Here is a 72,089-nt window from a genome sequence, read left to right as displayed (position 1 = left end):
GGCCTGGGTGGGGCTCTGTTCTCCTCTAAGGCCACACTCTCGGCCTGTCAAACCCCTCTGTTTCATTCCATGGTGGATTAGGGATTTGGGTGCCTGTCTCTCCCACTGGACTGGAAGCCACAGAGGTTAGGGCCCTGCCCACCATTGCTTCTTTTCCGATCCCCCCACAGTATGTAGCGTAGGATCTTAAAGTTACATCTGTTCAACAAATGCTAGTTTGCATGGAAATTGCCAGACAGAGCTGGATTACAATTCTGACTCTGCCTTCTAACAGCTGTGTGAGTCCTGGGGCAAATTACTTGCTCTTACTATTCCTGTGTAGCATGAAAATAATAATGGTACTGACTCCCCACCCTCTTAGTGTTGCTGTGAGGATTGAATGAGACGAGGAAATGCCTTAGTACACTGCTTGGCATATTGTAAACAATAGATTAGCTAGCACTATTATTACTATTGTTATTCACTCATTATCTCAAAGAAATCTTTGCCCTTGAGGAGATCTTGTATTTCCACATTCAATGTTTTCCTTTAATTCTCTTAGGTAGTATTGGTAACAAGTTTCCAATTTTGATTTTTGATTTGGATTGAATTCCCAATCTGCTGCCTTGCACATAGTAAGTAGGTACTCACTAAATACATGTCAACTGAATGATACCTCGTGTTTTCAATTATAACCCCAAATTGATAATTTTAAAAACACCAGAATGTGTGTCTACATCCAACTACTGTATCATAAAGTCAATAACAATCATAGTTTCTACTCTGCTAGATACTGTTAAGTCCTTTAGCATACTTTAAAAAAAATGGAATTCTCACAACTACTGTGTTTTTACAGAGGAGGAAACTGAGGCAGAGGGAGGCTCAATACCTAGCTGGAGGAGTTAGGCTGGAGTATGAACCTGTACAATTCAACTTGGGCCTGCTCTCTTGACTCGTGTGTCCTTAAAATATTATGCACCTGGCAAACAAATGCCTAAGAATGATTTTGAATGATGGTCAGTGTTATGCTGGTGCCAATTTCTGTTTCCTTCCTCTTCCCTTCCCTCCTGCCTGCTGGTACTAAAGTCTTCTGTATTCCAGGCTAAGGGACAGAATGGTAAGTAAACAGGCCCCCCCTTTATTTCCAAAATGAGAAAATGGGACAGAACATCAGGAAAGGAAGCTTCCCTGCCATGGGGGCTGTGCAGCCTAGGCACGGTGGACCACCCAGGTTGCTCTGACCAGGAGTGCGGGGTGTGGACCCGACTTTGTGGGAACCCGGATGTTCCTTGGTGTGTGTCCAGAATAGTCTCCAACACTGGGGCCTCCACCAGGACCCTGTGATGTGGCTCTGGGGCTCAGAGGACTGCAGTGTCAGCAAGACAGGGCTGGTTCCCTGGTTCCTTTCTCCTGGTTCCCCTCTGTCAACTCTGACCTCCCCCAAACCTCCAGCGACCCCACTGAGTGGACTTTCCTGCTTCGTGCAGAACTCCGTAGCACTGTGCCTCCTCGCCAGGGGTCGCAGGCCCAGCAAGCTCACCAGGGCCTGGCGATACCTTCCTGATCCAGCTGCCTAGGGAACACACTCACACACACAGATACGCACACACACACACACACATACACTTGCACACACATACCCCACTGCTTGTATATTGATCTCATAGAAACATTTTCGTTTCCATAAGGAAATATAAATTCCCATTTTCCCCCCAGAAACACACAGCTCTGTCCTTGTATATTTCTTTCAAGTATACCAAAGACACAGTAGCCCTTTTCCTTTCAGAAACTCATTCCATATGGTCTGGGTGGAGTGATCCTACCCATACCCCAACGGGCTGCTGAGTGGGGACAGAACTCAGGTCTTGCCAATCATTACTATATTCTTCTGGTCACAGTGATTGGGCAAGAGATGGTTGTATGAGCTGTTTTGGGCTAATCAGTCTTCTCTGAGACTTTCCTCCCCTACTAGCTAGGAAGAGGAGCTCCTTTGGGGCTAAGCTGCTGGCAGCTATTCCTAACCCTCGAGAAATCTTGTATGGGAAATGTCAATAGAGGAAGAGCCCTGGTGGTGTTAATTGAGCTCCTGGATCCTGCTATGCCTGAAGTCTGTTTATTGCTGTACTCTGGGGCTATATAACCCCCACCATCCAACTTTTGCTTTAGTTGAGATCAGCTTGGATTCCATCATTGTCTCTGAAAAGTCCTTTTATGGGAATCAACATTCTGGAAATTTCTATCATGTACCAGGCACTGTGCTATGTACTTTAAATACATTATTTATTTTAATCTTCTGTTTAAGGATCTTGCTTGGTATTCGTGATGACCTCAGTTGTACACACTGAGAAATGGAAGTTGAGATAGGTAATTTTCTCACGAGTATATAACACGTGGTAGAGCAGAAATCCTGTGCTTTCTACCCTTGGTGCCTGCAGTGCTCACCAACTTTGCTCTTCATTGGTGTTCCTAGCACTTAGTGTGGCTTCACTTTTTTTATGAACTCATATCCGATTAAACCATCTAAATGGCAAGATCCTGATGGCAGGGGCCACGGCCTGCGCTCTTTGCGATGCAGGCCCTTTGTAAGAACTCCTGACGTGTCAGCAACGCCCTGGGCTTTCTGTGACCCGAGTCCTGGGGCAGAGTGTGCAGCGGCACCTGCTTGCCAAACAAAACTCTTCGCAACCATTACAACCTAGTTCTCCCCAGGAGCTGGTCCCAGGGGTCCCCATCATTCCTTCACTCCATAGCCGTCCATTCTCACATCACAAATGTTTCCTGAATGCTTATAAACTGATCCTATTGCCAGACTCAGGATACTAAGTGAATAAGATATGGCTCTTGCTCTTAAGGATCTTATTTGCAATTTTCCTTTAATTATTCTGAAGAAAAACTCCCGAAGCACTGGCAATTTCTTATCAGAATTGCTGAGCCTCCCCTGAATTGTCCATCATTGGGGTTTTCAAGCATCAGCCAGGAGAGGAGCGTCGTTCCCCATATTGATCTTCATCAGCCAACTGGTCCTATTTCAAACAACAGGATTGTGACAATGCGCAACTCCAGGGAGCATTATTCACATAGATGAACGACATTTTCAGAAATTGAGCTGTGCACACCCTGTGCAGCTGTGCATGTGGCCCTGAGAACCCAAATAGGACCCATGAATCCTACCTCCTCAGGTTCACAGTCACATTTGTGCAGTACTTTACAGTTTACAAGGAATTTCACCTACATTATCTCAGTTGAACTGAGAAATTCTATTTTGGTTCCCAAAATGCAGTCTCTCTCCACTGCCCTTCACCCCGTGGGACTCTCTGTTGGTTCCATGAACTCCCCAGAGCCCCCTCTCTGATGGTGACAGCTGACTGAACTGGCGACAATTACCAAGCACGGAGTCGAATTCCCAGCCCCAGGCTTCCTCCCACCCTGCAGCACTTACCTGGAATTAGCAGCAGTCGCGGCTCAGCAGAGGTGACTGTGCTGATATTAGGAACACACCCCTTGTTTGTCTTTTCAGCCCAGAAATCCTGTCAGTGAGGAGAAGTGATAATAACATGTTATTAAGCTCTTTCTGGGTAATGTAATTCAGGAGTTGGGAGGCAGTTTGGTCATTTAGGTCTCTGAAAAGCTTAGAATAATTTTCAGTGTCATTATCGCCCATTTTAAAGAGCCAGGCTCCAATATCTAAATCTATATCTGGCCAGTGCTGTGGGTATACATAGACTCACATGCACTCTCAGACACACACAGGTGAACATGTGTGCATGTGCTTGTGCACATAAGCACAGGGCTGTGGGCAGGTGCGGATATAAATCAACACAAGCTCCAACCTATTCAGAGATCCCTACATGTGCATAAAAACTCCCCTTTGTTAACATCACAGCTTCCGTAACCTTGGCTTTCAGAAATTAAGTTTTAAGTCTGGACTCTTCCCTGACACATTGTGAAGTCTCCATTTCTGCTTCCTGTTATAATAATTTTTATGCCAAAAGAAATAAGCATCCTGGTCATAAGCACACGTCCCAGGTGTTCAGTACCAGCCTGCGGGATAGCATTGTGGTCACCCTGTCCCCTCCCTAGCTCCCCTTTTCCAAGTCCCTAGTTCCTAGGAACCTGAGAGCTTCTGATTCTATCAGAAAAAGCCTGTCTAGTCGGCACTGATTGCTTTGCTCTGTGCATGGTAACATGGACACGTTGATCAGGAGAGGTGCCCGGTGTGCCCTGAGCCGCCCTGTTAATGGTCTCGGTGTTTGATTGTAGATGGCAGGATTTCCAGGCTGGAAGGCACCCGAGAGCCCACGCCCTTTTTACACATGGAGAGGAGATGTTCCAAGCAGACAGGAAGTAGACCAGAGAGTTAGAGGTGAGGCCACAGTGAGGAGCCAGGCCTCCAGATCCCTCCCCCAGAGCTCTTTCTCTTAATGTGTTTCACACCCTTGGAAGGTGGCTTTACCTCACCCCAAGCACGCTCTCTGTGTTTCCTTGTGAACATGGAGCTGGTTCCTAACCTGGACCTGGTGTGACCCTGAAACAGTTCTTGTCGACTCTTTGGAAGTGACTGCAGGGCAGTGGTAAGAGCTCAAAGACCAATCCCTGGCTCCTGGCCCCAACTGGGCCAGACCACCTTGTGCAGCTTCTTCAAACTCTTGGGGTGCCTTTGGGCATCTGCAGGTTGGAAACAGTAGCAATTTTAACTCCTAGGGTTGTCGTGAGGCTTGATTAAATGAACCCCTCCAAGGTCCCTAGTGCACTTTGCTTTCCGCTTCTCTCAAATTGTCCTCCCTGGAATCTTCCTCCCCATTTGAGACACAGACTTTTAACCCTGCCGGCCGAGTTGGTGTTTCCCATCTACAGCTTTGCCTCCTCCCCGACAGATAATTCACTCACTTCCATGACTCCTAGGTCTGCGTCTTCTGCTCTGTTTCCAAGAATGTCCTACAGGTGATGAATTAGCTTTACCATTCACTTATTCACCTAAGTATTTCCTGAGTATCCATCGTGTGCCAAACACTCTCCTGGGTGCTAAGCATTTACCAGTGACCAAGACAGCCTCCAACCCTTGCTCCTGTGGAGTTTATAATCCTAGTGGGGGACACAGAATCTCAAATGGAGACTAATTCACGAGGAGAAATCAGCATAGGAAGAGGGGCAGTTTGGAGTGAGGGTGGAAGTTGCTATTTTCAGTGAGGAAGGCCCCATCCACACAATGACATTTGAACACAAAATAGACAGGGGAGCCCTTGGCGTTCCAGGCAGAGGAAACAGCAAGGACGAAGGCCTGCAGGCTGGGACATGCTTGGTGTCTGACTCCCAGAAGGGCTGGAATAGAGTGTATGAGAGGCAAAGAGGTAGCGTGAGGTCAGAGGAGGGCTAGGGGTGGGGAAAGGCAGATCCTGTAGGGCTCTGAGGGCCACACAGGAGCTGGCAACTGTGCACCCCAATGTGGACTCCGACGGAGGACTTTGGTGGGACATGTCATGTAAGTGACATGCTATGACTTATGATTTAAGGGAATCATTTGAATTCTATGCGAAGGGTAGATTTAGGGGACACAAATGGAAGGAGTGAGGCCAGCTGGAGGCTACTGCAATAAGCCAAGGATGACGGAAGGGCTGTGGACACCATGTTCTGGTGGGTTGTAGAGGGAACAGGTTGCTGGGGATTGGAAGACACCGAGGCAGGAGTCAGAGATGACTGCTAGTATGCAGCCTGGGCCTCTGGGTGATGGCGGTCTATTACCAAATGATCCAGAGTGTTGGGGGGAGGCATTTTACATTTTCATGGGAGGGAGGAGTTAGGAGTTTGATTTGGACATGGCTAGTTTGAGATGACTTTTTTAAACATCCAAGTGGAGGTTCTGAGTAGGAGAGACACTGGAGCTGGAGATAGAAATTGGGGACCCGCAGTGTAGAAATGATTGGAAGTCAGGAGACTGGGTCAGATCGTGTGCGAGTGGAGATCGACAGAGAAACCCTGACGCCTGAGGCCTGGGTGGCCCAAAGCTCAGAAGCAGAGTGGAGATGAGCTGGAACCTACCAAAGGATGGGCGAGGAAGGTCCTGGAAGCCAAGTGCAGCATCTAAACAAGAGGGACAGGCATTTTTGTTAGTTTTTTGCTAATAGTATAAATTCAAAAAAGAACTGAAGATTGATTATTGGATTTAGCAGTGTGACCAGCATGATTGGGGGTTGGGACTGTAACCCCTGGGGTTGCCGCTATGTGACATAGCAGGCTAGAAGCCGAATGCACAGGCAAGGAAATTCAAATGACTCCTAAATGTATGAAAAGATGCTCACCTTCAATCATAATCAAAGAAATGCTAAATGAAACCACATTAGCAGTGGGCGCGGTGGCACAGGCCTGTATCCTTGTGGCTCGGGAGGTTGAGGCAGGAGGATTGCAAGCTCACAGCCAGCCTCAGCAAAAGCGAGGCACTAAGCAACTCAGTGAGACCCTGTCTCTAAATCAAATACAAAATAGGGCTGGGGATGTGGCCTAGTGGTCAAGTGGCCCTGAGTCAATCCCCAGTACCAAAACAGAACAAAACTACATAAGCATGCCTTTACACACCAACCAGACTGGCTGCAAGTCAAATACCTTACTAATCCACTGTGTTGCTCAGGGGGTGAGGGAGCAGACACTCTCCAGTTTTGCCAATGGGAGTTTAAACTGGTGGAAACTTTTTGGAAGAATGTATCAGAATCCGATTCAGGAAAGCAGAAGTCACTAGGTATTTCAAGCAGAAAGGGATGTAATACAGGGAATTGGGTGATGGTAAATACCTTGGAAGGGCTGGAGGAGCTAAAGTTAGGGTTAGGCCACTTTTTGGTTGGGGGGTGGTTCACACTGGTGGTTAGTCTGGAAAGCTGTTGCGACCACTCAGAAACTAGGAAGCCGACATCAGAGGTAGTTGCCTTATAGCTCTGGAGCCGCAGTGGCCAACGCCTGCTTGTGATGGGCCACCAGAATCAGAGTAAGAGTGGTTTCTGCCCTCTGCCGTCAGTCACATGTCAGGGGAGCACATCTCCTTGGTGGACACTAATTGGATGCGGATTCCAGCTGGGAAGGTAGTCTGGGAATTTTTCCCAAGCCTCTAACTCTTGTGATGCACATTGTGTCTCCCTGTGGGATAGTACAGGAGGGGACAGAAGCGGGCATGGGTTTCCGCAGATAGTAGCTAATGCAGCCTCGCCCTTTGACTTCAGCATCCACAGGTACCCTTTTGTCCATATTTAAATTTCCAACAGTGACAACAACAACAACAGGCTCCTGTGTGAGAGAAACTGTGGTGACATGAAATAGCAGACAGAAAGGAGCCTCTTTTCAAAAGAGGAAAGACACTAAGTTCCATTAGTCACTGAAGCCATCATGGGTTGATGATCCTTTATTTTCTAGTTGCGTTCTAATCTCATTTGATATTCTAAACACTAAATTTTAAAGTAACAACCACTAACACTCCTTGTGTAAAATAATAGGAGAAAGAGAAGAGAAATACGTAATAAATCAAGGGAAAATAGAAGCATAATTGCCATGTTTTTGCCGTTAAGACTTTGCTGATTATTCTTCTTCTGTATCCCTGAAGCTAGCCCCTTTGTTCTCAGCCAGCATTTGGTTATTTGGGCTTCTCTATCTGGTAGGATGACCTGAACTTTCCTTCTTAAAGAATATGATCTCTTGGTAGTCCAGCCCATAGTAGGTAACTCTAATTTTCTAATAATTTTTAGTACTAGTCATAGAAATGTGTATCAGTCAGGGTTCTCTAGAGAAGCATCTCTCTCTTTTTCTCAGAGACAATATGAGTATCCATTATCCAAAATGCTGAGGAACAGAGTCTTTCAGATTTCAGAATTTTTTGGATTTTGGAATATTTGCATAGATTTTTCTGGTTGAGCATCCCTAATCCATAAATCTGAAGTCCAAACTGCTCAGAGGTTCGAGACTTTTGAGTATCATGCAGGCACTCAAAGTTTTGGATTTCGGATTTTCACATTTTTGAATTAGGGATTCTCAATCTGTGATCTATCTCTATCTCTATCTCTATCTCTGTATCTCCATATACATATATATGGAGAGAGAGGGAGGTAGAGGGAGATTTATAATAAGGAATTAGCTCATGCAGTTATGGAGGCTGAGGAGTCCCATGATCTGCCGTCTGCAAGCTGGAGGCCCGGGAAAGCCAGTGCTGCAATTCAGTCCAAGTCCAAAGGCCTGAGAACCAGGGCAGCTGATGGTGTAAATCTCAGTCCAAGGGCACGAGAAGACCAATTTACCAGTTTGAAGTCAGCAGAAAGCAAAAAGAGAAAAATTCCTTTGTCCTCCTTTTTGTTCATTCAGGCCATGGACAGTCTGGGTGATGCTCACTCATGTTGGGGAGAGTAATCTATTCTACTGAGTCTAGCAATTAAAATGCTAACCTCATTAGGAAACATCCTTACAGACATACCCAGTGTTTAATTTGGGCAGCTGACAAATAAATTAACCAGTACAAGGGACCAGTGGGCATTTCAAAACATTCTCTGGGTTCTAGATACGCATCTCTCAGGTCCCCACTGAACAGCATTGGTTTTATTTTCCCTTGACAACCAAGGTCAGTCAAAATTGAATTCTGCAAACAACCTAATGAGGTTGGAAGAGGACTCTAAGCTCCAGATGAGAATGACTGGCCACATCTTGATTTTAGCCTTGTGTTTAATTTGGGCAGTTGACAAATAAATTAACCAGTACAAGGGACTAGTGGGCATTCCAAAGCATTCTCTGGGTTCTAGATACACATCTCTCAGGTCCCACTGAACAGCATTGGTTTTATTTTCCCTTGACAACCAAGGTCAGTCAAAATTGAATTCTGCGAACAACCTAATGAGGTTGGAAGAGGACTCTAAGCCATGCCTGGCTTCTGACCTGCAGAACTGTGAGTTGATATAGCTCACAGTTTTGAGTTACCAAGTTGGTAAGGATTTGTTGCACAGTAAGAGAAAATGAATACATATTCAGAGCTCAGAAAGCTATAGAAACCCAGTGCTCAAAATTAATATCATTACTAGCAAGACAACTAGGCATTACATGTCTGCTGATGTAATATGAAGTCTAATAGGAAGTTCACGGCATCACTGTAAAGTATTTTACTCAATTGTGTTAAATTCTAGTCAAGCCAAGCTTTCAGATTGCATGACTATATGCATTTATCAAAACACAGGTATAAACCAAAAATGGATGAAGTTTACCGTATATAAATCATGACTCGATAAATCTGGCTTTATAAAAAACAAGGCTTTAGAGCTACCTCAGTTTTCAGAAAATAGTAAGGCTCCTTAAATGACAGTATGAGAAAACAGATATGTTTAGAGTGTAGAACTTCTACATGACAGCTGGTCTGATCTCTTCAAAGAGAGAATGTCATGGAAAAGAAAATGACAAGGGGGATTGTCCTAGATCAGACGAGACTGAGGGGACATAATAAGCAAATTTCCGCAGGAACCCAATTGGATTTTGGCTTCAAAGAAACAGTTATAAGATATTTTTAGGACAATTATATAAATTTGAGTATGAAGTGAATTTTATATGTTATTAGGAATTTCTGCTATTTTTGTTAGGTATAATGTTAATTGGAGAAATCTCCCTGCTTTTTGGAGATACATGTTGAACAGAGGAAGTGTCACGATGTTTTAAATTGCCATGAGATCATTGGGTTATAAGGCCAAAATGGCAAAATATTACAATGGTTAAAACTAGGTGGATGGTATGTGGGTGTTCTTTATATTGCTTTTTCTTCTTTCCTGCATATTTTGAATTAAAATTGAAATTCCAATGACATAAACAAACACAGGACAGAAGAAGGCTGCGGCTGGACCTGCATAGCTCATCCACAGCCCACAGCTCCAGAGTGGGTAATGAACTATGGAATATGGAGCCTAACGGCCACTGCAGAAGCTCACATCTGCTAAAACCAGCCTCCACCACTGCCAGGGGAGAAGAGCTTCTGCCTCCCTTCCGCTTTCCAAACCAGGCACGCATGATCAAAGGGCCTGTATCCAGAACCCTGCTGGCGAGAGACACATTGACGGTGAGGGTAATGAAGCTTGGGTTGCCAAGCCTCTCACTTACTTCTGGACTTCTCCCAAGGGACAGGAGTCATATCACCAAGAGCACGCATCCCATGTCCAGCATCAGACTCCTTTGGTCGTGGAGGAGAAAGCGAGGTTAAAATGAGCAAACCAGAAACTAGGCTGTGTAATATCCTTCCTCTTCTCTGTTGTGGAAAATTGTATGTAGAGAATTTGGAACTCGTTGGTATTCTCTGTCAGGAATATACTCCATCATTTAGCCTATACACTTACTTAGAAATATACCTATTTTTTTAATGGGTACCATGAACTTTAGAATTTATCAGAATTCCTATATTTGTAGGGTTACTAATAGCATGTCTCACATGTTTTATGATACCAACTATCAATACTAAAAATAAGTTTCAATGAGCTATGCTGGAGGAAAATTCAATCATTATCTTTGATTTATTCTTCCAGAAGATGATATTATAAAATCTTATCCCATGAAAAAGTAATCAAAGACCAGGTATTCACAGATATATGGCATCACGTTTCAGTTCTGTAGAACTCTGCATACACACACACACACACACACACACACACATAAATGCTTTTCATGTATACATGTGAAAACCTATTGTAAAGCTTTGTTGGACAGGTTAGTAATTGTAACATTATTTTAATTTTTGTGATGTATATATAGTTTGAGCTTTTTAAAACATATTGTGATTGTTTTCTCATTTCAAATAACTTTGTGATTTTGGTAACTTAAAGAAAGTTTCTGCAATTGTATAAGCTTTGGACAGAGAATGACAAAGCAAAAAGATAACATCCTGGTCCCTCACGATACTGGGGAAGTCCCCTGGCAGCTTTGGACAGCTCTCCTCCAAACCTCTTTCATTTGAGGGAGAAATAAATCTCCATCTTGTTTATGAGCTGTTATTTTGGCTTTTCTGTTGTGAGTGACCAACCAGACTCCTAACTGAGATGTGCATTTGCTCTTTGACTCAGTAATTCCACTCTTGGAAATTTATCCCACGGATACACCCATACATATGCAAAATGGGGGGTGGTCAGGGTCATTCATTGCAGTAAAAGATGGGAAATAATCTCTACTTCCCTCAATGGGTACTGGTTAAATAAATTAGGTACATCCATAGTGAAATAGTATGCACAAGCATTACATGCAAATAGTTTGTATCTATTTCACTATGGATGTACAGAATTCATTTAACCAGTACCCATTGAGGGCCATATAGATTGTTTCCCACATATCAGCAGGAAGCTTGTTATGGCAATGAAATTTTCTCTGATACATATCATTAAGAGAAAAAAAGTAAACGCAGAACAATGTGAATACTGTGCTGTTATTTGATTGCACATATATGTGTTCTTGTATATATATAATACATTTCTGGGAGGACCCACAGGAATTTAGTAATATTAGTTGCCTTTGGGAACAACTGAATGGCTGAGGACAGGACTGGGAAGGGGCTTATCATTGAATTCCTTTTAAATAATCAAGGAAATTTTTAATCTATTTAAAAATAAACAAAACTAAAAATAATAGAACTGTCTTACATTTACTATCTGTAGAAAATAATGTACTATTTGCTTTAAAAAAAAAAAAAACCTCTTCTTAGGTTAAAGAATAAATAAGTAAAAATCCCTCAAGTCACCTATAAATGGGGATGCCAGGTCTGGCTTGCCCAGGGTGGTCTCAGTTTATGCCTCTTTCTCTGATGTAACTGGGACTTCATTATCCCAACTGTCCAGTGACCCTACCTATAAAGTACCCCACAGCCCATAAGAAGACGTCTCTAGTCCGAGATGCAGATGACTGACAACACTGACTGCTGACCAGAAGAAGGACTTGGCTTCAGTTTAGGGACCTTGTGTGAAGAAAATGTGTTTTCAATATTAACTGGATGTCAGGGAGGTGATCATGACAAGGGAGACAATGGAACCTGAAGCAAATCAAAGGGGCACTAGGCCCACCTCTCCCACCTCATGTCCACTCTGGGTGTGACTTACTGGGAGGAAAGGTGGGTGAGTCTGTTCTGCGTGTTTCTCTCTCTCCCTCTCTTGCCGTATAACGCATGCACAAGCGTTACACGCACATGCATCGTGACCCGGTTCTGTAGAGCTTTGCACATCACGTATGTATTCTGCCTCCACCTGCTGACTTCTCCTGGGACCCAGCACACAGCCAGACTCACTAAACGTTTGCTGAATGGATGAAAGAATGACACGGAGACCTAGGCTGACATCTGACACTCCCTTCCTAACAGAATCTGGTTGTCAAGAGTATCATCATCTTCGATGCTCTAACCTTTACGCGGGCAGGATTGGAGTGCTTGAATCAGCACTGTAACCCTGTAGTAAGTGCTAATTAACAGCAGTGCCATGAATGAATGAATGAATGAATGAATGAATGAAAGAACAGTTTTTGAGCCGCCACCTGAGGACTGGTTTTTGATATTGGTCGTTCCCATGGCTGGTCTAGCAGCCTTGGCATAAGACAGAAGAATGCTCTTCGATAACGACAGGAGAGCCGTGCAGGCTGTTGGGGCGTCCTGTGCATCTCAGCAAGTGCCCTCTGTCCCCGTGGTTTTGTTAGAGCCTCCCTTCCCAGCTGCTGCATTCATGATGGATGATGTTCCCAGGCCAGGGACACTCAAATTTTGATAAAGTCCAAAAAAATTGGGAGAAAGTCACTGCTATGGTAATCCCTCTATGCCACAGTTATTAATAATACACCAGTCGTAATGACTTCCTTGCATTGTGCCATAGTAAAATGGGTGGTGGGTTGTAGAGTCACCAGTAATGTCACCTCCAGGCTATCCTCTCTCTTCTGCTCAGAAATGCGTATCAAGTTCAAGTGACTGTGATGCTGCTTTAGGGAAGATCTTGAATTTACTCCAGTTTTCCAAAACATAACTAACTCACAATCTCAGTGCTTTTCACTGTTAATACTAACAAACTCTCCTATGACGGCTTGGGATGCTCTAAGGTAGAGAAGCAACGGCTTCTTTGGTTTAGTATTGCTTCTTTCTAGACCCTTTGAAATGGTAGGTACTTTTGGAGGGGTAACACATCGCTACATCCTTTTCTCTACATAAGGAGGGAAAGATGTCAGGTATGATATAGAGAGAGAGAAGAGAAGAGGAGAGAAGACAGAAACAGGAAGGAAGGGGGTGGGAAACAGGGTGGGGCTATAAAGAGGAAGGGGCTTGATTTTCAGTTCTTTCACTTACTAGCTGGGTCAATTTGGTCAAGTCACTTGACCTCATGTAGCCTCAGTCTCCTCATATAAGTAAATGGGTCTGACAATAAAAGTAGTGACCTATAGGATTGTTGTATTCAAACCAGTATAAGCCTGGTGTGGTGGTACATGCCTTTAATCCCAGATACTCTGGAGGCTGAGGCAGGAGGATCACAGGTTTGAGGCCAGCCTGGGCAACTGAGTCTCAAAATAAAATATCAGGAGATGTAGCTCAGTGGTAGAGCACTTGCCTTATGTGTGCGAGACCCTAGGTTCAATCCCCAGCACCACAACAAATAAGCAAACAAACAAATGAAGCTCAACACAATGTTTAATGTAGGTCCTGGCACATAACAAAGCCTTCAGTAAACATGCACTATTATTGTTCTGTGTGTTTGCCTTTTTTCTCAATATAAGAAGAGCAGGTATAAAAAGACACAACCCAGTCAGCATCAATGGTCTGTCATTCCCTGTGGGATGAGGCTCAAACCAAGACAAACGGGCAAAGTCTAGCAGAGTGTCAGTCAGAGAGGTTTGCCTTTACCTTCCAAGTCACTTCCTGGATGCACTGAGCATCCTAGGTGCACTGAGCTTCCTTGAAGAGTACTGATCAGGTAGGAATAAGGCAAGAGTTCAATTCAGAGGGGCTGCTGGAATCCAGATCAAGGATTATAGAGAGCAGGAGTCTAGAGCAGTCTTTTTGTGGAGAAAGGCAGGAGGAAATGTCAAGTTTCAAGGAGAGGTGTGGAACCATCCTCCAAATCACTGACCCCTGATCCTTGGTCCAAAGACCATGCACTTGTGCCCAGTTGAGGAGGGGTACGGGAAGCTGTGCCCATAGCCTTGTCTTGGTTGACATGGACTGCTACAACTGAAACCATGAACAGGGGTTTTAAACACCAAACACTGAAGGCTGGGAGGTCTAAGGTCAGGGTGCTAGCACGATAAGGTTCAGGTGAGGGCCCACTTTCAGGTGGCAGACAGTGACTTGTAGCCTCAAATGTGTAAAGAAAGCTAGCTAGCTCTCTAGGACAAGGGCACTAATTCCATTTGTTAGTCATCCACCCTCATGACCTCCCAAAGGCTCCACCTCCAAAAACCATGGCATTAGGACCAGGACTTTAACATAAATATTTTGGGAGACAAACCTTTGGTCCACTGCAAACGTACAAGTGGCCAGGTTAATAAGCAATGAGAAATGAGCTCAGAGTTTGAAGACTTGTCGCTAATCATAGGCCAAGGGGCCTTTCTGAGTCTTGATGTTCTCATCTGTGATAATAGAGATGGTCTCTGAGGTCCCCTCCTCTGACATCCTGGAGCTAGGTGATAGTAAAGGAGGGGAAATGCTGGTTTTGGTGAAATGTGGGTCTAGTCATCTTTCTGTCATTCTAACAAAGTGCCTGAGAAAATCAACTTTAAAGAAAAAAGGTTTTTTGGCCCACGATTTTGGAGGTTCCAGTACATGATCAGCTGGCCCATTGCTTTGGGCCTGTGGCAGCTTACCATGGCAGGAGTGCCTGGCAGAGCAAAGCTGCTCACCTCATGGCTAGGAAGAAACAGAGAGAAAAAGGAAGGCATCAGAGTCCACGTTCCTCTGGAGGCATGCCTCCAGGGGCCTAAGGACCTCTCACCAGATCCCACCTCTTAAAGGTTCCACCACCTCCCCATCGCACCACCCTGGAGACCAAGCTTGTGATACATGGACCTCTGGGGACATTGGGGATCCAAACTACTCACCTGCATTTTCTGCATTTCACCATTTCTTCCCTGTGCCACTCTCTCCAGCACTCAGGGACATTTTTGAGACTACTAGATGGCCTCAGGATTCCAGAGTATGTGGTCATCTTGGCCACAGCAGTATAAAGTACTGACCGCTGTAGAATTTTCCTCCCTGCCCATCTGTGAGGAAGGGTTTCTCATTTTATCTCTTAACTTGTACTTGCAACGGTGCTGCTTGTCCAGTCGTTTATTTATTCATTCATTCACCCGGCCAGTGTTTCCTGAGCCCCAGTGAGGTGCAGGCATGGCTGAGCGCAGAGGGAGTGAAGCCGAGCCCCGTGCTTGTGGAGTTAGCAGGTGGAGGTAGAGGAGGCAAAGCCAGCAACAGTACCAGACAAAATCTGGTAACAGGTGAGAAAGGTTGGGGGGGGGGTTGGGAAGAGGGGCAAGGCTTGTAAGAGCACCGTTTTTAAAAAAAAAATTTCTGATTTTAATGAATTTTTATTGCTATTTTTGACTTTCTTTTTTTATTGCTTGTTCTATTTAGTTATACATGACAGCAGAATGCATTTTGATTTGTTGTACACAAATGGGGTACAACTTTTCATTTCTCTGGTCGTACATGATGTAGAGTCACACCATTTGTGTAATCATACATGTACCTAGGGTAATGATGTCTGTCTCATTCCACCATCTTTCCTTCCCCCTTCCTTCCCCTTATTTCCCTCTACACAATCCAATGTTCCTCCACTCTTCCCTACACTCCCCTTGCACCCCATTATGTATCAGCATACATTTATCAGAGAAAACATTTGGCCTTTGTTTTCTTGGGATTAGCTTATTTCACTTAGCGTGATCTTCTCCAGCTCCATCCATTTACCTGCAAATGCCATAATTTTATTCTTTATGGCTGAGTAATATTCTATTGTGTACACATACCACAGTTTCTTTATCCATTCATCTATTGAAGGGCATCTACGTTGGTTCCACAATCTAGCTATTGTGAATTGAGCTGCTATGAACATTGATGTGGCTGCATCATTATAGTATGCTGATTTTAAGTCATTTGGGTATAAACTGAGGAGTGGGATAGCTGGGTCAAATAAGAGACCCAAGAATAGTCAAAGAAATCCTTAGCAGGAAGAGTGAAGCAGGAGGTATCACAATACCAGACTTCAAACTACACTATAGAGCATTAGTAACAAAAACAGTATGGTATTGGCACCAAAATAGGTAGAACAATGGTACAGGATAGAAGACATAGAGACAAACCCACATAAGTAGAGTTATCTCATACTAGACAAAGGTGCCAAAAATGTTCACTGGAGAAAAGACAGCTTCTTCAACAAATGGTACTAGGAAAACCGGAAATCCATATGCAGCAAAATGAAATTAAACTCCTATCTCTCACCCTGCACAAAACTGAATTCAAAATGATTAAGGACTTAGGAATTAGACTGGAGACCCTTCACCAAATAGAAGAAGAAGTAGGCCCAAATCTTCATCATGTCAGCTTAGGACCAGACTTCCTTAACAGTCCCATAGCACAAGAAATAAAAGCAAGAATCAATAAATGGGAAGGATTCAAGCTAAAGAGCTTCTTCTCAGCAAAGGAAACAATTATGTGAAGAGAGAGCCTACAGAGTGGGAGAAAATCTTTACCACACACACCTCAGACAGAGCATGAATCTCCAGAATTCATAAAGAACTCAAAAAACTTTACACCAAAAAATACAAGGAACCCAACTCAATCAATACATGGGCTAAGGAACTGGGCAGACACTTCACAGATGAAGATCTACAGGTGATCAACAAAAATATGAAAAAAATGTTCAACATCTCTAGTAATTAGAGAAATGCAAATCAAAACTACCCCAAGATTCCATCTCACCCCAATTAGAATGGGTATTATCAAGCATACAAGCAACAATAGGTGTTGGCGAGGATGTGGGGAAAAAGGCACACTCATACATTGCTGGTGGGGTTGCAAATGGGTGCAGGCACTCTGGAAAGCAGTGTGGAGACTCCTCAGAAAACTGCATGGGCACTTTGAGGATGAGGTATTTAAGCTGAGGCTTGAATGCAAAGGTAAGTAAGAGTGAGGTCCTGGGGGAGGGAGGGGACAGGGTGTGGGGGAAGGAAAGTCCATTCCAAAAGGGCAAAGAATTTTTTAATTTATTTTTTGCTCCTGTTTGCTGCTGTACCCCAGAGCCTCAGACACTAGCACTCAATGACAAGTTGCTGAATGAAAGAATAAGTCATCCAGATAAAATACCTGTGCCCTGAAAGAAGCAGAAAGAAAGCCAGGGTCCCTGCTGTGTGTCTTTTTTTTTTTTTTTTTTCATTTTATAAACTTGTTTATTTTATTTATTTATTTATTAAAAATCATAAATTTACATAGGGCAATGTTGTTTGATTCATTCTGTTATTATTTTTTTTCCATTTCCCTCCCACCTCTCCCACCTCTCTTTTCCCTCTATACAGTCCTTCCTTCCTCCATTCTTACCACCCTCCTTATCCCTAACCCTAACCCTAACCCTAACCCTAATGCTAACCCCTCCTCCACCCCATTATATTTCCTCATCCACTTATCAGCGAGGTCATTCGTCCTTTAGTTTTTTGAGATTGGCTTATCTCACTTAGCATGATATCCTCCAATTTCATCCATTTGCCTGCAAATGCCATAATTTTATCATTCTCTTTCAGAGACTCCGAGCAGGGAGAGTGGAAGTGGGGAGGTCTAGCAGGGGGCTGGCTTCGTTTGGATTTCCCCAAAGCAGACACTAGGACAAGGACTTGGATGCAGGTCATCGTTATTTGGGAAGCTCGTGAGGGAGTGTGGGAAATGAGCAGAGAGAAAAGCCAGTAAATAAAGGAGGGCTTCATGGGTGGGTGAGAACAGCAGCTCATTGAAACTGAATCCCACCTGTGGAGGGGGCTCTCCTTGGGGAAGGGGACCGAGTTCATCTGTTGACTCTTGATGATTGAGTGTTCTCAGGCTGCTGAATCCTTAACCTTCGTGGCTGCCCTGCTCCGTGCTGAGCAAGCTACTGTGGTACTGGAGAAAGCCCCCAGGAAGCAGAGCCCTCAGAAGTGGGGAGCTGCGCACGTCCTCCGCGCTGCTCACACCTGGCTGCAGGTGAGCTCTGAGGAGGTCGCAGGGCATGTGGAGTGCGCATCCGCAGGGACTGCCAGATGCTAGGCCTGCGGAGCCCAAGGGAGCAGGCCCACCCGGAGGGGAGTGTGTGATCTCGGGTCGGACGGAGCTCTTCAGCTGAGGCTCCAGGCGCCATAGCGTGCACCACTTTCGTACGAGTCTCTGCACGCCAGGCACTGTTGTAGGTGCTGGAAGAACAGCAATGAATGAGAAAGGGCCAGGTGAGGGAAAGGCAGGGAGCAGACACGTAACACCAAACAAATATGCCACGTCAAGTGGTGAGAATGCCCAGCAGAAAGACGCGGTTAATTGAAGGTTAACTGCATCAGGAGATCGTGGGTGGCGGTGACAATGATGGAGACTTTCCAAAGCCACACAACTAAGTCAGGGGCAGGGGAGCCTCTCCATCCACTGGTCTCCCTGGGAGACTCCGGGTGAGCATGGGCCTATCTTTTGGCCACATTTTCCTGCTCCTTTGCAAGAGGTAGGGGCAGCCTCCTCTCCTGGGAGAAATTTACTCTGGGACCCTCTGGGTTTGCATGGACTCGCAGCCTGGGGTTTCAGAAGTTAGGAAACGGTGGGTGGGTCGGGGGGACAAGCTGGAGATTGGCACGTCTTCCCGCGGGCGCTGCCATCTTGCACGCCCTGTAGCTGGCACAGCCTCAAGCCTGACCATGAACCCAGGGAAGGGGGTGGACTGGCAGAGTCCGTGGCTGGGCCCAAGCCAGAGCGAAGACGTGTGTGTGTGTGTGTGTGTGTGTGTGTGTGTGTGTGTGTGTGTTTCCACGCGCTCCTGCTGACCCAGGAGCTGCGGCTTCAGTCACACTTCCTGCCTCACCTGGAAAGGTACCTGCAGGGGCTTTGGGAACAAGGGATGCAGGGGGCTCCCTCCGCCGCCCAGCGCTCCACCGTTGCCCTCTCGCGTCCCAGTCGCTGGCGGGTGTCTGCGGGGTCACGGATGGTTATGGTTGGGGAGGTGGCCACAGTCCGGGCAAGGGCGCGGCGGCTGGAGGCCACGCAGGCCACGTGTCCTCGCGCTCGCGACTCGGAGCCCGGCTGCCTTGCGGTTCCCGCGGGAATGGAGCCAGAGCACGAGGCCCTGCGGGTGGAGCTCGGTCATGGTCATGGTCTCCTGCCTCGAATTTAGCTTAGAAAAGACTTTAGCAGCTAGCAAACAAATCCCCCTCCAACCCCAAACAAAAAACCCGAACTCAAACAACTAACAAAAACGAAAACCCAAACTACGAACCAGTTGGCTACCAGCCCTGCTGTCTCCGAAGGTCACAGGCGGCAGAACTGAGCTCGCTGGTGCGGGACTGTGCGAAGGCCCCACCACGGGGACAGGAATGGTGCCTGCAATATGAAATAAAAACAGCCCTGACTCACAAAGTGTCGGGAAGACAGCAAAGTGTTGGGTTGGGTGGGGTGGAGGCTCTGAGCAGCTGGCAGAGGGGTTCCTGGGGTATTTTAGGGTTGCTAGATTTAGCTAATAAAAAATTATAGGACAACTGGTTACTTTGAATTTTAGATAAATTTTTTTTTTTTTTTTTTTTTTTTTTTGCTATAAGGATGTCCCTTGAATTGAGATGTATTTATACCTACTAATACTAAAATACTTGTTTATTGGAAATTCAATGAAGAATAGTGTAAGTATATCTCAAATAATGCATGGGATATACTCATGCTAATAATCATTTATCTGAGATTCCGATTTAATCGGCATCCTAGATTTTATCCAGAAGCCCTGCTTGGGAGCCACTGCTCCCTATGTTCTTGGTTCAGGGAGATGGGAAGCGTGGGCAGAGCCCTCAGGCCTCTGGGATTCCATTCCTCTCCCCGCAGCATGAGTGGCAGTTTCTCAGGCTATCCTGGAAATGTCACAGAGAGCGTTGCAGGAGGAACCACAAGACCTGGGTTCCTGGGCCCTGGCCTTCCAACACCGAGTCAGGCACCCTTTCTTTACTTTAAATGGGTGTATTTGCAGGGGCAAAGTCTGCATGCGTGGCTGGCACAGTATCCATCCCAGGACATCCAGCCCGTACACTTGGAAAAGGGAGCTGGGGTCCCAAACCCAGGGGACTACGGTTCTGGGGGTTTTGGGATACGAAAGCAACCTCTGAAGGGCACACACTCAGGAGTGTGAGGAGGCAGCTGTGATCCACCTCCAGCCAGCTATTGCCACATAGTAAAGAGGTCAGCTCTTACAGTTTTCAAAATAACCCAGATATGAGAATTTTCACATAAAATATGATTTAAAAATATTGGCAAACTCATGCATATATACTTTTTAAAAACAGAATGCTTTGAATACTGTGAAGACCTACTAACAATGAAACCTAGTGCTTGCTTATCATGTGCCAGGTATTATCCTAGGAACTTCTTGTGTATTTATGTATCCATCCACCCATGGATGTAGATCATTATGATTCCCATTTTATAGGTGAAGAAACTGAGGCCATATGTGGCCTACAGGCAGGCTGTCTGTTATCTTTGAAGACTGAACTTCCTTTCTAGATTTGCCTTGGGCTGAGCTTCACTGAGCAGGGGCGGTGGGAGAGGGAACTGAGGGAGGCTTGGCACACTTAGCCTTGGGCTTCTGACACCACAAGAGTTGGCTCCTTTGTGGTTTGCCCTGCATCCTTTCCTTTGGAAGACATCCTTCAGACCTGGGTTTCAGGTGAGGCTGTTAACCTTAGAACTCTGCTCACCCTTGCCTAGCAGTGGGGAGCTGGGGGCATGAGCCATTTTCAGGGACCAATGGAGTGGGGGAGGGGCAGTTTCCTTCCTCTCACCCCACTGCTTTGTGAACCAAGTAAACCTGGAACTGCATGCGACCATCATCTTTGTTGCCATAGCAAGAGAGCCCGCCTGGAAATGAGCAAACTCAAAGCAGAAAGAGAAGGTCCTAGTGACATAATTTGAGCTCCCTGATGCAGCCATACCTAAAGCCAGACCCATCTTTGGACTTTCCATTTATTTGTACAAATCACTACCTCCTTTAGATTATACCCATTTGAGTTGACTTTCCATTGATTGCACTTGACAGAATCTGGGCAAATGTAGTGCCCAAACAAATACAATATCACTTCAGGATGATATCTTAGCTCCTTTCTACTCAAAATGGTTCAAGGACCAGCAGCATCAGCATCCCCTGAGAGCTTATAAGAATACAGAATCTTATTCCTCAGAAAACTTGGAATGGAACCACCATTTGACCCAGCTATCCCACTCCTCGGTTTTACCCAAAGGACTTAAAATCAGCACACTACAGTGACACAGTCACTTCAGTGTGTATAGCAGCTCAATTCACAATAGTGAAAATATGGAACCAACCTAGATGCCCTTCAACAGATGAATGGATAAAGAAACTGTGGTATATATACACAATAGAATTTTATTCAGCCTTAAAGAAGAATGAAATTGTGGCATTTGCCAGTAAATGGATGGATTTAGAGAAAATCATGCTCAGTGAAGTAAGCCAATCCCCAAAATCCAAAGGTCAAATGTTTTCTCTGATAAGTGAATGCTGATCTGTAGTGGGGGGTGGGTAGGGAAGAATGAAGGAACTTTGGATTATACAGAGGGGAGTAAGGGGAGGGCTGGGGCAGGTAGGGATGGGAAGCGCAGTAGATTGAGACACATTATTACCCTATATCCATATATGAAAAGAATTTTAAAAAATATTTATCACTGTCAAAAAATATATAAAAAAAGAAGAAATGCAGAATCTTAGACTTATGTTTGGCCTATTGAATCAGCATCTGCCTTTTAACAAGATGCCAGCTACTTAGACTCACATTAAAGTTGAGAAGCCTCGTCTAGAGTAGCAGTTCTCAGATGTTGCTGCACATTTGAAAGTCCCAACACCCAAGCCACATCCCAGACCAACTAAATCAGAATCTCCGAGTGTGGACTCAGTAGTTTAAGAAGTTCTCCAGGGGAAACAATATGCAGATCAGGCCGAAGCCACTACTGTGCTGTGATTTGCTTGGCGGCAGCTGAAAGGTGTACTGCTTCCTGTTTAGCTAGGCAGAAGCCTGCTTCCGTGGAGGGCGGGGCAAAGGCAGTGGTGGGGATCCCAGGGAATGCAGTGAGAGCTACCCCTTCTGGCAGAGGGCCTGAGATTGGGCTGTCTCCCACAGACAGAACCCTTGTGAATTCCCAGGGCCATTTTGCCAAATCTTGGAGTGCTTTCTTTTCCTACCACAACAGAACATCTCTTCCTCTGCATTCACCTCACAGAACTGCATGAAAATCTTTCCACTTTCAAAAATTCAAATCCCTCTGACACAGGGACTTGAACATAAGTACAACCAGAATCCCAAACTGAACCCAAATATATATATATTTTCCTATTGAACCATGAAATACCTCCAAAATATGTTGCAGGTTTTCAATTTGCTTCTAAAAATCGTCATTGTGGTGAATCAATTCACTCTGGAACTAATCCAGATGTTTCTAAAACTAGTCAACTGGAAGGAAGTGGGGATGTCAAAATAGTCTTTGAATTCAGTCTGAGCAAAATTCTTTGCAATTGGGACTTTGCTCCAACTTGTCACTGTGGGAATTTAGCCTGTGGTCTTTTGTGTCAGTGGCTGGCCAGGTGCTGAATTTGCCCACCTTTCTATTAATTTCTGAGCGAGGACTTTGCCAGGACCCATAGACACCTGTGACCAATTATGTATAGTTTCAGGTGGCATTGTTAGGACGTTAGCAGGTGGCAGTGGTCAGTGTGCATAAAAACAGGAAGGAGGTGGAGGCATCCTCCTTCAGAGAGGGAGAGGGGAGCTGGGCAGCCAATGGCCAGGGCTGTTTTGTGTAGGTTTGATGGTTTTAACTGCTGGCAAAGACCCCTTCCCACTGGGGGCTCTTCTGGAGAACCCAGAGAGCTGTGCTGGCCTTCCCCTGCTCCTCCAGGTCAGAGCTCATTAGGGATTCTAATCAGGCCAGAATATTTTCATGTCAGCTTATTACAAACTCTAACAAGTTCCCAGCTCCATGTTGTGTCTGCTTTTCTCCTGCTGTGGATGAGGAGCAGCTCGTTGGAGCCTTTTGTAGCTCATTTGTTACAACATGTGATTCACAGTGGCAGGAGGACCCTGGGGTGGAGCAGGTGAAGAAGAGAGCGGAGAAGAGATGGAGGCAGAGTCCCCTTTATGGAAGACCAGAGGGCAGGGCTATAGGGAGGCCAAACCCAGACCCTACTGGACATCCAGAGTCTTCTGAGAGTCTGGGCCCATCTTACATGTAAGTTATGAGTATAACTTGTTCCAATTAGGATCCCATTCTTGTGGCTGTACATGATGTGGAGTCACACTGGTGGTGTATGAGGATAGGAAAGTGATGTCTGATTCATTCCACTGTCTTTCCTATTCCTATCCCCCCTCCCTTCCCTTCATTCCCCTTTGTCTAATCCAATGAACTTCTAATCTCCCTCTTCCTTGTGGGTTGGCATCCACGTATCAGAGAAAACATTCTGCCTTTGGTTTTTTAGGATTGGCTTATTTCACATAGCATGTTATTTTCCAGTTCCACTCATTTACTGGCAAATGCCACAATTTCATTCTTCTTTATAGCTTAATAATATTCCATTGTGTATATATACCACATTTTCTTTATCCATTCATTTGTTGAAGGGCACCTAGGCTGCTTCCATAGCTTGGCTATTGTAAATTGAGCTGCTATAAACATTGAAGTGGCTGTGTCACCATTGTATGCTGATTTTAAGTCCTTTGGGTATAAACTGAGGAGTGGGATAACTGAGTCAAAAGGTGGTTCCATGCCAAGTTTTCTGAGGAATATCCACACTGCTTTCCAGAGTGGTTCACCAATTTGCAGTCCCACCAGCAATGGATGAGTGTATGTGTTTTCCTCACCAACATTTATTGTTACTCATATTCTTGATAATTGCCATTCTGACTGGAATGAGATGAAATATCAGTGTAGTTTTGATTTGCATTTCTCTGATTGCTAGAGATGTTGAACATTTTTTGTACATTTTTGGACCATTTGTATTTCTTCTTCTGTGAAGTGTCTGTTCAGTTCCTTAGCCCATGTATTGACTGGGTTATATATTTTTTGGTATTAGGTTTTTTTTGAGTTCTTTATATATCCTGGAGATTAATGCTCTAACTGAGGTGCTGGTGGCAAAGATTTTCTGTCATTCTGTAGGCTCTCTGTTTATGTTCTTGATTGTTTCCTTTGCTGTGAAGAAGCTTTTTAGTTTGAATCCATTCCATTTATTGATTCTTGATTTTACTTCCTGTGTTTTGGGAGTCTTGTTGAAGAAGTTAGTTCCTAAGCCAACGTGGTAGATAGTTGGGTTTGCTTTTTCTTCATGGGGTCTCTGGTCTAATGCCTAGGTCTTTGATTCACTTTGAATTGAGTTTTGTGCAGGGTGAGAGATAGGGGTTCAGTTTCATTCTACTCTATATGGATTTCCAGTTTTCCCAACACCATTTGTTGAAGAGGCTATCTTTTCTCCAAAGTATGTTTTTGGCACCTTTGTCTAGTATGAGATAACAGTATTTATGTGGGTATGTGTCTGTGTTTTCTATTCTGTGTTGTTGATCTTCATGTCTGTTTTGGTGCCAATACCATGCTGTTTTTGTTACTATAGCTCTGTAGTATAATTTAAGGTCTGGTATTGTGATGCCTTCTGCTTTACTTTTCTTGCTCAGGATTGCTTTGGCTATTCTGGGTCTCTTATTTTTCCAGATGAATTCCTTGACTGCTTTTTCTATTTCTATGAAGAACATCATTGGAATTTTAATAGGAATTGCATTAAATCTGTGTAGCACTTTAAATAGTATGGACATTTTGACAGTATTAATTCTGCCTATTCAAGAACATGGGTGATGTTTCCATTTTCTGAGGTCTTCTTCGTTTTCTTTCTGGAGGGCAATTCTTAACCTTAGTTATTTGAAGGATATTTGTATGCTATCACTTTCCAGCTAAAAAACTGTCCATGGCTCTCTCATTCCCATTTTATAAATCTCAACTTCTTTACTTGTGTAGCAAAGTGCTCCATAAAATAACTTTTCTCAAACTAGTTCTATTTTGAGCATTTCTCTCATCTGAAATTCTCTGTTTGAAACTCTTGAGAAACTAATCTCTTCAAAACTCTCAGAAAGATTATTATTTTACATTCTTCTTTTTTGTTCATCCTGCATATTTGAGTTTAGTGCATTTATCAAAGCTTAATGAAAGCATTATATCTTGTATAATTCCTTTCATGATAATGCTAACTTTCACTGGATGTCTATAGTATTTTCTGAAACAGGGATAAGTAAACTTTAGCCTGTGGGTCAAATTTGGCCCACTGTCCATTTTTATAAGTAAAGTTTCATTGGAACATAACCATGCTTATGCATACACATATTGTCTATGGCTACTTTTGCACTATGACAGAGGAAAAGAGATTATTGTATGATCTGCAAAGCCTAAAATATTTACTTTCTGCTCCTTGGCAGAAAAAAAGTCTGTCTTGGCATAACGTAAAATTTAGCATTTAAATTTATATTATGCTTCCTTAAATTCTTCCAGTAGGTCTTCTCAGATTTTTTCTTCTTCTTCATATCCACTTTATAGCCTTCCCTTCTTTGCCTACTCTGAACTTCCATCATATTTCATCTGTATTTTTTTTTGTTTTTCTCTTTTAAAGTGTCAAATAATCATTTAATTCTGTGTCTGTTTTGCATAACAATCTAGTATGCAAAACCTTGCAAGGCAGAATCTCTTTAGAGCCATCTCTCCTCCTCTTCAAGACTCAGCACAAAGGTTCAGTAAATGAGGAAAGAAACTTACTGATTGCAGAGCCTGAAATTGCCAGCATGGGTGTCACCAGCTTCTGGAAGCTCCGTGCAGGGCATGCATCATAAGGAGCTTCCCTTGGGTTGGTAGGCAAATCCTGCTTCCTTAGCAGTGAGACCACCACTCAGGGACACCCTGTAACTTTGTGGAAGAATTATGGGATGCTGTTGACCCTGGTTCATTTCCATTTTTACTTTCTTTTTAACATATACCATTTTATACAGTCTTAGGTGTGGATTCATTGATTCCATGGGACATACAAGAAAAAGAACAACTTCTTGTCTTTCAATCCTTGTCATACAAAAATGCAATGATATTGTGGTACTAAGGATAAGGCCTTTCACCCTGAAAAGACATCTATGCCCAAATTCTGGACCTCGGGAATGTTGCTTTCCAAAGCAGATGGGATTTTGCAGATGTGATGAAAATGAAGGATTCTGAGATGGAGAGATTTAGATGATCCAGTTTGGTCCATCATAATCACCTGAGTTCTTAAGTCTTAAAGGGAGGAGGGAAGGTAGGTGAGAGAATTGTGATATGGAAAGAATTTGATTTGCTGTTGCAGACTTTGAAGATGGTGGAAGGGGTCATGAGCCAAGGGATGCAGGTGGCCTCTAGAAGCTGGAAAGGCAAAGAAAGCTTCTCCTGTGGGGCCTCTAGAGACGAACCCAGCGCTGGTGACACTGATGCTGGCCCCGTGAAACCTATGTCAAACATCTGACCTGTAGAACACTTAGATGATACTTTTACTTTGTTTAAGCCACTGACTTCATGGTGATGTGTTACAACAGTAAGAGAAAATCAACACAGACACAGTTACATGGTTTAGCCTGGAAAGGAGGACCCCTGTTAAATGGTTCATTGACTCAGGCAGAATTGGAAGGTGCAGGCCAGATGAGCATTCTCCTCCATCACAGGAGAAGAAGTATGGTCCAGAGTCCTGGAGCTAAAGGTGGATGGTTGTCTTGGAAATCATAACCTTTGCTCCTAAGATGAGTTAAAATGGGCAAAAGTAAATGGCAGAAGCAACCCAATTTGCTGGCAGTCAGTTTTGGGGGAAAGGATGGACTGGATTTTCTTTTAAATTTTACTTTGCATGTGTACAGTACAAAGCTTCAGGTTTTAAGCACTCGCTGGTAAAATTTTGGTCCTGTGAATCAGGAACCCCAAAGTTCAGGGCCCGGAGTGATTTTCCCTGGATATTGCTCAGAATGTAAAAAACCATCTGATAAAACCAGTATTAGTCATCTATTGGCATAATAATACCCCCTAAATCTCACTGACTTTAAGTAATAATGATTATTCTGGTTATGGACCCACTGGCTAGTTTTGCTGATGTGGGCTGGGCTGGGCTTGCACATGCATCTGTGGTCAGCTGGCAGGTCGGCCAGAGGCTGATGCGTTTAGGACGATCTTAGGGGACCACGCGGCTCTGCTCCACATGCTGGCTCATCCTCCAGAAGACTAGTTGGTTTTGTTCTCATGATGGAGGCAGGGAAGAGAGGAAGAAGGTTTTGAGGCCTTGGCTTGGAGCTGACATGCTGCCACTCCTGTTGCATTCCATGGGTCAAAGTGACAAGATGGGAGCAAATACCAAGTCACAGTGCCAGTGCTGTGAGGAGAATGGAGAATGAGGGTCACTTTTGTAGTCAATTGTCTATAAACTCTCTGGGAAGGGAAAACGCCTTAGCCTCAAATAGCTCCTGAAGGCTGCAGTGAACTAGGCCACTGCCCACATCTGGCTCCTCTCCGCAGGCTGCAGAACATCCCACAGTGTCCTGAGGGAGCCATCTGAGTCTCCAAGCCACTGCCTGCCCCCTGCCAAGGAAAGCTAGAGTTCTCCCTAGTAGTGCCAGCCGCCAGCCCCTCCCCTCTCTGTCTCTCTGCTCGAAGCCCCAGGGATGTCATGGGCAACCAGCTGGCTTGATGACCGCGGCTCCCTGTAAACCTTCCCCTGGCCTCTGTCACAGCATCAGTGTGAAATGAACTTGCTAATACTCCAAGAGCTGCAAACCTTTTCCCCTTCTCCAGCACGAAGCATCCCATCGATCTGGCCGGGTGAGCTGCGACAAACCCCACAGAAAAAAAGCATCAGCAAATTTAAAGCCTCGTCCGAGGTCTTGATTCACCATAAACTAAGTTGCCGGCAGCAGGCGTGACACTTCCACTGTGGTTGATACTGGGATTTATTGACTTGCAGTAAGATGTTGATATTGACCAAGACTGAGTTCCAAATGAAAAGGCTCGTGGCTGTATATCTTTATTGCTCAAGTAATCCCAGGACTTGTTAATCCCTCCTCTCTGCCAGCAGGGTCCCTCCCACTCAGTAACATTGCAGAAATTCTTTTGGATCTGAGAAAACATCATTTAGACAAAACAAGGTGCTCTTTCCCCATAAGACCTCCTGAAAGGGATAGCGGTACAAGCAGCGTGTTAAGTAACACCACCAAAGCGCTGGTGCATCTGTCCGTGCCCACACCCCAGACTGCTATGCTTCTCTCACTTTTTAGAGATCTAGCTCCACCCTCTTGGACAATGGCCCAGAGAAAAAGCATAATTGGTCTTCATCTGGAATTTGCTCATGAGTGAGATCTACTTCCCGGTCCCTACCTGGCCAACTTAAAGGGGTTCAACTTTGCTCATCTCCTGGTCCCAGAGAGCATTCTGATGTCGACCTTGGTGCTGGCCACTGGTAGTGAAATTAATGTGATATTTGGTTCTTTCTATTTTCAAGGCCCACTAGGAACACAGAGAAAGAAGGCCATTTCTTCTCTGCTAATTAATTTTCTCATTGAAATACAGTTTGTAGCTCTCACTTGGGGAGGGTGTGTTAGCAGTAGAATCATACATGGTGCTTTTGGAGTTATTGTGGGTGTCAGGGTCTCTGGGGAAAACTAGCAAGGAGAATAAACAGAACAGGCCAAGGAAGTGTCCCAGAGTGCTTGGATCAGGGAGGGAGCCGGGGTGGAATAATTTTTTAACCCAATTTTTCTTACCAATTCTGTTCTTCTTGAAACCTTCTAAGACCTGTCCAAGAAGGAAAACTGAAACTAGTGGGGACAAACCAAGAAAGGTGGAACCACAGGAAGACAATTTCCCTCCATTCAGGGAAGCAGATGCAGGCTGCCCTGGATGCTGACCCACAGGGTGGCTCTTGTCCCAGTTGCTCTCCTAGGGCTTGGAGTCTCAGTAGCACTGCAATCTCTGCAGCCTTCCTGGCTTCCCGTTCTTGGGGTGAAGGAATAGATCTTGCCATCAAACTCATTCCACAGAGTCAGTATCAGGTTGAGATTCAACCGTGGCAGTCAGTTTTGGGTTTGAGTCCCGGCTTCAGCACTTACCCAGCAGAGTGACCTTGGGCAAGTCACTTATGCTTTGTGAGCTATAATTGACCCAGCTGCCCAGAGGAGGAAATATCGGCACCATGATGCACACTGTGTTTTGCTTCTTATCTGCCAACAGAATATCAGGGTGGCTCAGGTATCACTTTTCATGATCTCTTGGGAGGTCAGTCCTGTTCCTGGTGTAGAAGTGAACATGTGCTCAGTTCTAGCCAATACGGTGAAAAGAAATTTTCTACCGTAGTTCTGGGAAAGATTTCCCCACTCTGATAAGAGAGGGAGGACAAAGAGTATCTCTTCTTTGGCTAAAACCATCTCTCTCTTTTTCTCTCTATGGTGCTGGGGATCAATGTGAGGGTCTCAGGCATGCTAGGCAAATGCTCGCCCACTGAGGTGTCCCCAGCCCTCCCTAGCTCCTCAGTACGAGTGGGTGGGTAAGAAGGATTCCCTTGCTTATCCTATGACTTTGGCAGTCACATTTTTACTAGGAGACCAAGAGGATGTGGAGACACCTCTCCGGGGTTCTAACATCCTAGGTCTGCTAAGACGAGCCATTCAGTCCCCATGTTTTATATGGGAAAATTGAACCCCCCTTTGTTGATTATTCTGTTCCTTGCAGCCCAGATTGTTCCAAAATGACACGAGTAGCAACTTTGTGGCATGATGAGAGAATTAAATGACAAAGTCAGAGTCTTCTGGACAGAGACCTGGAAGTTTCTCTAGAGTCTGCAAAGTATTGACCTAAGTTTGTGAGATCTGCTCCCTGGGAATAAGCATGAAGGAAAGAGACTGAATGAAGAGCACGATGACGGGCTGGGCTCACTCCACTCTTCTCTGTGTTTTGCAGAGAAGGTAGTTCAGGCCCTAGCTGGTGATTCTCCATCTATCAGGCTAATAGTTTCTGTTAGGCCAAGCACCTACTTAATACACCTTGTAAGCAATGACTCGATTAAAATCTTCGTATGTACCACAAATACTGGTAAATTTTATCCAGTTTCCTCATTGCTTTACCTACTGTGAATGACATTCTTTTACTTTGAGTTCAGTAAGTAGGAGCTCCCATTGTTTTAGATTTTTATTTCTTTGTCATTAAGTCTGCAGTCTTATATTCTCAAGGGGGAGAGAGTCCCATGTTATCTCCTTCCTTTGGCTTTTTTAATCACTGTGACCAAAATACCTGACGAGAATAACTTAGAGGAAAAAAGAATTACTTTGAATCATAGTTTCAGAGGATTCTGTCCATGGTTGTCTGTCTCTGTTGCTTTAGGTCTGAGGTGAGGCAGGACATCATGGTGGAAGGGCTGCTCAGCTCGTGGCAGTGAAGAAGCAGAGAGAGGGAGAGGGAGAGGGAGAGGGAGAGGGAGAGGGAGAGGGAGAGGGAGAGAATGAATATACCCTCCCAGGGCCTGTCCCCAGTGACTAAGTGCCTCCCCTCTGTCCTGCCTTCCAGTGGTCCATCCAGCTGTCAATGGATTAATCCACTGGAGGAGGTCAGATGGCGAGTCAGAGCCCTCATGAGCTAGTCATTGCCTAAAAGCCCACCTCTGGACCTTGCTACACTGGGGATCATGCTTTCAACACAGGAGCATTTGGGGGATATTCCAGATCCAAACCATAACTGTACCCAAAGGCAGCCTTTTGATAAGCAAAGATTCCTTTTCTAATGCTGAGGATCACCTTTCAACTAATTTATTTGCTGACTTTCTTCCATAAATTGATGCTCCTTAATTTATGACGGGGTTATGTCCCAATAAACCCATTGTAAATTGAGAATACCGGGTGAAAATGTTTTATGTACCTAAACTACCAAACACTGTAGCTTAGCAACACAGCACACTATAGAATATGGTGGTTTCCCCTTGCAGTAGTGTGGCCGACCCAGAGTGTGGCTCATTGCTGCTCCCCAGCATCTCCAGAGAGTATTGGACTGCTTATTGCTAGCCCAGAAAAAGATCCCAATCTGAAATTCCATGTACTGTTTCTACCAATGATGCTTTCACAGCATTGTAAAGTATAAAAAAAAAAAAAAAAAAAAAAAATCGCAAGTTGAAGTATCTTAAGTCAGAGACCACAGTTGGATTCTCCAAAAGGAGGCAGACTTGGCCCAGAATGACTTCTGAACCTCAAATCTTGGTATGTGGTGGCAGCTCACTTGAATGAAACTTGCAGGTAATTTGCAAGCAGGAGAACGGGGACAGGGAGGCAGTATATTCCTTGCTTTGAGGTGATATAGTTTGTCTCATAGGTCAATATTCCTTTTAAAAATTTTTCTTTAAAATGATTATGTAGTAAAATTGACTTTTTGCGTGTGTGCATTTATACTGATTTCAACTCAAATGAATTCATGTAACCACCACTATCAAAATGGTACTCCCTCAAACTAGCATGTATAGTCACATTCTTCCCTCACCTCTAACCCTTGGAACCCTCTATTCTGTTCTCTATCACGATGGTTTTGTGTTTTCATGTGATTGACTTGTATATTATGTAATCTTGAGATTGACTTCTTTCACTTAGCACAATGCCTGTGAGATTCACTCAGGTTCTATGTATTGCTAGTTCATCTTTTTTATTTTTAATTTTGGAGTGTCATTCCATTGTGCCATGGTTTATCCATTTGCCTACTGAAGCACATTTAGGTTATTTCCAGTTTTTGTCAATTATGAACAAGCTGCTATTTGTGTTCAGGTTTTTATATGAACTTACATTTTCAGTTCTCTAAGATAAATAACTTGAAATGGACTGCTCAGCCCCATGGTAGGTGTGTGTTTTATAAGAAACTGCCAAACTCTTTTCTAGAGTGGCTGCATCATTTTGCATTCCTCACAGCGAGTGTGCAAAGTTCTAGTTATTGGAGAGTTCTAGTTACTCCCATTTGGTATTTTTAGTGCTTTAAAACTTTTCCTTAGTCATTCTAGTAGTGTGTAGTAGCATCTCACTGTGATTTTTACTTGCCTTTCTCTAACGGTTAGTGATTCTGAACACTTTGTGTGTGTTCACTTATTTGAAATCCCTATATCTTCTTTGGTGAAAGGTAGTTGCAGTCTTTTGCCTGTTTAAAAATTATATTGTTTCTTTTCTTACTGTTGAGTTTCTTCCTTTGTGTATTCTGGGATATGAGTTCTTTTTTTAAAAAATTTTAAAATTTGTTCTAATTTGTTGTACATGATAGTACAATGCATTTATACATTTTGATAGATCATACATAAAGGAGTATAATCTCTCATTTTTCTGTTTATACATATTGTAGGATCACATTGGTCATGCAGTCATATATGTACATGAGGTAATAATGTCTATTTCACTCTACTATCATTCCTACCCCCATATCCCTTCCCCTTTCTTCACTCTCCTCTACCTAATATAAAGTAACTCTATTCTTCCCTAGCCCTACCCCTTATTGTGAATTAACATCTGCATATCAGAGAAAAAATTTGGCCTTTGGTATTTGGGTTTGGCTTATTTCACTTAGCATGATATTCTCTTAACTCCATACATTTACCAGCAAATGCCAGAATTTTATTTGTCTTTAAAGCTGAGTAATATTCCATTGTATGTATATACCTATATATATGTGATATATATATAGTGATATATATATATATATATATATACTGATATATATATATCACATTTTCTTTATCAGTTCGTCTGCTGGAGGGCTTGGTCCCATAGCTTGGCTATTGTCAATTGAGCTGCTATAAACATTGATGTGGCTGTGTCACTGTACTATGTTGATTTTAAGTCTTTTGGGCATAAACCTAAAGGTGGGATAGCTGGGTCATATGGTGGTTCCATTCCACGTTTTCTGAGGAATCTCCATGCTGCTTTCCAGAGTGCACCAATTTTCAGTCCCACCAGCAATGTATGAGCATGCCTTTTCCCCCCATATCCTTGCCAACATTTATTGTTACTTGTATTCTTGATAATTGCCATTCTGACTGGAGTGAGATTAAATCTTAGAGTAGTTTTGATTTGCATTTCTCTAATTGCTAAAGATGTTGAACATTTTTTCATATATTTGTTGATCGATGGCAGAGATATGAGTTCTTTGTTAAATGTATGATTTCAAAATATTTTCTGTCTGTAGGTTGTCTTTTCATCATTTTAACAGTGTCATTTGCAGATTAAAAGTTTTTAGTTTTGAAGAAGTCCAATTTCAGTATTTAAAAAAATACATTATTCTTTTGGTGTCATATACAAGAATTTTGTGCATGACTTCAGATCTTAAAGATTTTTGCCTAGGTCTTCTGTAAGTTTTGTGGTTTCACATTTTATATGCTTAGATCTTGAATACATTTGAGTTAATTTTTATATCATGTAAAGTGTCAGTTGAAGTTGTTATTATTTTTAAGCACATGGATGTTTGGTTGTTCCAACACCATTTGCTAAAAAGATTATCCTCCTATGAATATTTTTGGCATTTTGTCAAAACAATTCTTCACTTCCTTGTATTGTCTTTGTCACACCATATCTTGATCATTCTAGCTTTGTGGTAGGTATTAAAATCAGACAGCATGAATTCTTCAATTCTATTCTTCATTTAAAAAATTCTTTGGATTATTCTAGTTCCTTTGCCTTCCCACACAAATTTTAGAAGTAGGTTATCTAAATTCTGTCTATAACAAAATATCTGGTAATTTGATAGAAATTATAGTAAAACTGTAGATCAATATGGGAAATATGGACATCTTTACTATACCGAATGATCCATGAACACGGTATGTCTACTTATTTAGGCCAAATTTGAATTCTTTCATCAGCATTTTGTTGTGTTTGGTATATGATCCTATACTTATTTTGTTAAATTTATATTTAGTTTTTTTAGTCTTGTGAATGGTATACATTTAAAATTTTTTGAGTTTTGGCTTTATATATCTAGTATCTAGAAATATGATTGATATTTGTGCATTGACTTGGTAGCTTGTGACGTTACTAAGCTCACTTACTGTTTCTCAGTTTTTGTTGTTAGTTCCTTAGGATTTTTCTTCCTAGAAAATGATGCTGTTTATCAATAAAGAGAGTTTATTTCCTCCTTTCCAATCTGTGTGTTTTTAAAATTTCCTTTTCTTGCCTTGTTATGCTAACTAGGATTTCTAGTATGATGTCAAGTCATATTGATAAGAATATCTTCTTCCTAATCTTAGGCAAAAATGATTCATTCTCTCACCATTAAATATGATGTTAGCTATAGGTTTTCTGTAGCTGCTCTGTAGCAGATGGAAGAATTTCCCTTCTGTTATAATTTAGATTGGGCTTGTCCCCTAAAGGATCATGTGTTGAAGACTTGGTCCCCACTGCTGCAGTGTTGAAGGTGGGGCCCTGGGAAAGCGATCGAATCATGAGTGTTCTGATCTTATCAGTGAATTAATCTATTGAGGAATTCATAATTGGACAATTGAGAGGTGGTAGAAAGTGTTGGAGTGGAAGGAAGTGGGTTCCTTGGGGGTGTGCCCTTGGAGATACGCTCTTGGGTACTATGTCTTGTCCCTGGATCCTGCTTCCTGGATACTGTTAGGTGAGTGGACTCCTCTGCCATACACTCACACCACCCCAAAGTTCTGAGCTGACTGAGGCCCAAGGCAATGGATCTAGCACCAAAATAAATCTTTTCTATTTAAGCTATTTGTATCAGGTATTTTGGTCACAATGATGGAAAATTCACTAATACACCTTGTATTCCAGTTTGCTGGGGCTAAAAAAAAAAAGATGATTAGATGTTGAATTTTGTAAAGTGTTCTTCTGCATTAGTTGATAGGATCATGTGGTTTTTCTTTTTTAGACCATGATTATGATGGATCACATCGATTGATTTTTAAATACTGAACTGTACTTGCATTTCCAGAATAAACTCTATTTGCTCTTATGTATTATTCTTTATATATATTTTTTTCTGGAATGATTTGCATTGTTTTAAAAGATCGTGTCTCTATTTCCATGAGAAATATTGGTCTCTTGTTTTCTTTTCCTGTCTTTCTTTTTTGGTACTGTCGTTGATTTTTGATATTGGGATAATGCTAGTTTCATAAATGGCAACAAATTCTCTCTTTTATGGGAAAGATTTTCTAGAATTGGTGTTATTTCTTCTCTATATGTTTGGTGAAATTTGCTAATGAAACTATCTAGTTCTGTGGATTACATTTTCATAGAATATTTTAAACAAGAAATTCAATTTCTTTAATAGTTACAGGATTATTTGGGTTATCTACTTCACCTCGGGTGAGTATGAGTAGTTTGCATTATTAAAGAATTAATATATTTAACCTAAATTATCAAATTTATGTATGTAGGATTATTTGCATTATTTCTTTACTATCCTTTTAATGTCTATGGGGGCTATAGTGATAATAGCTTTTTCATTGTTGATCTTGAAAATTTGATAGCTTGTGTATTTTCTCTCTCTTTTTCTTTTGCTAGTATTTATAGAGGCTTTTTGTTTTATAAAACCAGCTTTAGAGTTTATTGATTTCCTATAAACAGCCCTCCCCCCATTTTCAATTTATTTGACTTCTACTCTCTTTATTATCTCCTTATATTTGTTTGGTCTCAAATTGTTTTGCTCTTCTTTTTCTTTTTCTTGCTATAAAACTTAGATTATTGACTTGAAGCCTTTATTATTTTCTAATACAAATATCTAAAGCTACAGGTTTTTCTAGAAGTACTGCCTTGGCTGCATCTAACAGAGTTTGATATATTGTATATTCATTTTAATTTAAATATTTCCTAATTTCCCTTGAGATTTCCTCTTTGATCCATGGGTTATTTGGAAGTGTGTTGTTTAATTTTCAAAATAAAAACAAAAACCCAAAACACTTTTCTCTTTTTTTTTCTGTTACGAATCTAGTCTAATTCCATTATTATCAGAGGACATACTTTGTAGTTTCAATTATTTTTAACTTGTTAAGATTTATTTTATGACTCCCAGCATGAACTATCTCTGTGATGGTCCAAGAATGTGCATTCTTCTTTTTTGGGTAGAATGCTCTATAAATGTCAATTAGATCAAGTTGGTTGATGGTATTGTTCTTCTATATTCTTGTTTATTTTATTTATTATTGAGATAAAAATGTTCAAGACTCTAGTTATGGTTATAAACTTACTTCACTCTCCTTTAAGTTTTTATTAGTTTTTGACTCATGTGTTTTGAAGTTGTTGTTAGGTATGTGTTTAGGATTGCAATTTCTTCCCAGTAAATTGACCTCTGATAATCTCCCCAGCTTTGAAATATTTTTTCCCTCTCTGTTTGTGGTCCCTGTCCCCTGGAAGGAGGCCTACATGGTGTTCTGTCATAAGATGGAGGCACCAGCCAGGATCCTCAGGGACTAGGGCGCCATCTCCCTGTCCTGTGTTCTATGAACAGGATATTCATCTGTGGGCTGTAAGACAGTGTGTCTGTGGTCTGTGAAATGGCCCTTCTTTGTGTTAAATGAACTGGTGTTCCTCTGTGGTTAGTAGAACTAGGGCAATGGAAGTTTACTGTATAGTCTGCTGAATAGGCTGCTAACTGCTTATGCAAGGCTTGACCTTTGAAGTGTATGGCTAGCTTAACTGCAAGCATATAAAGGACAGTGTTATACACAGTAAAGACAGAAGTAGCTTCCTATGCTCCATCTCTCCTGAATAAAGCTCTTCTCCTCAGACCTTGGTGTACAGAGACTGAGTCCTTTTTTCCTTGCTTTGCTGGTGTTGCTGACAGGTTTTGTCCAATGCAAGGTGACCCTCCAGTGTTGCTAACAGGGTTTGTCCAATACAGTAGGAGACCCTCAAGCATTGCAGACAACAATTGTGCAACATTGGTTGGTATCAAAATAGTCACTGTGATTTTTCTTTTGTTAGTGCTTTCATAATGTATCTTTCTTTATCCCTTTATTTTAGTCCACTTATGTCATTATATTTGAAGTAAATTTATTATAGACAGTATAGAGTGGAGTCATGTGTTTAAAATATCTATTCTGACAATATTCATCAATCATTTTTACTTAGCAATTAATCATTTTGTAATTTTGATCAACCATTTTATTGTCTTCTCTTGTGCTATCTACTTTTTGTTCCTTGATTCTTCTTTCTTGCCTTTATTTAGGTTTTTAACATGTTTCGTATTTAATTTTGATTATTTGTAGTATATTTCTTTTGTAATTTTAAAGTGGGATTACAATATACATATTTAACTTTTCATAAACTACTTATAGTCATTATTTTACTATTTCAGGTGGAGACTAGAAAGGGACTCTATCTGTCCATCTATTCTATTAGTTTATGTTATGGTTGTGTTACATAGTATATCTGCATATATATTAGTTAGCTTCCCATCATAGTGACAAAATACCTGAGATAATCAACTTAAAAAGAGGAAATGTTTATTTTGGCCCATGGTTTAAAAGGTTTTAGTCTGTGGTTGCTTGACCCTGCTGCCTTTTGGCCTGTGGTGAAGTAATGCATCATGGTGGGAATGTGTGGCAGAGGAGACTACTCACCTCATGGCAGCCAGGAAGCAAAAGGAGAGGAAATGGCTGGAGTCCCAATATCCTCCTTGAAGTCATTCCTCCAGTGACCTAACGTTCTCTCTTTCCTAAAGGTTCCACCACCTCTCAATGGTGCTGCAGGCTCATGACCAAGCATTAACCCTTGGGAGATATTCCAGATCCAAAGCATAGCAACATACATTGAAAGCTTCGCCAGAAGATGTTATGATTCTGCTTTTGATCTTCAAACACAGTTTTAGAAACTGAAGAGATGAAAAATAGTTTAGTATACTTAACCAGATATTAACTCTTTCTGTTGCTCTTTATTTCTGATGTTACACATTTTCTCCTAGTATTATTTCTCTTCATTCCAAAGAACTTTATTTGGCAATTTTTAAAAAAGCAGATCTGATAATTATGGATTTTCTTAGTTTTCCTTTACCAAAGAAAGTCCATATTTCATCTTAATTTTGGAAGGATATATTTGCTTTATATGGGATCCTGAGTTAAGTTCTTTACTTGCAGCACTTTAAAAACATTTTTGCCAGAGCTGGGCATGGAGAAGAGGGTAGGGTGCATGTTTAGTATGTGAGAGACTCCGAGTTAAATCTCCAGCACCAGAAAATAGTGTTCCACTTTCTTCTGTCTCTGTTGTTTCCAATGATAAATCCATTATAGTTTGAATCATTGTTTTCCTATAATGTGTGGTTTTTCCTTGGTGTCATTCAATATTTTTACTTTGTATTTAGTTTTCAACAATTTGACTATGATATGTCCAGCCTTGGATTTCTTTGAGTTCATCCTGTTTGGGATGGTTTGATGGACTTCTTGAATTTGCAGGTTTACTTCTTTTTCCAGATTTGGGAACTTGCCAGTCATTATTTCTTCAATTATTTTTCAGTAGCATGTTAGTTTTTCTTTCCATTTTTTATTATAATAACACAAATACTAGACCTTTTGTTAGAGTCCCACAGGTTCCTGAGGCTGTGTTCAATATTTTTTAAAAGATTCTTTTATGTCTATTGTTGTTTTGGATAGTTTTTGTTCTTCTATCTTCTCAATTTTGCCATTGGGTCCATGCTTCATTTTTTCAGTTTTCAACTTTTCATTTGATTTTTCTTAGTGTCTTCTATTTCTTTCACTTGGATTTTCTATTTTACATTAGCTTCCAGAGTACTGCTGATTATTTGTTGGAACATATTTATTATAAATGCTTTAAAGACTTTATCAGATAATTTCAACATTCATGCCATCTAGATATTGATTATCTTTTCTCAAGGGAGTTGAAAATTTTATGGTTCTTTGCGTGTCAAGTAATTTTGATTATATTTTCGATGTTTTGAATATTTTGTTATGAGACTCTGGGCCTTTGAAAAAAAATCCTATGGAGAAAGTTGATATTTTTGTTTTAGTAGGCAACTGGTAGTATAGTCAAGTTCGGAATACAAATTCTAACTCACTTTCTATGGACTGTTGTTCCCATGTCAATTATTTTTGTTGTTGTTTTTAAATACTTTGTGTGCTATTTGATTCTCACCCATGTGTGTGCTGTTCACTGCCTAACCTGGGATCTGGTTGGTGGTCTGTCAGTTCAGTTCTCGTGATCCTTGGTATGCCAATTGGGATCAGATTTAAACCCATGGTTTAGGGCTGAGCTCAGAAATTCATAATCAATTTTATGGGCTGAATTTCCTGGCTTTTATCTCCACAACCTCCCTATTACTTACTGGGTTTATGAATCTCTTTTTTCATCTTTCAGTTAGAAATCTGGACCCTTCAGTTTTGCTTCCACTTCTACAAGTGTACCCATGCCCGGTGTAAGCAGTGAATGGACAGAGAGAAATAAGCGATGATAAACTGACTATTTATTTTTGAGAAAGGACAAGTAAGAGTTGAGATAGCTGCTGAATGCATTCTCTCTAAGATTTATGGCTGCATTCAGTGGTAAAAACAAGGTGAAGTGTGCTTATTCTGTCTCACTGCAAATGAAATATCAGAGTTCACTCACAGAGTTAATGATAATTGCCATTTCTACACACCATGCTGAGCACTTTATGTGACATATCCTGTGTTTTTCCACCTTGACTCATACATGACTGCCTTTGAGAGGAAAAGTATTCTTTCATGAATTCTTAGAGCTTATTTGAACTCTTTATTTATTTATTTGTAGAGGGATTGGACCCAGGGGCACTTGACCACTGAACCACATCCCTTGTCCCTTTTATGTTTTATTTTGATACAGGGTCTTGCTACATTGCTCAGGGCCTTGCCAAATTGTTGAGGGTGGCTTTGAACTCATGATCCTCCTGCCTCAGACTCCCAGAATTAAAGGCATGTGACAATGCACCAGCAATTATTTATTTAGAAAATCATTTTGTTTTAAAAATATGATCAATACAAGACTAGGTCTAAACTTCTATGCTTAGAGTGTTTAAACAGCTATGAGATAAAATGCAATTTATAAATTAAATATAAACAAAAGTGCAACAGAAAATAATGAAAATCAACACCATGTATTTAATGTGACTGATAGTAATGCTTGTTGGACTAAAGAGCTGCTTACACCATGAATCGTAGTGCATGACTGGGTGTGTGTTGTATCTGTGGTCCCTCGTGCTGAATGACGACTCAATGTTCTCATGAATTTCTGTGCAGTCACTGTATCACCCTGAAGCTTGTGTTTGAACAATGTGCGCCATGATATACTTGGGGCAATCTTTAACTCAAACCAGCGTTTATACATTAACGTGTCTCTCTTTTAACATACTTGTACTCCTCCTCACCTGCAGTTTGCTTTCGAGGTCTTCACTTACCTGCGTTCAACCATGGTCTGAAAATATTAATATCTGTCTTCACTCTTTTAAGAGACCATATTCACATAAATTTTATTACAGCATGTTATTGTAATTATTCTGTTTTATTATTAGCTATTGCTGTTAATCTCTTACTGTGTCTAATTTATAAATTAAACTTTATCATAGGTATGTATGTATAAAAACAGTGTATGTAGGGTTTGGTATTATCAGCTGTTTCAGACATCCATGGGGGGTCTTGGAATGTATCACCTGAAGATAAAGAGAACTACATAGTAAAGTATGAACACATTTATAAGTCTGTCTTACTTTAGTGGCTGAAAGCCACTAAAATAGTAGCCACTGGTGCCAAATATGAGTGCAAATGCCAGTAAAAACTTTGTACTTAAATCTAGCAGGAGGACTTAGTTGTAAGATAGTCAAACAGATAATCTGCAATATGTTAGACTTTTTAGCTTGCTATCTGAGTGAAAATCCTCACATTAAAACATGTGGTTTTAGAAAATTCATGACTCAGATAACAAGTCTGTGGATCTTGATTTGAGAAACATTGCAATATTATTTAATTTAATCCTTTTAGCAAAGATCATTGTCACCTCTTTACGATGCAGAAACTGAGGCTAGAGAGGTTAAGGATGGCAGGCTCAGTGTATGTAACACGGCAGAATCAGTCTGTCATGAAGGTCAGCATGTGGTGAGTCCCTTCCTCTGAACTGATTACAAAAACCACCCATGGGGGTGAGCACCTAATGGCTGCTGCTTGCCCAGTGGGTGATTTACACACCCTGTCATTTAACTCCCCTGGTGATCTTGCGAGGGAAGTTACAAAGAGTCCACATGGGTGAGTAACCAGCTTGGAGAAACCCTCTTGCAAGACCCACAGCTGATTCTGTGTGTGTAGAGCGAGCATTTGGACTGGTGTACTGACCCCGAGGCCTGCTCTTCACCCCACCCCCATCCTGTTTCCTTTAGGTAAGGGCCCTCGCAGAACGTCAATGGCACACGTGCCTTGGGGGCTGGGGGCTGTGTTGGAAGGTCAGGATGACCTCTGAGGTCACCCTATTTCAACATGTTTGAAACATTTGGGGATTCATTCCTTTTCCTAACAACTCAAGCAAAATTACTCCAGTTTGAATGCACCCCCTTCCACGCCCTGTCCTCTTATGTATCAGATTCATTTCATGTTCATCTGTAAACCCAAATACAGGGAGTCACTTTCTTGGGACCAAATCTAACTGGCCATGAGGATTGCATTTAGATTCTGGGAAGGTGGTGGGGCTAGTCAAGTAGATTCATACTTACCTTTGGGATATAATCATATTTTTGAGGAAACAACCTCAACCTGTGGCCTGGAATTAGCCTGTGGAGGAATGGCTTCAAATAGGAACACGAGCAGAGTTATCAAACCAAAGGACACACCACTTCCTAGGTAGATGTTATAGCTTAGATATGAGGTGTCCCCCAAAATCTCACGTGTGAGACAATGCAAGAAGGTTCAGAGGAGAAATGATTGGGTTGTGAGCATATTAACCAGTCAGTGATTTAATCCCCTGATAGGGATTAACTGAGTGGTAACTGAAGTGGTAGGGTGTGGCTGGAGGAGGTGGGAATTGGGGTGTGGCTTTGGGTATAAATTTTGTATCTGGAGAGTGGAGTCTCTCTCTCTGCTTCCTGATGATGTGAGCTGCTTCCCTCTGCCACACTCTTCTGCCATGATGTCCATCCTCACCTTGAGCCCTGAGGAATGGAGCCGGCCTTCTATGGACTGAGACCTCTGAAACCGTGAGCCCTCAAATAAACTTTTCCTCTTCTGCAGTTGTTCTGGTCAGATCTTTTAGCCACAGCAGAGGAAAGGCTGACTAAATCAGTGGAGTGATAGGAGCATCCTCTGGGGTGGGGGGCATTGGAGCCTTTTCTGTGGGAGGGACTGTGGGGTCCCAAGGGTTAACCTGCAGGCCACATGCTGCAGGAGCTGGCCCTTACTTGTGACTGCTGTTCCTGTCTTCCTCCTGATGGAGGGGCAATTTTTACTAAGAGCTGTTAGAGTGCCTGAGCCAGTAATTGCTGGACAAGAGTGGCTGTGATCATTCCTTCTCCTGTCAGGGATTTGGATTCTGCAAAGGCATCATGGTACCCTGCTGGAGGCCTTCCCAAATGCAGCTCTCAGGAAAGGCCCAGAAACACAGTCATGGGGCTTTGCCCATCTTTCTTTGTGGTCTACGGGGTGGGGATGCTGGAAAAGCAAAGGTCTATAGAAACTTGGCGTTGAATTCTGTCCATTTTGTTACTGTTGATTTGGGGACTGGGGGAGGGAGAGAAATAGGGAACCATGCAGGAAGCTTCCATCTGCTTAGAGATTCCCTGCTCTGACGGGAATGAGCTGCATGGGCAGTGGGTTCCTTGGGATGCTCGACGTGAGCAGTAAGGGATGAAGTACTGAAGATTCTGGGGTCTCTGAAGACACGGTCTCTTAGCAATTAGAAGGGAGGAGTTAAAACATCCCTCCCTCTCTTTGTCCTTTCCTTCTTTCTGTTCCTCTTCCTCCTTCCCCTCTTCATATTTTCTTCAAGAATTTATTGAGCACTTACTGTGTGCTAGGGTTAGTTGATCAACAGGTGAAGAAAACACACTCTTTAGTTCTCTGTTTAGTAGGGGAGACAGCCAACACTTCCAATGCAGAATGATAATGAGGTCTCTGCATGGAGCCAGGAGGGAGCCCCTGACTCCCCTTAGCATAGGAGGCAGGGCCCAAGCGTGGGAGGATGAAAAAGGGCTCTTAAGGAGCCGGCACTGGAGATGGACGTTGGGAAAGATCAGCAGGCGGTGGAGTAGGGAAGGGGTTCTGGAAAGAGGAAACAGGACAAGGAGAGGTGCTGTGGTTTGGATGAGCATTCTCCAAAGGCCATGAGGTAAAGCCTTGGTCCTCAGTCTTGGGGCCCAGTGGGCAGTCTTCCAGTCACATGGGGGCATGCCCTTGAAGGGGATCCTGGGACTCTGGTCCCTCCTCTTCCTTTCTCTTTGCTTACTGGCTGCCATGGTGTGAGCTCTTTCTCTGGAAGGCAACCCAGCCCTGGTGTGTGGCCTCACCACACTTCCAGAAGCAATAGGGCCACCAACCATCAAGTGGACCCTCCAAAAATGTGAGCCAAAGAAATCATTTCTTTCCAAGTTGATTATCCCCTTCTCTCTTCTGCTGGTGTCATTGGTACTTTATAGATATACATAAAGGTGGAATTCACTGTGGTATATTTCCATATATGCATAGCATAATTTGATCAATTTCAGTCTGCAGTTCCTCCCTTTTCTTGCTTTCCTCCCTGCTCAATCCCCTTCCTTTGTTCCACTGACATTCTTCTAGTTTTATGAGGTATCCCTCCTCTTTTTTACATTATTTTGGTCTAGTTTCTACCTATGAGAGAAAACATTCAACCCTTGTTGTTTTGAGTCTGGTTTATTTCACTTTGCATGACATTTTCCAGTTGTACCAATTTACCATCAGTTGGTTGTAATTCCTTTCTTCTTCATGACTGAGAAAACTCCATGATGTATACACACCGCATTTTCTTGATACAGTCATCTGTCGATGGACACCTGGCTGGTTCTAAAACTTGGCCATTGTGAATTACACTGCTATAAACATTGATGTGCTTGTACCACTCTAGTATGCTGAGCTTAGTTCTTTTGGATAAGTGCCCAGGAGTGGGATAGCTGGGTCACATGGTGGTTCTACTCCTAGTCTTTCAAGGAATCTCCATACTGCTTTCCAAAGTAGTTGTATTAATTTGAAGTCGCCACCAACAATGTATGAGTATACCCCCACATTTTTACCAACATTTATTATTTTTTTTGTATTCCTGATGATTGCCATTCTAACTGGAGATAAAAATAAAATATTTTTGATTTGCATTTTCCTGCTTGCTAGGGATGTTGAACATTTTTTCCATATATTTGTTGGACATTTGTATTTCTTTTGGGAAATGTCTGTTCTTTTGCCCATTTATTGATTGGGTCTTTTTTTTTTGGTGTTAAGTATTTTGAGTTCTTTATATATATTTTGGGTGTTAATCACCTATATGGGAGCAGCTGGCAAAATTTTTCTCTCATTTTGTGGGCTTTTTCTTCATACTCTTAATTGTTTCTTTTGCTGTACAGAAGCTTTCTAATTTGTACTTCTTGATTCTTGGTTTTATTTCTTGACCTTTAGGGTTCTTTTAAGGAAGTCAGTGCCTGAGCCACTAAGTAATAATATATTAGCTAATAACCTTAAGTTTTCTTCTAGCAGTTGTGGTGTGTCTGGTCTAATTTCTAGGTCTTCAATCCACTTTGAGTTGATTTTTGTGCAGGGCGAAAGATAAGGATCTAGTTCATTCTTCCACATATAGATAGCCAGTTTTCCTAGCACTATTTAATTAAAAGTTGATCTTTTCTCCAGTGTATGTTTTTGGCACATTTGTTGAATACTAGATGAATGTGGATTTTTCTTTCTGTCTTCTGTGCCGTTCCTTTGGTCTTCACGTCTGTTTCATTGCTAATGCCAAGCTGTTTCTGTTTTGTTCTATAGCATAATTTGAGATCAGGTATTATGATATGCCCAGCCTTGTTCTTCTTACTCAGTATTGCTTTGGCTCTGCTGGGTCTTCTATTCTTCCAAAGGAATTTTAGGATTGGTTTTTCTAGTTCTCTGAAAAATGCCCTTGATATTTTGATGTGGATTGAATTGATTCTGTATAACATTTTTTGGTAATATGGCCATTTTGACAATAGTAATTCTGCCTATCCAAGAACATGAAGACTTTCCGTCTTTTAAGGTCTTCTTCAATTTCTTTCCTCAGTGCTCAATAGTTTTCATGATAGAGGTTTTCCACCTCCTTGGCTAAATACTGGATGATTTCAACACATCTCGTTCACCAATACATAGGTCATCCAGCCATAAACTAACTGAAGACTCTTCAGATCTAAAGAAATGCTATTAATCAAATGGACTTAATAGACACTTATAGAACATTTCATTCATCAACAACTGAATCCACTTTCTTGTCATCTACACATGGAACTTTCTCTAAACTATATTTTAGAACACAAAGAAAGTCTTAGCAAACACACAAAGCAGAGATAATTCCTTGCATCCTAAAAGATCATAATTGAATGAGATCACAAATCAATAACAAGATAAAAATCATATTAACACTTGGAGATTAAATGAAACACTTTTGAATGAGGAATAAGTTGAAGAAGGAAAATCAAGGGGGAAATGAAAAAATTTCTTACAAATAAATGAGAACAGAGAAATAACATATCAAAAGCTTTGGGACAGTGTGAAGGCAGTTTTAAGCGATAAGTTTATACAATTGAGTGCCTACATTTTAAAAAAAGCAGAAAAATCCCAAATAAATAATCTAACATTATACCGCAAGGCCCTAGAAAACAAAAAAACAATCTAATTCCCAAATTAGTAGAAGACAGGAAATAAGATAAGAGCTAAAATTAATGAAAGTGAGAATAAAAGAAAAAATACAAAGGATCAACATAATAAAGACTTGGTTCTTTGAGAAGATAAATAAGATTGATAAGCCTGCAGGTAAACTAACCGAGAGAGAGAGAGAGAGAGAGAGAGAGAGAGAGAGAGAGAGAGAGAGAGAGAGGAGACCCAAATCAACAAAATTACAGATGAGAAAGGAGATATCACCATAGACAATTATGAAATCCAGAGGACCATTAGAAACTATTTTGAAAATTTATACTCCAATAAACATGAAAAACTGGAAGATATTGACCAATATCTAGACATACATGACCTATTCAGATTGATCGAAAACCTAAATAGACTAATATCAAGCAATGAGATTGAAGTAGCAATTAAAAGCCTTCCAATAAAGAAAAGCCCAGTACTATATGGATTCTCAGCTAAATTCTGTGAAACTTTTAAAAAAGAATTAGCACCACCCTTCCTCCAATTATTCCATGAAATAGAAAAGCAAAAAACACTCCCAAATTTATTCTATGAAACTAGTATCATACTGATTCCTGTTATGGTTTAGATATAAGGTGAACCCAAAAGCTCATGGGTGAGCCCATGCAAGACTGTTCAGAGGTGAAATGTTGAGTTATGAGAGTTGTAACTGAATCAGTGGATTAATCATTAATAGGGATTAACTGGGTGGTAACTGTAGGCAGGTAGGAGGTGGTTGGAGGTAGAAGGTCACTGGGGGTGCGATGTTGGGGTTTGTCTGTTTTCCCTGGTGAGGGGAGATCCCTCTCTCTGCTTCCTAATTGCCATGTCCTGAGCTGCTTTCCTTCTGCCTTCCCACGGGTCCAGAGGTATGAAGTCAGCTGAATGCGGACTGAACCTCTGAAACCATGAACCAGAGTAAACTTTTCCTTTTCTACAGTATTCTTGTCAAAAATATACTCTTGTCTGGATATATACTCAAAAATTGAGACGAGGAACCTCAACAGCTATTTATTTACTCACATTCATAGCAGCATTATTTACAGTAGCCAAGAGGTGGAAGCAACTCAAATGTTCATCGATGAATGACTGGAAAAGTAAAATGTGTTATATACATGCGATGGAATATTATTTAGCCCTAAAAAAGGAAATTCTGATACGTGGTACAACATGAATGAAACTTGGAGGCCTTATACTAAGTGATATAAGCCAGTAACAAAAGGACAATCACTGTAGGACTCCTCTTGTTTGAGGCATCTGGTCAAAATCACAGAGACAAAGTAGAATGGTGGCCATCGGGGATTGGGAGAGGTGAAGGGAGTCGATGTGTGGAAAAGATAGGTGCACACTGCGATCTCAGGCACACGAAATGGGGAGACCTGGAGGGTCCAGCTAAGCTACTTGTGCCTGGATGACTTTGTCTTCTGCTCCTGTTTTTATTTTTCCTGTAATGCGCATAATAACTTTTAAAAAGTAAAAGATATTTAAAAAACCTGTAAAAAAAAAAAGGAGCTAGTGTTTAATGAATGGCACAGGTTTTCAATTTTACAAGATAAAAGATGTAGCTAGATGGTGGTGCTGGTTGCACACTAGAGTGTGAGTGAACTTGACGATCCGCATAACTCTGTTGTGCGTGTTTTACCACCATTCAAAAATATCATGGAAAATATTTCTCGGGTGCTTCAAGTGCCTTTTAACATCTTCTTTTGATTCCATCAAGATAAATTAAATATGAAACGACTGGACTTTTGGGGTCTACTCTGAGTAACAATACCTATTTTCAGACGATTGTTTAATATCCAGACTCTACATTCAGGATACGCTGCAACTCTTCAGCTCCTATCTTGCATCTAAATCATTTCCCCTGTCAGATGAAGGCTCAGAACAGAAGTGATCTTCATGGTTAACTAGCTATTCCATTTTGTGTATTTTGAACACAATCAAACTTGGATTGAAGTTTGAAAAGTGTGTAACATTTGCTATGCATAGCAAATGGAGTGAAGTTATCCACGTAGGAATGTCTGTGGGGTGTGAATAGGTGTGGAAGGTGCATCAGAAGGTACATGAGTCATGAGGCCAAACTATCTTCTAGGACATCGACAGACCATTTTGCTCCCTGGAGGAGGCCCTCCAAGTCGGCCAGGCTTGGTCCTTCCCACGGCCTCGGGTCCCTCAAGACCCTGCTCAGACTCATCTTCTACTGCCTTCCTCCTAGCTCATCCTGCTCCGGCTGCCTTGGCCTTCTTGCTCGGACACAAACTTCCAAGTTCAGTTCTGCCTCTGGGCTTATGTGTTTGACATTCTCCGGAATATTTTCCTCTCCGATACTGTTGTGGCTTCATGTCAAGGGAGGTAGGAAGGTGGGCTTAGAAATGTCACATACTGACTACTCCTGACTCCTCCCTTGTAAGTCACTCTCTAAGTGACAACTCTACCTAAAACAGACCCCTCCTCCATCCTCACTCATGGTTCTTTACCTCTATCCCGCTGAGCTCTCCTTTCGGTTCTTACAAGGCTACCTTTCATACTTCTCTGTCATCTGTTCCTCATCTGCCATCTACCCTGTTCGCCACAGCGCTTCTGCATCCAAGTAGAGTGCTTGGTATGTTCTTAATCAGCGTTTGTTTAGTGAATAAACTCAAACTCTGTTTTCTGAGTCCCTACTGTGTGCCAGGGACTGTGGATGTCGATTCAGCATCTGTGAGGAAGATCTTACTACTTACTGACTGAGACAAGATGTTGAGAAGATGATCAGGATGCTGAAGTTGTTTAGAGTGGCTGGGTTTGAGATACCTTGGGATTTAGCAGGTAGAGATGGGGAAAGGCAGTTTTATCCCTGATATGGAATTCAGGGACTCTGAGAGATTGACGGGAACACAGAATAGAAAATGACAGAATTCTTCATAGGACTGACTACTAGCTTCTCTGTCCTGGGATTCAGTCTCTTCCAGGAATGAGGGAGTGTTGTGGGAAGAACGGTCATGGTGGCCCTTATTGCTAGTGAGGTCTACCCTACATGGAGACTGTAGGTGATGTGGCTTCAGGGGCTACGGGGACAGAGAGGTCCCCAGAACTATGGTCATCAGCAACCTGGTGTTGAAATTCACCGAGAGTGAAGTGATTCATTTAGCCTCAAGAGAGAGGCTGGGACAGCTGGCATGCCGGTGAGACAGCCCCTTCACTTCCGGTTTCAGAGACATATTGGAACTTGCCAGGAACCAAGTTTTAGGGTTTTGATTAGAAATAGAATCTGAGATCGGGGGCAAAGAGCAAGGGAAGTAGGGAGATAGGCTTGAAATGTCCCATACTGAATATTCCTAATTCCTCCCTTATAAGTCACTGTCTATAAATATCTCAGATAAAAAGTCTCCTTACAGTTGTATGGAACTTTATTAATTTATAAAATATTGCATTGAAAAGTCAGGTGCTCCCAATTGGAATTCTACCTATCACTTATGACCTGTGGGACTTTGGAAAATTCACAAATGACCCCACCGACAGGCTGCCGGTAACAAGACAATATCGTGGGAATCAATGAGGTGACTTACATAAAGAGCCCAGCCTGCTGCCAGTGCACACACAGAGATTTATTCTGACTTTCCTACAGTAATAAAGCATTGAAATAAGACAGCGAGGACTGGGATCCAGGTCCCCAGGGTGTCTTCTCATACCATGCTGCCTCACGCCAGCTGATGGTGATCAGGTGGTGTCAGTGCTGAGGAACCAGAATCTAAATGTGTGCACATGGTCTGTACCATGGGCCAGGAGGTTGCCGCTGCCTTTGCTTTTGTTATAATACACTTTAAAAAAACATGTAGAAGCAACATCTGAGAGCTGAGCTAGTACACTAATCAAGGGTACTCTGATGGAACTCTACAATTCCTAATTACTTTTTACCTTTCAGACCCACCTTTATTGCTATCTCTAGCACTGCAGAACGTCTCTAATTTCACCCTGTCCATTGCAGTTGAATACGGACTGAGCACCTGCTGAAGAAGCGAGGTGGCCAGTCAAGATTCAAGATTTGCCACTTCAGACAGGCCTGAGGGTACTCACCCTCGATTCTGTTGTCCTCAATTTAGGAGGCTTATCACAGTCACACTTTTTTTCCTTCCTTTTCTGATCATTAAAAAACACAGCTGGTTTCATAACTTGGCTAAGGTAAGATGTGCTGTTATAAACACTGATGTGCCTCTATCACTATGGTAGGCTGATTTTAGTTCTTTTGGGAAAATCCCAAGGAGTGGGATAGCTGGGTCATATGGTGGTTCCATTTCTTGTCTTTTGAGGAATCTCTATGTGTACTAATTTGCAGTACCACCAGCAATGTATAAGTACCTTTCTCCCATATCCTTGCCAGCACTTATTGTTATTAATTATTAGTTTTCTTGATGGCTGCCATTCTAACTGAAGTAGATGAAATCTCAGTGTCATTTTGATTTACATTTCCCTGAGTGTTAAGGACATTGAATGTCTTTTCATATATTTCTTGAGCATTTATATTTCTTCTTTTGAGAACTTTCCATTTTGATCATTTGCTCCTTTATTGATTGGGTTATTGTTCTGGTTGCTGTTAAGTTTTTTGAGTTCTTTATATATTCTGGATATTAATCCCCTGCGTGCAGAGTATAGCTGGCAAGATTTTCTCCTATTCTGTGGGTTTTCTTTTCATGCTCTTATTTCCTTTGCTGTGCCGACGTTGTTAATTAGATGCCATCCCACTTATTGATTCTTTGTTTTATTTTTTTTAATTTTTTTTGAACTTGGAGTCTTACTGAGGAAGTTGGTGCCTGTGCCAATATGTCAGTGTTGACTCTTAAGTTTTCTTCTAGCAGTTGCAGTGTTTCTGGTATAATTTGAGGTCTTGATCTACATCAAATTGATTTTTGTGCAGGGTGAAAGATAGGGATCTAGTTTCATTCTTCTACATATGGATAGCCTGTTTTCCCAGCACCATTTGTTAGAAAGGCTATCTTTTCTCCAACATATGTCTTTGCCACCTTTGTCAAGGATCAGATGAATGTAGCAAAGTGGATTTGTCTCTGTGCCTTCTGTTCCACATGGAACTTTATTCTGCCACAAAGACTAATGGAATTATGGCATTTGCTGGTAAATGCATAGAATTGGAGAATCATGTTAAGTGAAATAAGACAGACTCAGAGAGTCAAAAGTCAAAAATTTTTTTTTAATCATATGTGGAAGAGAGAAGAGAGAGAGAGAGAGAGAATAGGAATCTCATGGAAATAGAAGAGAGAGCCTTAGAGTAGAGTAAGGGGATCAAGGAAGAGGGTGGGAAGGCATGGGAAAGTACTGGGGAAAAAATCTACCACAATATGCGATGTTCATGTGTGAATATCCCCCAGTGTATCCTATGTATATATACATAATGATAATGCACTAATTAAAATCATCATCATCATAGTAAAAGGGAGATCAGTAGAGTACAGCAAGCCGATCAGGGAGAGGGAGGAAGGGAAAGGGACAGCATTGGGGAAAGACTGATCAAATTGTCACGTCCACGTATGCATATAGTATAACGAGGCCACTCTTGTGTATAATCAGAATGCACCAATTAAAAAAAATCACGGCAAATGCAATCAATATTTAGCCAGTTGTCCACCTAAACATGGCTGTGTGACCAAGGGTGGTGATCTTGTTTAACCTAATTGTGGGGCGCAGGCAGGCTCATCTTATCATGGCTGAGCTGAGTCTGCTGATTTCCAAAGCCCAGAAGGGGCCATCGGTGACTGTGACCTGAGGCCATCAGGCTGTGCGGATGTTGCCCCTGGGGTGGTGACCGGGTCATGAACTGCCTGCAATGGTCCGAGACTCGAATCTTGCCAGGAGGTGGCGCCCTTTCTCTGCCCAGGTGGCAGCGGTTGGCCCTTACTGTGGGGCGGGAAAAAGGTGTGCCGCTGGCAGCTTGGGCGGCCATTTCAGAGCCTCTTGGACGCAGCGGACCACGTTTCTTGCTCCTGAGCAGGCACAGGGCTCCCCTGATGAGGGAGACCGCATGGACTTCTCTTCTTCAGTGGCCACAGCCATTTCTCTGTTTCTTTTTTCCCTTTGGAGGTGCACCGCCCTCTCTATTGCTTTGGGTTCCTCGCCCCTTGGGGTGAGCAGTGGGTTCTGGGAGAATGATCAGAACAGAGGAGTTGCAGTGCGGTCGGCTGGGCGGGAAGAGAGGACAGGTGGCCGGGGGCTGCTGCGTGCAGGGGCTGCTTCTCTTGTCCTGACTCGTGGAGTATGATGCTGTCATGTGTCCGCACCCAGAGCTCAGCCCCCAGCCCGTCTGGCGATGGGAGTCGGGATCACCTGGGCTGCTGTCTACCCTAAGCCCTTTCTTTGACTTTAGATGGATTGTGGGGAATCTGAGGTCCGAACTGGGGAGAAAACCCGTAGAATTGCTTAAAGTAGTTCTTCCTATGGAGAGGAGCAATGAAGATCAGAGAAGATGGGAGAAGACAGACAAACAGACACCAGAGAGGAAAACACAAGGGTGTAGAGAGGCAGGGAGATAGATGGAGAAACAGGTACAAGGAGAGACGAGGTGAGACCAGCGCACACCAGCATTGAGTTGGAAGCAGAATGGAGGGATAGATACTCCAGTCCACCTCTTCAAGCTCTGTGAAGCTGGGGAAATCACTTGACTGCTTTGAGCCTCAGTCTTCCCATCGGAGAATCAGGAATAATTATACCTTATCTACACCATTGTGATGAGGACGGAATGGCACTTACGGAGGAGATCCTTTTGTTAGTGACAAAGCTCTAGATATTTGACCTCCCCTGACATCAGTTGGATTTTAAGGGGAAGGATGTGGTACTGGCCTCTGCTGAACCCTAGGGGTGGGGCACAGGTGCTCTCAGCAGCCCAGGGACAAACACCAGTCCCCCACCCCCAATCCTGCTTTCCCAGAGGATTTCTATAAAAGGGGAACTTGGTTTGCTTTCAGCCACTCAGTAGATTCCCCTCACTTTCAGGGCAGCATTGGGGCCAGGTGGGTGGAGGCACTTCTCAATTATTTTCTCCAAGAATTAATAGGCATAACTAACATTTTAATGAGTTTACTACGTGCCAGGTGCTTTTCTAAGTGTGCTACATGGATTAACATTTAATCACCTAATGGCCTTATGAAGTAGGTACCTATTATTAGCCTCATTTTACAGATATTGAAATTGAAGTACGGACAGATTAAAGGAAATTGCCTAAAGTCACACAAGTAGTGACAGAGGAGATGAAAACCCAGACCATCTGGTGTCAAGTCACTCATCCCAACCATTGTGCTATCCTGCCTTCCAGTTAGGCTTATGCCCCTCACTTTCCTATCTCATTGGGCTGGAAGCAAATTTAGCTATTGTCTCTCTCTCTCTCTCTCTCTCCTTCCTGGTGATGTGAGCTGCTTCCCTCTACCACGCTCTTCCGCCATGATGTTCCTTCTCACCTCGAGCCCTGAGGAAGGCAACCGGCCTTCTGTGAACCAAGACCTCTGAAACCGTGAGTCCTCAAGTAAACCTTTCCTCCTCTATAATTGTGCTGGTCACATCATGTAGTCACAGCAGTGAAGTAGCTGACTAAAACAACATGTTACCTTCTTTTCGTTTTTCTTTTGCAGTGAAGTGATCAGTTTAGGCCTTCGAGAGGCGGTTGAGGAAGGGATTTCACCGGCTTTGGCTTCCTAGCGGACAGTGTCCACTGTGCTTCTGAAAGGTGCTGGTCTCCAGTGTGGGGGTTAGTTATGCAGCAGTGGGGAGCAGTCAGCATGGTTTACACCACAGTTGTTCCCACAAAACAGGGTGCTCTTTCATTTTAGTTACTCTTGCGGGGGGCAGAAAGTGTGGGCCTCGGGTAAAACCCAATGCCAACTTCATTTTGTCGTGTTTGAAGTCAGAAAGAGTAGGAGAGGAAGATTCCAACCTGGAGGTGGTGGGAGGGGCTTTCCAGGTGCTTCCCCTCTGGCGTGCACTGAGTGCCCAGGTCGATTCCAGGCAGGTGGCGCAAGACTTGGGATCCATTGTTCTTATTTTCCCTCCAGAGAAAGGATGAATCTTATTTTTCTTTTAGAGGAGGAAAATAGGCTAGAAATGAAAGACATTATTTAGGAAGGGATCTTCCTGATGAAATTAACGCTGTGGTCTTCTCTCTTGGTTTCTTTGAAAAGTTTTTAAAAGAAGGTACTAGGCTCTCTGTTCCATTTCCTGTCGTGTGTGAGAACATCTGACTGTGAACTTATATTTGAGCAGCCATCTGGTGCAGTGTCCCGTCACATCCTATTTACTTTGCGAGGCTACTGTGGACGCCCTCTCACTGTCTTCAGGTGCTGCGGTGGCAGCGAGGAGTCTGAAGCCAATTTGACATTTTCCCTCTTGTTTATGATGCTTATTCTGCCAGTATTTCTGAGATTCAATAATTTATCTAAGATCTGTCTCTGCATTTGTTGTTAGTTATTTTGATGTTCAGTAACTTAAGTGGACTATATCTTGGTGTCTTACATCTGGAACCATTATTTATAGAATATATGATGGACCGTTTTGATTTGCTGATTTTTTTTCTTTCATTTGTGTGAAAATTTCCTATATTACGATTCAGAATGTTTCTCAATCTTGTGTTCCTAAACCTTGGGGGTACCGATTATCCTTATGTTTGACAGTCTTTGTCCTCTGCATCCATCATCCTCAAGTTGATTTAATCTCTATCTTTTCTCCCCAGTCACTGTGATTCCGTCAGGCTTTCCTGGGTCCTGTTTTTCAGCTGGGTCTATCTCATTTCATTCAATCACTTCTAATTTGCTTATTCGATTTGTAATAAGTTTGTTTTGAGCCATAGTTTATTTCCTTAGCTTGATTACATTCCTCATCATTTCATTCCACTCTTCTATCATCTTTTGTCTGTGGATGTTATATTTTTATTATGTTCTATAGAATCAAGGAACCTAGTTCTATTATTCAGGTTGCTTTTTAAACTTAAGATAGTCAGAGTGGGCTTATAAGGTTCCTTTTTCCTTATTCCCCCTCCCTGGAAATATGGTAGGCTTGGGTGGCTCTTTCCTGTCTCTGCCGAGCCCCCATAGTGGGATGAGGGGGCTTCTGCTCACTTTGCCTTGGCTTATCCTAGACCTGCTTGCTCGCTGCCTTAGTTCACCCTTCCCAAGTCCTAGTGTGTGTGCAAATTGCCAGGAAGCTCTGGACTCCATTATTTCCTATATGCTACTTTTTTTGAAGAGTGATACAAGGAGCTATTCTAGATCAGACCAGAGAATTCTGCTTTTTCCTCAGCTCCCGTTGTGGAATTCTACAGCTGAGGTTTTATCCTTTACCTCCTCTGATCACTGCTGGTGAATTCTGGATTTCATTGAGTTCTGGGACAGAGCCTGTGTCCTTGCTGCATTCAGGCGTCTGCACAGGAATCTGCATTATTTTTGTAATAAAGCTTTAAATTTATTAAAACAGACCAAAAGACCTGGATTATCTCTAATTTCTCAACCAATGGCTCTAATATGCTTTGTGAGTCCATTAAAATCTGCCTGTATAAATATGTTCAATAAGGACAATCTTGGTAGGGTGGGTGCTTATTTGGAAATAGATTGGGACAAATTTAGAGAGACCAAGGTTGCACCAAGCTTGTATTTTCTCTCATCTGTGAACTTGGCCTTCCCATCCTGGTCTAAGATTGACCTGGTGGAGGACTGTGGGGCAATGTTTAGATTTGATTGCTTGATTTTACTTTTTCACCCTATTGATCCTAGCCCACATTAACCTTCTTTTGGTGCAGAAAATTTTGGAGTTTTTTCTTTCAAAGTCTGCCTTTTGTTTTTGAACATTGCTGCAGGAGAAAGGTTTCCACTCGGTCATTGCCCAGGGTTCCCTACATGAGAAATGGTGACGTTTAGGTTCCTTTGTGTTTTCACCATGGCAAATCCCACTGACGAACACGCATCATGAACTCAGATGACACACGAGGCGCATCTTTACAGTTTGAGATTGACTGCTGGTTGTGACTCCCTGTCAAGGTTGTCCATGGCAGCCTAAAGGATAATATCAAGTCTGTCCCCAATTAGATGATTTTTAGACTGCTCTGCATCTGAATGTTTTTGATTTTTCCAATGAAAGTTTCAAACTTTTAGACTTTGTCCTACCCAAGATTTGAGTGCGATCTGAAGTCAACAAGAACAACAACAAAACTCTTGGATCATAAGGTGATAAACTCTTGATATGTATTTCAAACTAGGCACAGCTCCTCTCTTCTTTGAGGTCTCACAGACATCTTTAATTATTGATTTTTTTTTCCTCCTTCCTTAGGACCCAGAGAATCTTTTCATAGTTTGTGGAAAATCTTCCTCTCTTCTTGACTTTGGCCAAGATCCTTTCTCTGCACAGAGATTTCCTTCTTCTCAACCTCCTTCATGATGCTAAATGTGCCAAAGTCTCCCCCTTTGGAAAAGAAACAGGGGTGCCTGTTTCTGATCTGTTTGAATGGTGTATTAGTCAGGGCTCTATCAGAGAAAAAGACCCAGGAGACTGTACCCATCTCTGATGTCACTGCCCACTGTGCTGCCTGCCTCCATATATAGACATGGTCCTTCCTTGGTGTCCAAGAGAAACTGGTTCCAGGAACCCTCATGGATACAAAAATCCTCCCTCAAGCCCTTATATGCAATGGTGTAATATTTGCCTCTAACTCACACACATTCCTGTATGCTTTAAGTCATCTCTAGATTACTTAAAATACTTACTATAATGTAATTGCTATGTAAATACTTGTTACTCTGTATTGTTCAGGGAATAACAATAAGGAGAAAGTCCATACATGATCAGCACAGATGTAACCATTATACCTTTTTTAAAAAAATATTTTTGTAGTTGTCAATGGACGTTTATTTTATTTATTTGTAATTGTGCTGAGAATTGAACTCAGTGCCTCACACATGCTAGGCAAGCGCTCTACCACTGAACCACAACCCCAGCCCCCATTATACCTTAATCACACCATAGACAGCCAAGATGCCCGGAGGACACTGCTCCAACCACGGTCACTGGAGAGACTGAGGGTGTGGGGAATGGCAGGAGGCTACATGGGGTGTGCCCACACATCAGTTCATTGGCCTGGCTTTGGCATCCTGCTCAGTGTACAGTAAATTCAAGTTTTGCTCTTTGGAACTTTCTGGAATTTTTTCCTGTACTTTTTTAAAATTTGAAATTGATTGAATCTGTGGATGTGGAACCTGCAGATATGGAGGGGTTGACCGTCTACCCCTCTTCCACACCCCTATATTTCCACACCTATTTAGCTGTATCTGTCTATCTCCAAGGAGTCAGCTGACAAGATCAGGGGCTCTGACTGGAAAACTTTCAGTCTTGCAGGATTTCTTCTTTCAGGGAAACTTCAAGACCTTTCAATGGGTTGAATGAAGCTCACCCACCTTATCAAGGATAATCTCTTTTTACTTAAAGTCACCTGATTGTAGATGTTAATTGCACCTACAAAATACCTTCATGTGCACCTTGATTAATGTTTGATTGGGTAACTGGGTACTGTGACCTAAGTTGCCACATAAAGCTAACCATCACCAAGGGGAAGAGGGAAGGAGGGAAGGCGAGAAATAGCAGACAGTGGGGGTTTGGCACACTGTCCCTTAGAATTTAAGCCACTGAAATATTCCTCCTCCTCTGCAGACAGGACCAGCAGTGAGAACTGTCATATCACATAATTCAGCGTGTGAGTTCCTTGGAAATATGCCACCACAAAATTGTTCTTGCAGACTTGTTTCGTGGGTGCCCTGTCACCAGGCCTTCCTGGTAGAGACTTCTAATGCAGTGTCACTATGTTGAAAATCCCGAGAAACCCCACAGGAAAGAAACTTGTTTATCATTTATTTTTTCCTTTTAATTAGACTTTACACAAATTCGTTTGACCACAAAACCTTTCCTTTCTTTCCTGTGTCACATCCCCTAATAGAGCATGCTTAGGATAAGGCTGGCTTAATCTCCTCTCCCTGAAGTAATGGATGCAGTTCACTTGGATACGGCTGGGGCTTTGCTGATAATACGAAAATAACAACATTTTAAATCACTCATTGCACATTTAATATTTCCTGCTTTCTTGATGCTAATGAAAAGCAAAGATTGACTAATACAGATGAGTTGGATTCTGTGACTTAGCACAGGACAAAGACTTTTTTTTGGGGGGTACCAGGGATTGAACTCAGGGCACTCAACCACTGAGCCACATCCCCAGCCCTATTTTGTATTTTATTTAGAGACAGGGTCTCACTGAGTTGCTTAGTGCCTTGCTTTTGCTGAGGATGACTTTGAACTTATGATTCTCCTGTCTCAGCCTCCTGAGCCCCTGGGATTACAAGCGTGCACCACTACATGCAGTAGGACAAAGGCTTTTACGGGAGAAATAATTCAGGGATATAGCTGAACTCTATATCTCAGTGCTAGAGCACTTACCTAGCATGTGTGAGACCCTGGGTTTGATCTCTAGCACTGCAGGAGGTGGGGTGGGGAGAAAGATCAAGGACTCAAACCATTTTGTATCTAATCGTTGAACAAAATGGTCTCTAGAAAATCACTGGCTTGCATATCCCTTGACATGTCAGCAGACACACTTAGGGTGATCAAAACCCCATGAGAAAGTTTGATCTTGCACACCTGTGAACTGGTACACTGGGCAACAGGAAACGGTCATGCCAGTGGCTGTGCTATTGATCTCTCCCAACAACAAATTCCTCAACTCATTCTTGAATGTCTTAACTGGGATCTAGGGTACACGTTGTGCATGTGCATGTGTGTTTGGGGTTCTTGGAAGGGATGGGATGCACATGGGGTAATGGTTTAACTCACCAGGCTATGTGTGTTAGGAGCTGATTGATTAATAGACCCTGTGGCAGTTAATTTTTATGTCAATTCACTGGGCAGTGACGTGCTCACATGTTTGGTTAAACATTATTCTGGGCATATCTGTCTATGAGAGTATCTCTGGAGAGCATTAATATTTAAGTTGGGAGATTGATAAAAAGCAGGCATCCCTCCCCCTGCAATGATGGAGGATATCAACTGATTCACTGAAAACAGAGAAAGAGAATTCACTCTCCCACTACCTTTAAATTGGTGTGTGGGTCCTCTTCTCCTTTGGGGCTTGACCTTGAACTTGGACTGAACTTGGACCATCAGCTCTCCTGGTTCTCAGGCCTTGAGGCTTGGGAGCACTGCTCGTTCCCCTGGTTCCCAGGCTTTGGATTTCTCCTGAGTCTCCAATTGGCAACTTGCAGGAAGTCATTTAGGAATCTTGGGAGGTCCCAGCCTCTATCACTAGTAAACCCACATACATCTCTATCTCCCATTGGTTCTGCTTTCCTGGAGAGCCAGACTAGTACAGTAACTCAAATAGCAGTGCCCCAAATAAGACCAGTTTTTTTTTTTTTTTTAATTTTCTTTCATGTCACAGTCTATTGCTGGGCAGAACAGAACTGGACTAGGGTTCCAAGGTAAAGGGACTCAGGTTCAACCACTGCTAAGGTATGCTTTCATACATATTTTCCAGTCTAGCTCAATACCATGTTCTTGATCCAACCAGGAAGGAAGAGGAAATTCTACCCAGAGGGCATGTTTCCTTCCTTCAAGTACGCAACTCAAAAGCTTCCTACATCTCCTGCTGTCTGCCCCATTGGCCAGAACGTGGTCTATGGCCACATAGAGTTTTAAGGACGAGGAGGCTGAGAAACAGGATTCCTATTTCAACAGGTTTTGAAACCCAGCACCCTCCTACTCCCCGCCAAAAAAAATTCAGAGTCCTGTTATTCTGGAGAATGGAAGAGTGGATTGTGGGGGGTGGGAACTCTTCTATAGGGTTTTATAAAATGTGAAAAAACATTTATTAAGCCCTTGACTGTTTGTAAGCAAGGGTGTATGACAGGCCTTTTCTTCCAAGAATTGGACTAAGGGATTTGAATTCCAAGAAAGGAAAACTGTGAGGTGAATAATTGAATTGAGAGGAACCGTCCCTGAGCGCTCAATATTTGAGGCTAATATTTTTGTTCTGAAGTACTCCCCAAACTTCTTGTTTGAAACAGCAACTTAACTTATTGCATTATAATTATTCTGAGTGTGGATGTGTCTGCCTCCCCAATTATGCTGTGCTCCTTTAGGGCGGGGACTCTGTTCCTGTCTGACTCATGGTAGGTATTCAGTAAACACTGGCTGAACCCCTTTGGGGCATTGTCATCTGGAAGAGTTGATTTCTAGGATGTTCTGGACACCCACTCCCATTTCCACTCCCACCGACAAACTACCCTGAATTTGACCTTTTCTTGTGAATTAATTGGACATGCAGGGAGTGAATCCAAATAATGACTTGGAACGTGTCGTAGTCAAGACTGTCACTTCTGCCATATTTGACTCTCTGTGGCAGTCACAAAGTCCTTTCCAGTTTCGAGAGGCCCGTGATCCGATTATTGTGTGTATGGGGTACAACAGGGCCACTGGACCCCTGTGGGCTTCAGTTTCCCCTGAGAGATCCGCAGTTTGGGTTAAATCAGTTTTTCTCTAACCCTTAAGAGCAATGGATTCTTTTTTCTTTAGAATTCGTATTGTTTTCAAACATCTGTTTGGGTGAACCCAGTGAAGATGGCTGAAGGGAGGTTGGGAGGGTCCCTGCCGGAGGTCTTTGCCCAGTTCCCTCCCTGAGGATGCTCTTCATGAAATCTCAGCGCTCTTTGGGGTACATTTGCAACGGCCAGGGACCAGGTTGATTTCTAAGGGTGCCCAGGATGGGATCGGGTGGGAGGAGAGACCTGTTGCTCCTTGGCGCGTTTCCTGCTGCTGCTTTGGCACCCCCACTTTACCTCTGCTGCTGAAATGTCCGCCAGGTGCTCCAGATGAGCCAACGGTCCACACCCCCTGGAGAGCAGCGCTTAAGGAGCAGGGCTATCTCCCAGTACTGCTTGACTTGGGGCCCTTCCTGGCTCCTTGCCCCTTGTGCCAGGCTAGGGGAGAAGCGTCCTCATCCCCCTCCCCACCCGCTGAGGTTGGTGGCAGAGGCACTTACAATAAAAGACGAACAGGAGGAAGGCAGGTAACTTTGTTTGATAAAGGTTTTACACGACATGGAAACTTCAGAAATGAAGATCCAGAGAAGCAAGGACACCTGCATTTTTATGAACAGATGAAAGCACAACTGGAGGACAAAGGGCGCGAGGTCTGGTGGGCATAAGCTCAGGGGAGCTGAGCCAGGCTGAGCTTCCAGATCTCCCTGGTGTCTCGGAGGACAAGGACTTTTTTTTTTTTTTTCCTGTAGGTGCAGGGAGGACCCCTTTGGGAATGAGGGTCCTATTTTCAGGAAAGGTCAGTGAGGTTCTCGGGCCTGCTTCAGGGTGGAAGGGCAAGAGGAATCTTTTGTCGTTTCTCTGGCCTGCAGTTTTCTTCTTCTTTTCTCCTCTGATTCATGCTGGGGATTTGCTCCCGGCCTGGCACATGCCAAGCACATGCTGTACCACTGAGCCACATCTCCAGCCCCCTGCTATTGTTTTAAGTGTTGTGTTTTGGGGGTGTGCCCTGAACCCCATTGCTAGCCGGGTCTGGGGAGAAGCTGGGGGACTAAGCAGAAAGTCTGGAGGGCACTGGGCCTGGTGGCACATGCCTGTAATCCCAAGGACTCTGGAGGTCGAGGCAGGAGGATCGCAAGTTCAAGACCTGCCTTGGCACCTTAGTGAGACCCTATTTAAAAAAAAAAAACCAAAAAGCAGAAATTAAAAAACAAAACAAAACAAACAAACAAACAACAACAACAACAAAAACAAAGAAAGGCAGGCCGGAGGGTATGGAGACTGTGATCTGCACAGCTCCACCTTCCAGGCCTCGGTGGGTGGCGGGGTCCCGGTGTGGAGGAGAGTTGCACCGTGTGCTCCCAGGTCCCTGAGCGTCGCCCATTCTCCCAACACTCCCCTGGCTGTCTCCTCCCTCCCCCTCTTCCCAGCCCACTCCCCCCACCCTTATCTCACCCACATTTTCTACTCCCCATCTTTGTCTCTCCATCCATGCTCTCTTAGAAAAAAAATCAATTCACAGAGCGATTAGATTTGCAAATGAGCGGGCAAGAAACTGGGAACAAAGGGAACCCGAGCCAAAGAGGGAGCAGGTATAATTACTGTAATTAACTCCAGCAGCAGGGACACAGCCCCTCCCCTGCGCAGCAGCCGGGAGAGGCGCAGAGGGAGGCTGGGGGGCGTGGCCTCCTGGAGACTCAGCCCTCCCCCTTCTCCAGGGTCCGGGTGCTTGCAGGGCCCTGGCTGGGAAGCTCCTTCTGGACCCTGTGGGAGGACCCATCTCGTCTGTCCTGGGCTGGACAGGAGCGGGGCGGTGTGGACGCATGCTCAGAGGACATGGTAGGCTTTCTTGCCTGGCAGAGTGTGGCCCGGAACAAAGTTGCCTTCGACTCTCACCTGGACCCTCGGCTCTTAACCTGCTTCATGACATCCTGAGAACGGGCTCAAATTTTCCCTGGGACCAAAATTTTCTAGAGACCTTGAAAGAGAAACGTATTCCTGATCCTATGACACGGTCGTACCATGTCCCCAAGCACCCTCACACCTGAGGCCTTCCCAAGCAGCCTCACCTTCCATGGCCACCCTCCTGACGGCATCCTAAGGCCACATCTGACTGTGTGGCACTCGAATATGGTTTTCTTTCTCTGCCTGCAGAGGGGAGGCGGTGCCTGGCTTCCTGGTGGGCACCTGCCCAAGTGCCACCTTGTGAAACCCCTCCACCCTTTGATTTGCATCAAAACTATAGCCACTTTCGTGGGATCTGTGGGGAAGCCCACAGCTCTCCTCTCTCATGATGCTCACCTCACTCTGTGGCTACAGTATGTCCCCCAAAGTCCATGTATTAGAAACTGAACCCCCAGATTCATATGTTGATGGCTTTTGGAGGTGGGGACCTTTGGGAAGTAAGTAGGATTATCTGAAGTGGTGGGAATGGGGTCCCCTGGGTGGGAAGAAGAGAGACCTGGGTACACAGGCTCCCTCACTCTTGCCTAGGATGCCCTCTGCCATGTTTCCAGGTAGCCAGAAAGCCCTTGCCTGGTGTGGGCAATTTACATTCATAGCCAGTTTGATATTGTACTTCCCAAACTCCAGACTGTGAGAAATAAATTTCTTGCAAATTACCCAGTCTGTGGTATTGTCCTAGCAGCAGAAAACGAACTAAGACACTAATCGTACCCCTCCCCAGCTCCTACACTTTGGGAACAGCAGAGAGATCCTGGCTTTGGATTCCTGGAGTCTGACTCCCACATTTAGGGCTCTGTATTGATCAGTCCTCTTCACCTGCCAGTTACAGGGACTCTAGCCCAAACTGGTATACAAACAAAGGGAATTGGTTCAAGTAACTGGAAAGCTGAGGATATCAAGTACTGCTGGATCCAGGGGCTCAAACATTATCTTGGGATCTGTGAGAGAGCTCTTCACCTGTGGAAACGAAGCTGTAGTCATTCACACTGCCTCACCAGGCTAGAGTTCATTCATTCATGCAATTACTTAGACTAGGGTGCAGGGGGGTAAGTGCTGTAAAAACATTAATTATTATCCTATTCTAATATTCCAAACTGAAATAGAGTATCCTTCTGTATCAGCTCCAGTCAATACTTCCTTTTCAAAACGTCTCAAATTCTTGCTTTAAATTCCTCTTCATGGCTACTTCTCATTTCTCATTTCAGTCCCTCACACTTTGAGGCATAAAGTCCCCTCTCAGCCTCCTCATGGGGCTCCCTCACCTGCCTTGCCTTTGGGTCCATTCTCCACCCGGAAATCCCAACAGATCTGTTCCAGATTTAAGTCTTTGAATGGCTCCCCACAGCGATCGGCATGTGACCCCGACTCTCTGGCATGACACCCAAGAGCCTTCGTGATTTTCTCCTTGCTCACTGTTTTTTAGCTTTTCTGTCTCCATCTCACCCCTGCCCTCCTCCCTGAACACGTCAGGCTTTCTCGCCTCCTATTCTAGAATGCTCTTACTTCCTCTTTTCTGGTGGTTGTTTCTTGGTATCCATTGAGGCTCAGTTTAGGCATCGTCTGCTTACAAAGGATTCTTGGACGACTAGTCCACCTCTCCCCAGGATGGCCCGGGTGCCTTGCCTAGAGTACTCTGGGGACATCTCTACTCTAGGAGTTTGTCTTTTCCTCTAGACTACAAACTTCTTTAAGACTGGAACCTCATCTTTGAATTCCTAATGGTTGGCAAAGTTTTTGGTATCTCTTTCAAGCTCAGTACTTAATGAATTGAATCTTGATAATCACTACTTCATTTGATAGACCTCTTCTGATTGCAAGAGAAAGAACTGGCTGCAGACTTGGCTGGATCTAGGTGCTCAAATGACATCCTCTGGACCAGACCTCTCTCTGTTTCGAGGCTCTGCTTTCTTCTGTGTTGATTTCATTCTCAAACTGGATCCCTAAAGAGGGCCACCAGCAGTTTCAATCCACCTACTTAGCAATTTCAGCGGAAAATGAGCATCTCTTCCCCAATGTTTTCAGCAAAAGTCCCAGCACTACTTTGATTAGACCAATTTGCCAGGCGCATGAAAAGTAACAATCGGTCAGTCCTGGATAATATGCCTCTCTCCAGGGCTGGGCATGGAGTCATGACCCCCTAAGATACATGACTGAGAAGGGCAAGAGTGTTTTGCTGAGGAAAAGTGGGTGCTTTGCCACAAACATGCAGGATGGGTCAGAGGGAAGCAAAAATAATATTTGTACAGAAGGTGCTACTAGTTCTCCTATAGACATTTTAATTAATCACAACAACACAAAGAAGATCCATTCTACAGATGAGAAAACAGAGGCTTGGGGTGGTGGAGTGCTTTGCCCAAGTTTTTCATCGCTCACAGAGGTGAACCCAGATCTGTCCCCCCTCCCTGACAGTCTGACATCAGAACTTTTAAAAAGTTTTGTAAATGCGATAAATACACATGGTAAAAAATTCCAAGCAGTACAAAAATGTGTCAGTAGAAGGCAATTAGATTTCGTGCCCTGACCCTGAGCCCTCTCTCCCCCATTCCAACCTGATTGTCACCCCAGAGGCCCCACTGTGTTTATTATGTTCCTCCATAATATTGGAGGGCTAATTTGTCCCAATTTGAGTCTTATAAAAGTGATTCGAGGCTTTTGCTGAAAATGTGGGAAGGAGATACCCACTTTCTGCCAAAATTGCTAAATGGGTAGACTGAAGCTCTTGGTGGTCATTTTCAGGGATCCTGCTTGAGAATGAAAACAAAATAGAAGAAAGCAGAGCCTAGGGACACAGAGAATATGGTCCAGAGGATGTCATTTCAGTGCCTGGATCCAGCCAAGCCTGAAGCACGCAACCCCATGCTCTGTGTTGTATGACATCTTTCCACGCTGCCCGATGGGAACATAGACCCTTTCTAACGCTACATGACGTGTAGAAATTATTCCTCTTTTCCCTTTCAGGAGGTTCTTTTCTCCCTGCTGGCAGTTTCTCATGCATGTGTAGATCAGAACTCAGGCACAGACTCTTGAACAGATAGATCCCTCTGCAAATCTCTGGAGCTCTTCTGTACGTCCCGCTATCTTCTAGATACTCTGCCCTGCAAATTTAGTTGCTTTGGGCTTCCTGAACTGCAACCTGTCTTAATGCAGGGAGGCAGCTGAGTTGTCCTCCTCCCTGCACAGTGGTCCAGTGGCATCCTCCAGATAGTAAGTTGGGGTTACTGTAGGGTTCCCTGCTTGTGTTTCTCTTTCTCAGGGAAAAGTCCTGCACTATCTGATACTCAGTGTCTTCAAACCATCATTTCTTCTCTCTCTCTCTCTCTCTCTCTCTCTGTGTTTAAGGCAGGAGGGTAAACCTGGACCCCATTACTCCATTGAGGGCTGAAACGGTGCTGCTATTATTAGTGTCTTATCCTTGCAGAGATGTTCTCTGCATAAAAAGCACCAAAAGGCACCCTTTGCTACGCAGGCTTTTCCCCTTATTTTTTTTTGTCACTTACTGTTTTACAGATTGTTCCACATAGATCAACCTTACTCCTTTAAAGGCTGAACCTGCACTGCTAACCTCTCCTCTAATCTGCCTCTCTGAATGACAGCTTAGTTATTATTGGTTATAATTGGTCCTCAGTAAATAGTTGATGAGTTGAATAAATTACACTGAAACTGCACCCAGGTGGCTGGACGCTCGTGTTCTGGTGATGGGAGAAACGAGGTGCTTTGTGTTCAGTTGGGGGTCCTTTGTTCCAGACTTTTCTGTCTCTACCTTTCATTCCCCTGAAAAGATTTTTCTCTCCTCCTGGTCTGTGCTACCACTGAGGCATAGTAATACTTAAACCTTAGCTTTTGACTCTTTAATTTCAGAAGAAAGCAATTTATAAAACAAAACCACATGCATTGTACAAAAAGAGACGTACCAATTCCAGGAAGTCCTGTAAGGTGACATGGAAATGTGCCTGGATAGTGCCAGCAAATGTGTTTTGGATGAATTGGGTTTACTTGTATCTTGTGTGATTATTCTCTAACCCGTAAGTGGATTGTACTGTTTTCCCCCCAAAATTGTGTCTTCCCATCCTTCGCCCAATGTGACTATATTTGGAGCTGGAATCTTTGAAAAGAAAATTAACTTAAATGGAGTCAAAAGGGTGGAGCCCTAATCCAATAAGACTGGTGTCCTTGCAGAAAAGAAATAGGGCCCAGGGATGTTCATCCAGGGGCAAGACCAGGGAACCACACCAAGAGAAAGACTTGCCAGCAAGGAGAGAGGCTTCAGGAGAAACTAAAAATACCCACTCCTTGATCTTGGACTTCTCCCCTCCCCGGCCGTGAGAAATCAATGTCTGTTTTCAAGCCACAGAGTCTATGGTGTTTTGTTACGGCATCCTCACCAAACGAATATACCCGTTTTGGTTCTGGGGTCTAAGATCTAATTAAGACCTATTAAGTGAGCTGTCAAAGATGAGATTCCAGATATATTAATTGATTCACTTCTAAAAGCAAAATGTTAGAAATGCCCTAGATGTTTCTAGCAAAATAAATAGACCAAGGGTAAAAGACCAGCGTATCGTTTTAGTACATAATTCTTAAAAATGTATGTGCGTGACGTAGTTCAACACGGCCCCCAGGGCCGTCCACCTCCACATCTGAATTTTAACTTTCCCTTATTACTGGCGCTCCGTGCGGGTCCAAGTTCACGTCCCCTCTCTCCTGATTCTCACACAGCTCCATGGAGTGACTTCATTTGCCATCTACAGCTCGACCCGTTGGAGGCCGTGTGCTAACCTCTGGAGGAACCGAGATCTGCAGCAGATCCTTCTGATCCCAAGGCCTGGGCTCCAGCTTCTCCTGGGGGGAACCCTTGTTCTCCAGGTCTGCTTCCTGGAGATGCGCTCCTGCTGAATGTTTCGGGAAGAAGAGCCGCGGGCTCCACTAGTTTGGAAAATTCCAGGTTGAGGGAATGTAATTCAGCGTTAAGGGAAGCGAAGCAGATAGATGTCCTTACTGCAAAGTTTCTCAGCCCCGTGAAGAACCATTGTGTGCCGTGACCGCCGCGTTACCGCACCGTCCCGGGCCAGGGCGTGGTGCCAGTGCCTGGGCAGCAGTCCTGGGGAGGGATCCCTGTCCTCTGGGGCGTTTGCCTTTCTCCTGTACTGTGAAGCCCAGTCGGCTCACACAGTAGCTTCTGGCATCCGCCCGTGATGGTGAGAGGAGAGTTTTTAACAGAGGCTGGCCGGGTGGCACCCTGGAGCAGTCCACAGGAGCCCATCCCTGACCGGAGCCATGACTTGAGTGCAAGGAGCTTTTCCCAGAAACTCCCTGGAATTATAGAAATTTAGAATGTCAGGGTGAGGAGGGCCAAGGAAGGGTGACTGGAGGCAACCCAGGCAAAGGGAGAGAACAGGGTGGGAGCCCAGTCCTCCGGGGGGCCAGTCCCCCGACTCCTAATCCAGCGCTCTCCCCGCTTGGGAGAATGAGAGAAAGACTGCATTTTCTAAATGTTCTGGCAGTTGCTCGCTTTCCATTTCTCTGTTTTTCACTTGGGTTCTTACTTTCTCAGTCTGTCTCTGATTATATTTGAGTTCTCAGCAAAATGTAGATGGATCACATGTGAACAAGGACTAGAGAAATGGCAGGAGGAGCTGAGGACACAGTGTTAAGCCAGTGTCGGCTCTGCTAGGGGCAGGTGGGCATCGGGCACACTGGACTTGTGGTTTAAAAAGTGTATTGATAGTTGAACTATATCTGAGATGCCTCCTATTTAAATAACATGGTAGTGACCTTTGCCTTACCGTTTTACCTCTGGAAATTTATCTTACAGAGATGTGAGCACAGGAATGTTTTGAGAACATTGTATGCAGGAATTATCAAGAATACAAGCAACAATAAATGCTGGAGAGGACGTGGGGAAAAAGGCACACTCACACATGGCTGGTGGGACTGCAAATTGGTGCAGCCACTCTGAAAAGCAGTACGGAGATTCCTCAGAAAACTTGGAATGGACCCACCATTTGACCCAGTTTTCCCACTCCTCCGTTTATACCTAAAGAACTTAAAATCAGTATACTACAGTGATGTAGCCACATCAATATTTTTAGCAGCTCAATTCACAATAGCCAAGCTATGGAACTAGCCTAAAACAGATGAATGAATAAAGAAAATGTGGTGTATATATACACAGTGGAATATTACTCAGCCATCAAGAAGAATGAAATTGTGGTATTTGCTGGTAAATGGATGGAACTGGAGAATATCATCTAAGTGAAATAAGCCAGTCCCCCCAAACCAAAGGCCAAATGTTCTCTCTGATATGCAGATGGTAACTCACAATAAGGGTGTGTGTATGGGGAAATAGAGGTATTTTGGACTAGAGGGGGGGTGGTTAAGGGAGGCGAGGGGGCATGGGGATTGGAATGATAGAATGAATCAGCCATAACTTTCTTATGTTCGTATTTAAATACTAGACCAGTGTAACTCCACATCACGTTCAACCACAAGAATGGGAAGTTATACTCCATGTGTGTATGACATGTCAAAATACACTCTACTGTCATGTACATCTAAAAAGAACAAATAAAAAACCCTTGTGCACAGGAGCAAAAGACTAGAAACACACTATCAACTCTGGGGCGTGGCTACAGAAACTGAGGTGTGTTCCTCCAGCGGAGGCTGCGGAGGCTGCGGAGGCTGCGGAGCCTTGACAGACAGTGCAGCACGCCTCGATCCAGCAGAGGCAGTGAATGAGAAAACCAGAGGTGTGCCTGTCTTGGCTTGGGTTCCCTTGAAGGCAGAGCCTCCGACAAAGACTTGGGTAGCAGGGAGTTTCCTGGGCAGTGATTGCAGGGAAAAGGAGAGAGGGAACACGCAGGAGAGTGAGGCAGAAGATGCAATTGAAGGGTACATTTTGATGATGTTGCTAGAGGAGAGGGAAGACCGACGTTGGTACGGACCTTTGAAAACCACACAGAACGCCTGGCTCGCAGAATCATCTGCCTGTTGGTGAGAAGAAAGACTGGAGCGTCGACGATCCAGACCGGTCTCCCTCGGGCTGATCCCCTTCCAGAGCAAGAAAAATACCGGCTGGGCAGCATCCTGTGGCTCTGGAGGATGTGCTGGGGGTCAGGGTGGGACCCTGTCAGTGTGTCAAGGATGGTTCACCAGGGTGGCAGCTGAAATCGGAGGTGGTCTGAGGTGACGGAACACAGGGTACTAAAAATGCCTGCTATGATTTTGTGTGTAAACAAAGGATTAGCCTATGTAGCTACATCCAGATCCACGTCCACGTACAAACACCAACATATGGACGCACACACGGACAGTTTTGAAGGATGCATAAGATCACCGATCGCTGGTAGCAGTGGTTACGTTTGGGTTGGAGGTGGGGTCTTGGGAGGTTCTGACAAGAGGACTAGAGTTTCAATTCCTAACTTTCTATACTAAGTACTAGTTGTTGTTTTTTAGTCATATGAGTGTATTTCTTTAACAATGCTTTGATTTTGTTAAGGTATAATATACATATGAAAACACACCTCTTTGCAGTGTGCAGATCAATGGGTTTTCGTGAATGGCTATCCCAATAGGACCACCACCGAAATCAAGAGGGAGGCCATCTCCACCGAGATCTCTCTTGCCCTCTGGATCCCTTGCTCTCGCTCTAGGCAAGCAGTGATCTTTACATCACCTTAGATTACATTTGTCTTTCCTAATGTTTCTATAAATGGAATCAGATACCATGTACTTTTCTGGATCTGACTTATTTTTCTCAGCATAATGTTTTTAATAGTTAGCTGATGTGTTTCTTATATTAATAGATAATTCCTTTTCACTGTTGCATAATACTCCATCGTAAGGGTCTAGCACAATTTGCTTACCATTCACTTGTTGTTGGACTTGTGGATTGTGTGTGGTTTTATCATGAGTGAAAGTGATCATGGAAAGAGCCCTGCACATTTGTGTGCAAGTTTTTGTGCAGAACTATGTTTTCAGTTTTCTTTTGTAAATGCCTACAGGATTGCTGAGTTATACAGTAAATGAATATTTAACTTCATAAGAAATTGCCAGATTTTTCCAAAAGGCTGTACTGTTTTGTATTCCTCCCAGCAAAGTAAGAGATTGCAAGTTGTTCCACATCTTTGTCAATATTTGGTATTGTTTCTTTTTTGAAGTTTTAGCTATTCTTGTAGGTGGTAATGGCACCTTATAGTTTTAATTTGCATTTCTCCAATGACAATGATGTTGAACACATTTTATTTGCATATTTTCATTTGCATTTCATTTTTTGTGAATTTTCTGTGCAAATTTTTTGTCTATTTTAAGTTGAGTTAATCTTACTGAAGTAGAATTCTACCAGATATAAGTCTTTGTCAGATTTGTGTATTGTATATATATTTTTCCGTATGACTTTCCTTTTTCCTTTTTTTTTTAAACAAAACCCCCACTGTCTTCCAAACAATAGGACACTTTAGTTTTGAACTAGACCAATTTATTTTTCTTATAAAATATGTTCTTTCTGTATACTAAGAATTCTTTGCCCACACTAAGGTCAGAAAAAATTTTCTCCTCTGTTTTCTTCTTGAAGTGTTTAGTTGAACCTTTATATTTAACACTTTTAATTTTTGTTTCTAGTGTAAAGCAAGTTTCAAGGTTGAGTTTTTTTCTTTAGGGATATTCAATATTCCAACATTTGTTGGAAATCTTTTCCCATTGGGTTACCTTGGCATTTTTTTCAAAAATAAGTTCACAGTCCATGAGTAGGTTTATTTCTGGATTCCTCATTCTCTTCCACTGATCCACATCTATCCTGTGTGAACAGCACACCATTCTGATTACTGCAGCCTTATAGCAAATCTTCAGATTATGCAGTTCTTACCTTATTTTAGGATGCAATGTAGGAGGTAGTCTGAGTCCTCCAACTTTGTTATTCTCTCTCAAAAGTGTTTTGGCTATTTTAAATCTTGAGCATTTACATTTAAGTTTATTATCAGCTTGTAAATTTCTGTTAAGAAAAAACCCGAGGACATTGTAATGGAGATTACGTCGAATCCCCCTGGGTGGGGATGTATTTATAGATATTAATTGTATCCATGAATATTGTATATACCTTCATTTTTTTAAGGTCTTCCTTAACTATTCCAGTGAATGTTTTATTTTCACTGTTCGGGTTTAGCATACATTTTGTTAAATTTATCTGTATGTTTTTTGAGGCTCTTGTAAAGTGGTCTCTGTGGTGGTCAGAGTGGTCCCAGGGGTGCTGCTCTCCTGATACTCGCGCCTTTCCAGGGTCCCTCCTGGTCTCCAGCAGTGTGCCGGGGTTGGTCTGTGTGACCAGAGGAAAGTGCAAGAAGTGACGGATGCTCCTGGGGAATGGTGAAGAGAGGCCCCGTGGCTTCTGCCCTGTTTTCTCTTGGGTTGCCTGGAGGACATGGGATCAGCTCGGCTGGAGGGTCCCTTGGTAAAGAACGAAGACTTTTGCCAACAAGCAACTGAGGTTTCCACAATAAGATGCAGATAAGTCATCTTGGAGGTCTGACCCCAGCGCGTCCCCAGATGA

The sequence above is a fragment of the Sciurus vulgaris genome (genome assembly GCF_902686455.1).
Source record: "Sciurus vulgaris genome assembly, chromosome: 2".
Taxonomy (NCBI): Eukaryota; Metazoa; Chordata; class Mammalia; order Rodentia; family Sciuridae; genus Sciurus; species Sciurus vulgaris.
The sequence above is the reverse complement of the archived record's forward strand: the minus strand, read 5'-3'. Positions refer to the sequence as shown.